Source organism: Eucalyptus grandis, chromosome 7 (assembly GCF_016545825.1).
Source record: "Eucalyptus grandis isolate ANBG69807.140 chromosome 7, ASM1654582v1, whole genome shotgun sequence".
NCBI lineage: Eukaryota > Viridiplantae > Streptophyta > Magnoliopsida > Myrtales > Myrtaceae > Eucalyptus > Eucalyptus grandis.
The window spans coordinates 8,560,524-8,621,018 of record NC_052618.1 but is presented as its reverse complement, the minus strand read 5'-3'; the positions used below and the strand labels follow the sequence as shown (position 1 = coordinate 8,621,018).

At 37.5% G+C, this 60,495-nt stretch overlaps 3 protein-coding genes and 1 pseudogene across 3 annotated transcripts; 2 read left to right on the top strand and 2 right to left on the bottom strand.

The window, feature by feature from the left end:
- The first annotated feature begins 16,113 nt into the window (after window positions 1–16,113).
- LOC120295598 (disease resistance protein RUN1-like) lies at window positions 16,114–19,753 on the top strand. The gene is made up of 4 exons (XM_039316843.1): window positions 16,114–16,655; window positions 16,776–18,021; window positions 18,162–18,464; window positions 18,553–19,753. Exons 1-4 carry the CDS (start codon window positions 16,159–16,161, stop codon window positions 19,417–19,419), a joined length of 2,913 nt encoding a protein of 970 aa, XP_039172777.1. The 5' UTR covers window positions 16,114–16,158; the 3' UTR covers window positions 19,420–19,753.
- Window positions 19,754–26,511: 6,758 nt separating this feature from the next.
- LOC120295479 lies at window positions 26,512–33,341 on the bottom strand (annotated as a pseudogene).
- A 7,384-nt stretch (window positions 33,342–40,725) lies between these two features.
- Window positions 40,726–45,646, bottom strand: LOC104454885 (disease resistance protein RPV1). The gene is made up of 5 exons (XM_010069761.3): window positions 44,974–45,646; window positions 44,136–44,256; window positions 42,309–43,355; window positions 41,914–42,162; window positions 40,726–41,819 (listed from the first exon to the last, which is right to left on the bottom strand). Exons 1-5 carry the CDS (start codon window positions 45,570–45,572, stop codon window positions 40,881–40,883), a joined length of 2,955 nt encoding a protein of 984 aa, XP_010068063.3. The 5' UTR covers window positions 45,573–45,646; the 3' UTR covers window positions 40,726–40,880.
- Window positions 45,647–46,250: 604 nt separating this feature from the next.
- On the top strand, window positions 46,251–49,678 carry LOC104454883 (disease resistance protein RPV1). Its single transcript, XM_039317374.1, has 5 exons — window positions 46,251–46,871; window positions 47,022–48,207; window positions 48,317–48,583; window positions 48,703–49,031; window positions 49,165–49,678. Exons 1-5 carry the CDS (start codon window positions 46,375–46,377, stop codon window positions 49,676–49,678), a joined length of 2,793 nt encoding a protein of 930 aa, XP_039173308.1. The 5' UTR covers window positions 46,251–46,374.
- Window positions 49,679–60,495: the final 10,817 nt, after the last annotated feature.

The window sequence follows — 60,495 nt, the reverse complement described above, 5'->3', positions numbered from 1 at the left end:
TCGCCCACTCGCGAGGCCGAGGCTTATGGTGGCTAGGCGAGTCTCCTGCGAGTTCATCGGACCTCACCCAGTCGATCGCTGGCCACCGTTGGTAGCCACGGCGATGACCGGTTGGGAGGAAGAAGAAGAGAGAATGAGAAAAAAGAAAAGAGAAAAAGAAAAAAAGAAAAAGTGAAGCTTGATTCGAAATTGTTCCCCAAAACAAAAGTTAATTTTGTTCTAAATCTACTACGGGGAACAAAAAATGAATTTTTTTTTCTAGGAAGAAAAATTTACCAAACAAATTTCTATTCTTTTTTTTTTATTAGGGAACAAAGGAATAGAATCGACACTATTTGAAGTGTTACAAAATCGGGCATAATTCAATTCTAAACTTTTTGATTTGGCCAACGTAGTCATTAACATTGATTGAAAATCACTAACATGGTCATAGCTCGATTGGTGTTAGAGTTGACAAATCTTTACAGTTTTTAAGTCTTTTGTTTTTTCATTAATTTCTTTTTTATTTTCTTTGTTTGCAATGAATTGTGAAAGAGAAAGAATAAAAAAATAAAAATTAGGAAATTTAAAAAAATTAAAAAAAAAAAAAAAAGTCCACTCCAACAATTCCCAATCAATGTTAAAGAAAAGATTGCATGGGCAAATTATTAAAATGTTTATGACTAAATTGGTCAAATTAAAGAGTTTATGACCGAACCGCGCCCCACGATAGATTTATGATTTTTCACACAATTATTCCTAAAAATAATTACACACCGATAGATTCTTAAATTTACAAACTATTGAGTAATGTTACGATGATTGGTGTGAGTCACTAAGGATCCGGACAAAATAATTTACCATAAATTTAACTTGTTCAAGATATTCCAAGGAAAATTACTAAAGTTAAGAAATTCGAATCTACACGACTTTGAGATAAATGACAGTATCTGAAAATTTATTACTAATTTATCATTTACGAGGACTTTATAGGGAAATCACCAATAATGAGGAAAATTACTAAGTATAGGTTGCGTCGCCTACAATAATTTGTGATATTTCACTATTCCACTAGTTAAGTACTATTAGTGTTACAATTTTCAAGTTATAAACTGTATACTTGAACATAAAGGTAAACTATTTGACCCGGAAAAAGTAAAAGAAAAAAAAACCATAAATGTAAACTACTAATTGTACGCAAGAGAGATACGACAACTTTAGATAAATTACAATCCGTGAACTTAAACTACTACATATAGGTGTGATTACGATAAATTCAAATAAATTACGATTAATTGCAAAATATTACGGACTTACACGAGACTGCTCCCATTGTTTGTTTTTGTAGGGGACCTTGGAAGCACCCCTAAACATTATAAATTTTCTTACAACTGTTATTTCATCTCTGAAAATACATATTATGCCACATCACTTCTCGTCAAATAATCAACCGAAAACTATCAGAGTGGATTAGCTGTAAAAAGAAAAAGGAAAAAGCCACTAAGCCCATGTTTAATAGTCATTCTATTTCTCTATTTTTCTATTCTTTTATTTTCGCAACAAAAAGAAAATAGAAATTCTGACAGAAAATGAAGAATATTGAAAAAATTGTATTTGTATTGCTCTGATTCTATACATGTATTACAAACCTATTTATAATACAAGAAAGATGCATGATAGGAAAGAATATATAAAATAACGTTTCCTATTCTATTCCCAAAATATCCAATTGTACAAATTGACTGGACCAATTAACCCGTATTTAGAATAATCAAAATCAAATCATATCTCCAACACTTCCCCTTAAGCTGGCAATTTATATATGTCAAAAACACCTAACTTGCTTAGTATGTGTTATCTTTGACAAAGTGGCTTGGTTAAAATATCTGCAGGCTGTTCCATGGTCCCAATTCGCTTTGTTACTACTAGCCCTTCTTGAATTTTGTCTCGGGTAAAATGACAATCAACCTCTATATATTCCGTCCTTTCATGAAGTATTGGATTTGCCGTTAGTTTGAGTGCAGCATTATTGTCACTAAACATTTCACTTGGTCCATCGACTTGTACTCCAAGATTAGAAAGTGATCCCTACATCCATACTATCTCCCAAATGGTTTTTGCCCTCACTTGATATTCTGATTCAGCTGAAGATAATGACACAGTCGATTGTTTCTTTGATTTCCATGAAATCAAGGACTTTCCCAACTTTATGCAAAAAGCAGTAATGGATCTTCGGGTCATTGGGCAAGTAGCGTAATGTGCATCACAGTAGGCTGTCATATTCATGTTGCAATCACGAGATAAAAGTATTCCGACATGGACAACCTTTCAAATACTTTACAACTTTTAGTGCTGCATTCATATGCGACTTTTTCCGTCTGTACATGAATTGGCTAAGTATTTGAACAACATAACATATGTTAGGTCTAGTCATGGTAAGGTAAATTAACTTCCCAACAAGCCATTGATATCCTAATGGATCTTTAAGCGATGAATCCTCATTAGATGATGATAAACCTACATCATATTCATGTGTTGTCAGTTTATCATTCTGCTCAATTGGTATGACAATTGGCTTGCATCCTGATAGTCTTGCTTCCGAAATAATTTACAAAACAAATTTCTGCCGATTGAGACTAATCCTTCTTTCTCTCCAAGCTATCTCAATCCCAATAAAATATTTGAAAAGTCCCAAATCTTTAATATGGAAAGTAGAATGCAGATATTTTTTCAATTTTCCAATAGCAAAATCATCATTTCCCATAACAGGAATGTCATCAACATAAATTGGCAGATCAATTGATGAAGTACCTTTAGTCGAGGTAATTAGTGCGTAATCATGTTTGGAATGTTGGAAACCTGCATTTGTGAGTGTAGTAGTAAATTTTGCATATCATTGCCAAGATGCTTGCTTCAACCCATATTAATATTTATGGAACATATCCAAGACTCCCCCTGTCTCCGTAAACCTTGTGTTGCCAATCACGAAGTGTAGAAACGGATACAAAATAATGAATAGTAACCTCTTTGGCAACTGGAGAAAAAGTCTCATGATAGTCGAAACCTTCCCTTTGAGGAAATCCTCTGACAACTAAACAAGTTTTGTAACGTTCAACATAGCCATCTGCCTTCTACTTGATTTTATAGACCCATTTGTAGCGAATAGGTTTTCTATGTGAGGGCATGTTGACAATGTCCCAAGTGTGATTCTCAATGAGAGCATGTAATTCATCTTCCATGGCTTGTTGCAAACGTGGGTCACGTATTGCTATATCATAAGATGACGTTTCTTGTTCCTCTGATATGCGACTAATGCAATACATGTGTTCTGGTAATAGTCAACTAAATGAAATATAAGAGGAGATCGGATGACGTGTACCTGGAGAGTCCAATGTGGGACATACATAATCTTTGGTCCATGCAGGAGGATGAACGTGACGTCCAAAACGTTGAGGTTGTTCAATATGCTTTTGTTCGGGAATCAACAGACAAGAATCATCACTACACGGATGTGGAGATCCCATTGGAGATGCAGGTATCACTGATAAAGTAGGCAAATCATCTTTGGCAAGTGATGTGGGTAACAAATTGATTGTTATTTGATATCGGTAGAGGCTACTGAGTTGAAGATGTCATCTCCTAGAATGGAAATATGTTGTGATATTCTGAATTTCCAGTTCTGTTTTCAATTGAATGAATCGGGCTTTTCATTGACGCGCCTATAGTTTTATTCTCTGAGCTGATCACTCACGAGATAACTAGTCTATCAAGTGAAGCCGTTAAGGGATTATAATGCAATTGACTTGAGAATTCGATCAGGACTCGACTGTGCTAATCTGCAAGGGTCATTACGGCACAGTTGAAAATCGATCAGAGATCAGAGATAGATCACACTAAAATCGACCATGGGTCAATTACAATGTGGCTCGAAAATAGTCGACCACGGGTCAATTACACAAAAAATTCCTAAAAACTACCCGGTAGGCTAGGTCACGCTAAAATCGCACCATATTGAAATTAATCGCGAATTTAAACCTGATTTCAGAAATTGAAAGTTCTATCATTTCACGATTTATTTTAGGAACGTCAACTCATCCTTCGAAGATTTTTCTGCAAATCGAGATTTTTGGCAAAAATTCAAAGTAGGGCTGTTTTTTACCGGAAAAATCAAATGGCCGTTTTTTATCGCATTTTTGGGATTTAAGTTGGTTCAATTGGTGATGAAAAATGATGTTTGGGATGATGGCACCTTAATTGAATTTATGCGGACCAAATTGAGTTCAATTTAAGGATAATTAGTTCAATTTGGGGAGAATTGGCCAAAATTCGTAGGCCAAGGGTCCATCAACATTTTGGACCACTTGGGAATGCTTCTAAGGAGAATTTTGTGCAGCAAATTGGCCTTGGATGACAGCCAATTGTGGTGGGGCCTTGCCAATGGAGATAGAGATAGAATAGAAGACTTTGGAGGCTTTGAGGGACCCTCCAAGTTGCAACTGTCTTCTTCTTCTTCAGCAAGCTTGCTTTCCCCATTGTTGTCCAATTTGAGCTCCCAAAAGCCAGACAACCGAGCAGCACCTCCCCCCTAGCCGTCGCACGCCCGCCGGAGCCCCTACCACCGCCGCACACCAGCCGCGAGCCCGAGCTAGCGCCGCCCACCCGTTCGCCTACTCCGCTCGTCCCACGATCCCGCCGTTCCCCACGTGCCCGGGTCACCATAAGAGCTCGGCCCGAAGCCCCCTTGGCCGTCGTCCGGTCCGCTCGTCGCCCCTGCTCACCTATGCAGCCTCTGTCGGTCCTTCCTTGCCGTTTCCAACCCAAGCCAAGCTCGTTCTAGCTTGCTTGGCCTAGCAACCAAAGCTGAAGACCAGCAAGGGTCTTTGGGCTTTGTGGGCCATTTCGAGCCTCTTCCGAGCCTTGTTTGGTGCCACCGCAAGGTCGTTTGTCTCCCTCTCCGCGTCGCCGTCGTCGTGGACTCGACGGATTGCAAACCGGTGAGTTTACTTGCTAAAATCTACTTAGGAAGTTAATGATGCTTAAGAGGTATTTAGATTAGGCTAATTAAGAATTAGATGGTTAGTTAGAACAAATTAGTGATTTAATTATTCGATTTTGCATGTTAGGTGGTTAGAATGGCTTAATTAAGGACTAGATGATCGTATTATTTATCTAGATTGGTTCGGAAATTTTCCAGGCCCGTTTCGGCGTTTAATCAGGCATTTCCGGCCTAAATTGCTATTTTTGGTAATTAATTGTGTTTATTTAATTATTTATTATTGTTCAAAAATTATATTGGGATAGCCGGTGACCGGAATTTCATGCTAATTGCAATGGTGTGCTTGGTTTATTTAATTGAGTGCTAATTTTTGCAAATTGAGTGGTAATTGTAATTTTAGGTATTTATTCCAAAATTGTTGAATTTTGATAATTAATTAGAAAAATCCCGAGTGTCGAGTTTTGACACCGAAAATGGTTTTGAGGACCAGATCGAATCGTGTGATTTTTAAAAGTATAAATATCAATTTGTCTGGTTCGAATTGAATCATCAGCTTGTACAAGCATTATTGAATTGTCAGCTTGTGAGAGCACTGATCGTCAGCTTATGCGAGCATTATTAAATCGTTAGCTTGTGAGAGCCCTGAACTTCAACTTGTGTGAGCGTTAATCGTCAGCTTGTGTGAGCTATAATATATATCAGCTTAGGTGAGCTATAATATATTTCAGCTTGTGTGAGTAACCATCCATATAAGCTTGTGGGAGCATTAAATCGTCAGCTTGTGTGAGCAGTAATCGAACTGATTGAATTGATAGATGGTATAGATCGTATCGATTATATCGAATTGAATGGATTGAATGATTGGTTGGACTGAATTGATTGGTTGAGATTATGAATTATACTGACGTGCAGGAGGAAATTGAGGCAAGGTAAGTCTTTTGACTTGTATGTATAGCTGCCTCTACACGTATTTCCTTTCTAGTCGGAGTTTAGGGGGTGAACTTGCTAAGACATTATCTCACCTCGCCGTGGACTCAACCTTTTCAGGTCCTTAGATGGCAGTTCCTCCGAAACGTTTTGGTCGGCCCATGAGGGTTATCGAGTGGGTTTTTAACTACCCCAATCCCGGAAGTCACTAGGTTTATGAACTTGGGGTGACCACCATCTAGGTCGAAGAGGGCCCACCTTAGAAGGTACCTCATCGATTTAGAGCGTGGTTTCGCTACGGGCCCAATGGATTCAGAGTGGGTCTCCTCTGAGGTTTTGAAATTCCCGCTATGGTAGTCGATGCCACTATAGATGAGAGTGCAGCTGACCCTCCTGATGGTGCTGTGGAGGACCCGACACCCCTGGAGCCTATGGAGACCGAACGATTGGCGAATGTGTCCGGCTAGCTAGTCTAAAGATAGCTTCGTTTGAGAGCCGACCTTTTGTAGACTTTTGTCTTTAGACTAGTCTTGTATATAAACCAGGGTGTTTATAAAAGTATTTTGATTGTGAATTTGTTCCCTGCTTTTCTATCCCGTATTGATTGTTGTCAGGGGTAATAGTTCACTTCCGCATGCACATTAAAATGAATGAGTCAGCGACGCGTCCCAGGACATCGCAATTTAATCGACCACCGAGAGATGGGCACACGCTCAATGATCGGAGCGTGACATATGTCTTCATGAAAAATGATACATTGACTAATAAAGAAATGCCCTGTAGATATCTCCATAACTCTATAACCCTTTTGTAAAGGGGGATATCCCATAAAAATACACCGAAGTGCACAAGCATTCAAAAACTCTTAAGTGGTTGATCTCTAGTTTCTTTTTGAAGAGCATTTCAAACGGAGTTTGGGCCCGTTTAGTTCAGCTTTGGGGAAATGCCCTTGGGAGAATGCAAATACGCTTTGAGGTAAAGGGTTTTCCAAAATTTCAGACTGTTTGGTAAACCGTAACTGAAAAGTGCTTTAGGGAAATGCAAGACTGTTTGATAAACATATATTTGAAAAGCCCTTTGATGTGACTAAATTAAGTTTTTTAGTTTTAGTATTTTTAAAATTGCAAAAAAGAAACAATGGCTATATAACATTTACATTTTCATGTTGAGAGTAATGTAAAAATACATATTAATAAATTTATTTAAAAATTATATTAAAAGAATTTGATTATAGATCATATGCAAAGCTCAACTTTTGGCTAAAGGTTCTTTTAAGTTTGTTTTCAACTTTGAATAATTTTTTTTTAATTATTATAGTATTTAATCATCTTCGTTAATTAATGATCATTCTAGTATATTAATAAAAAGTTGGGCTATTGATTGTCAAAAGATAAAAATGATATAGCAAAAAAAAGGTGAACTTATTTGATGAATGATAAAGCGACCGATTGTGGATGCTATTTTTTTTTAGTAAGCACCGCATAAAAAAGGGAAAGACTCTCGGCGGAAATAGATTGTTCTATAAGTGATGTTTCATTGAATATTCACATATATTTTAAGATATTTTGTTGGCAATCATTGCAATTGGTAAATAGTATAAAAAATTAAGGGATATATTATGTCGGCTCCGTGTTCATTAGTTAGTTTTGTGTTAACATCGTTGATTTGGTATCATATAAACATTTGACCCAAAAAATAAAAATAAAAATAAAAAAATGTACAAAATACTTCATTTTAGTTTCAATTTAACTCTAGTGTTGAAAATTTTGCAAAAATCGATTAAGAACACTGTTTTTGAATTTTCATTTTTACGTACAAAATCAGTCAAAAAAATAAAAGGGATAAGTCTTTGAGAAGTCCTAAAACTTGTCACGAAAATGCAATTGAGTCTTAAAACTTGCAAAAAGTGCAATTAAGTCCTAAAACTTGTCAAAATGTTTTAATCGAGTCCTAAAATTGACGTCAAATTTCCTAACGAAAAAGCTGACATGGCGCGGACATGGCTTTTTTAATCATTTTCTCTCCTACATGGCGAATAGTTAAAAAAAAAAATTCCGTTAGGAAATTTGACGGCATCAAGTTTAGGACTCAATTGAAACTTCTTGACAAGTTTTAAGACTTAATTGCACTTTTGCAAGTTTTAGGATTCAATTGTATTTTCATGACAAGTTTTAGGACTTCACGCAAAGACTTATCCCAAAAGAAAATTACTTTCGTTCTAGTCACAGTTAAGCTTAGTTCCTTTTACAACATTTGATCTAGAGATTATTTCTCATTCACTCAGTTTCAAGAACGGTCATGTCGAAATGCGAATTGCCACTTTTAGCCCTAATTAAGGAGTCTGAATCGATTCTTCATGATTTGCGAACGGACACTTCCATTCCATTCATCTTCTCGAGATAAATCTGAATCTGGGGTCCATTTTGCGAGATTCACTCTAGAACTATCCAATTTGAGGAATTCAACCTATTGAGTATAGGAAAACCAATTTCATGAGCTTTAATTAAAGAAATTCAAGTTGATCCGTTTGAGACTAAGGTTTAATTTCGTAATTCAAGGTTCAATTCCAATATTAGACCTCAATTCATTTTTAGCATAAGAGTAGTGATGTCAATTTGAAGTCATTTAAATACGATAGGTTATCCTAAGCATGGGTAATTAGTCAAATAGGTGTATCGCAATATTAATTGAATTACATTTCGAAAACTTACGATTTCGATTGAAAAATTGTGAAATTGTTTAACTTGGCCTATAATGTCTAGTTTTGTGTACCCATGGTGTAGGTCCAATTTTTTTCCTGATAATCAAGCAATTAGGTCAATAGAAAATCAACGGATTGGATTTATATGGTTTAATTAACCTAATTTCTTTCGAATTGGACTGTATCCCTTAAATTGAGTAATTTTTCCTTTCAATTTGGTCCTTGAGGGACTAATTGCATAAAATTTAGCACCCCAAGGACCGGCCAGCTCGAATCGACCAAGAACCAGTTGAATTGGCTTGAATCAGTCCTTCTAGTAGCCGGTGGAAGAGGCCGATTCGGCCCTCTACTGGTCGGTTCTTGATCATTGGCAACCGCTCCTCGACTCCTCGTCGTGTGTACTTTATTCCTACGTCCCTTGATTTTTCAGATTTTGTGAAAATACCCCTGTATTTCTTGAAATTACAAAATTGCCCCTAATTAGGCCCTAATCACAATTTGTGGTTAAACTCCCTTTTTTGTGCATCAATACCATCCAATCAATTGCGGGATACATTTTGATTAGAATTAACCCCTAATGAGTTCCATTAGATCGAGTTTCGACCGTTGGATCGCACCGACGGTCATGATTTGATCTTAAATCAAGACTATATAAGGTTTTTTCTCCAAAATCTTAGGGGGCTCATTTGATCATTTTCAGATCTCCACATCAACTTTCCCGTGAAAATCTCTCTCTCTCTCTCTCTCTCTCTCTCTCTCATGCCTCACCGCAATCCTCGGCTTGCCGTACCGCCCGTCGCTCGTTAGAGCCCCCACTGGCCGATTATCACCTCCAGCGACATCCCTCAGCTTCCCTCTGCCACCGTTGAAGCAGCAACAAGACCGGTAGTGGTCCCCATCATCCCACCTTCCTCCTCCTTGTCGCGGTCTTGAAGATCGGCGGTTGGACCGGCCTTAGCCTAAGCCAATCCTCCTCAGTTGATGGTGGCTAGTGGTGGTTCAACCATGAACCAGCCGCCTCGATCTCTCATTGGGAGTATCCCCAACCTCGAGACAATCGAAGCTCAACTGGATAGTCACCAAAAGTCCTCTAACGGCACGATTTTCCTCCGACGTCTAAAACCGGTCCAAACCGAACTAGCCTTCCTCAACCGCGAGACGACGGTCCAATCAACCCTTGATATGATCCTCTAGTGATCGTTCACGTTAGATTCGACAAAATCGCAAGAGGTAATACTTGAACCATGAATGTAATGAAGCGAGATAGTCGATCAGGGCTAGGATTCAAACCTAGGATCGTATTTCATACTTAAATATAAAGATTTGGATGTTATATGTTAATATGTGATGAGTTTCTGTTAATTGATGATGAGTTTAAGCTTGATATTTTTTACTTACCCTGATCTGCAAAAATCGTATCCTTATATGTGACCTTCTGTTAAGGCTGATCTAAGGTAGTAAACCTCATTATTTGGCCCGAGTTGTTCTATACGTCTGATCTAGGTTTGAGGAGCTTTGATTTGATAAGTTATAGACCCAGAAAGGACTTTGTTTGATACCTGAATTACTTCCTCGGAAGTTGGATGATTCCACTGATTTTCCACACTATTTTGGTGTTCTGACTTTGAACGTGCTGTGAGATAGTTTCTTCAAGTCGCACGAAAATATCTTTGTCATATCATATCTTTTTTAGAATTTTTGGAGTTGATTTGATTAGGCAAAATCTTGAAAAATCGTTCTTAGATCTGTCTATCCTGTTTTGAGTCCAACTTATGTTTGCTTTGAAATGAGGTCTTAAATGTGTTCATTTGGATTTTCATCCCTCATAAAAGTTGTAGTATGCATTACAAGCTTTCTAACTAGGTATAATTCTCATCAAATGATCGTCGTTTACTAGGTCAATTTCAAGTGCGAAGACACGTTAATGCTGCTGCACTTTGTGATTTTAATTACTTTGTTTTGTTTTGCCATTTTTGTGGATGTTCATGTGAATTAAATTAGACTTAGGTGTCTTCATGAAAAATATTCACAACATTACATGTAAGATTTTTCATAGGATTTTAGCATGTCATTAAACCATAAAAAAATGACTCATGTTCTGTGATATACTTGCTGTCGTGAAAACGTCTTCATCTGGGCTCCTTAAGAGCCAAATTAGGTCTTGAGGTCGTCTAAACATATCAAGAACTTATGGCAAACTTCACATTGATGTATGGCATGCCTCATTTAAAAGCCATTTACTATGTAAACCCATGCATTAAGTTGGTATATCGTAACTGAAATTGTTATGTATTTTGCCCTTAATGATAAGTCACTTTTCGATGTTAATGAATCCATGTGACTTTTTTGCACTTCGATTTAAGGTTAACTATATTAATCAAAATCGCCACATTCAACCTTATGTCATATGTGAATCTCACATTTTTTGTGCATTGTTTAGGTGATCTTGTAATTCAATAGTCATACATTATTTTCTGATTTGCTTATGGCTAATTTGCACGCTTTTGCGATTGTCACTATTCGACTATAAATTCGATTCTAATCGAACTCGACACCTCTTAGAAAGTCTTAAGGTTCGTCTTAATCTTTCCAATAACGCCAATTTTGTCCAATTTGCATGTCATTTGGCCCATTTTTTTATTTTTGTCAAGTTTGCCTAGAAATCTATTTTCAATAAAATTCGGAACCCATGTTCTGCCCTTGTTGAGTCAGACCTCTTGTAATTTTTGTACAATTTTCTCATTAAGTATTCTGATATAGGGTCATTAACAAAGTTTGTTTGTCTTTCTCTTGTCCATCTAGTGATAAAATTTCATATTTATTAGACTTTGTTTACTAGGACAAATCATTGTTCATCTGACATGATACCTTGCTGTTCGATTACATTTCTGATGTGATGCTGTGTGTTCTTGAATTTTTATAAATTCTTACATAGCTCACCTTAGAAAACTCTCTTCATAAAAATTGTTCCTCATGATGTTCTTGATTTTCCGTAATTTTTTTGGAACCAATTATCCATGGGTTCATTTTTAATGGCGTCGATCTTGTTTACCCTGTTTAATGATTGTTATTGTGGTTTTCTGCTATGATTTCATTCTAGAATTTTTTAGGGCAATTTGCATGCTGAACTGAGATCATTTGTCTTCACGAGGTTTGATTCTCACCTTTTGAACTTTGTGCACAAAAATCTTCGAAAAATGAAAAGCACTTTACCATGCTTTTCAGACCTCTTTAATGTTGTGAAACCATCCGAAATTTCATATTTTTGTTGGTTTGAACTTGATTTTCGTTCAAGTGATGCTCTTATACAAAACTTTCATATTGTGTTTTGCATTCTAAATTTTTAAATCATGTTTTGGCCTAGCATTGATGTTGTCCAAGGTTTGGACTATATTTAGGGCATCTACGAAGCTCGATCAAAGTGCACAAGATGTACCCAAGTTAGCCTTGATAATTAAATGTGTTCCATAGTCATGATACAACTTTGCTATGCCATTAACAAACTTTCCTTACAACTTTTCCTTACAATCCACTGTTTAATTGTTCTTTAAATGATTTTTGGGCATCACTTGAACCCATTAGCTTTTAATGTCTTTGCTTTCATCGAACGCCTTTGATTGTATTTGGCGCTTGTCGACTGAATAAATGATCCAGTGTTGGCTCATTAAAATTACTTGATTGATTGAGAACCAAGGCCCAAGGGCCTACTGACATGTTCACTTTCCGCCATGCATGTGATTTTTAGATGTATTAATAGGTGCAATACATGAATGTATGGGTACCTTTGGGATATACTTAGAACCTGTTTTAGGGGTTTCTTAACATTGGTTGCTATGCAAGAACACAAATGGTGGCCAATAGCTATGAGCCTTAAAGAATGAATTGGGGTAGGTGCCCTCGAAGGATCATGGCATGAATCACAAAGGTCGATCCTGAGGCCAATTTTGATTAACTTTGCATGATGATTCAATTCTCTTATGGTTTTTGTTTGTTTTGTAATCGTGATTGTTTTTGGTAATGTTGATTGTTTCTTTCACCTTGTATGTACCTAATCTTAGCGATAGATTAGGATTACAATAAGTCCATGGAGACGGAGGCCCCCCAAGACATGAAGACGACAAATGGTTGATGTCCAACCCAACCCTATTTTTGTATCATTTGTTCCTCGATATATGTTTCGAATTGTCTCGTGTTGTATAAACACCCAATGAGTTGCATTTTTTTTCTTTCGACTTATTTTCGTTAGGATTACATGTTAGATTTATCGTTTTCCTTAAAATATTTTCTTGAGTGTTTACTTACCGCACTATTTTTAAATTTCAATTGATTGTTTTTCTTTCTTTTGATAAAAATAGAATTGCATGAAATTAACCATCCACACATGATCGCTTGGTTAGTTTTGTTGACACGAAAAAAGTAATAAGACATGCATGAACACCTTAGGAAACATGACAAATCGTTAGGTACCCAAAGGGCCCTAATAGAAATATTAGCATAATCCAAATCCACGAACTCTAGAATCTCTAGTTGCATAGAAATCAATGGACCACTCTCAACCCTCAATTGGTTTTTCTAGCTGACCCTAAAAAATGAGGCTAGTGGCAGCTCTTGATTCTTATCTAAGTTGTATTAAACAACTCATGGATAGCAAACAAATTTATCGTGAGGGGCATGGGTCTCGACAAGACTAACCGTAATTTAGCATACCCAATGTGGAAATCTCCTAAAGGATGAAGTGATGCCATCCTTATGGACGAGTACTATTGGGAGGCCTACTATGACAACGATACCCCTAAATTCGATATTCACATCCAATCTCCCTTTTCAAGGTGTTTCATTCATATGGATATGAATCGTGACACCTTTGGCTGTCACACGAAGTACGAGCTTAGGAGAGCTCATGACCGTGACCAAACGAACTCACATAATCAATCCCAAAAGATGAAGTGATGACAATTTTTGGGATGCGTACCATGAGGGAGCTCCCATGGTCAAATACTCATAAACCCGACATTTTCCCCTCCCCATCGAGGGAGGGCTGATGGGGTTGAGTCATGACAATAGCTACATTAATTGGCCCTCCCCAACCTTCACTTATAAATGAAAAAGCTTCGGATAAGAACATCAAGATTACCTTAACATTCATAAGGTGCTCACTTAAGTGCAATAATTTTTTTTCAGCTCACTTATTAAGTGCCACATCAAAGTAAAATCGATCATTTAAGTGTCATTCTTGGCAAATCGTCCTATATGAATTTTTTTTATTAATTTTCTATTTTGACGTGGATTTTTTTATTTTTTATTAATTGTCCATGTCAACACCAATAATGCCATGTAAGACAACCGGAGTCCACATTAGATTTTCTAGCGAGGCAAATCACCAATGGCACTCAAATGATCAATTTTTTAATTTTGTGGACTAAAGTGAGTGAAAAAAAGTTATGGTACTTAAGTGAGTGTTGTACGAAAGTTATGGTACTTGAGTTGTTCTTATCCCTATTATAGTATAAGCATTATAAGTAAGTTCATCTATTATATGGAATACCACATTCGCCAAAAGTAAAGTGAATCTATTTGTCTATATATATTATTTGTTCATAATAAACTTTGGGGCAAAAACTACCAAAAACTTTAAAGTGTATCCATTGTGATATACTTACTCTAATTTTTTTTTGGTGATATAAAAAATTACAAACTTATACTTGTGTGATACATTTACCCTCCTTCAAAATTTCATCAATAAGAACCGTTAAAAATTTGCCTACATAAACATTAGTAAGCAAACAAGTATTAACATGACACCCACATGGCTTAAGTAAAATAAAAACGACGTTGTTGTGATTGAAAATTATTTGATGAAACTTTATCGAAAAGCAAATGTGTCACATAGATTCAAGTTTTGGATTTTTTTTTTTGTCATAAGAAAAATTAAGGGTAAATGTGTCATCATAAATATAGTTTGGGGATTTTAACATCACAAAAATGTTTAAGATAAATGTGTTACTTTGTAGACATGATTTGGGATTTTTCTATGACTTTTTCCCTTTGTTTGTTGTAAATAAATCCCAATAATAAAGAACCGTGAGCAATAAACCTTATTTATTCCTTGTAAACCTTATTTGTTCTCTGTAAACATTTTCATCCAATGAATATTACTTAAACAACCCTTTTATAAAATTATTAATATTAGATATTTTTTATTAAAATAAAGCGAAATCGAGAAAGGGACAAGTGGCTAGCAGTGGTCGAGCCGCGCCCACCGCCACAAACCGCCGCTAGGATGATGGCGCGGCCCTCTCCAAAGGCGAGCAAGTTTTTCTAATTTTTCAATGTCCAAAAACTATTTTTTCATTTCTTTTTAAAAAAATCCTTTTCAATTTTATTTCTCTTCTTTATGGCTTTTCTTGGTATGTTTATTTATCGTTATTTGGTTTTGGTTGATTAATTTCACCAATATTACACTCGTGAAAAGGAAATATTACTAGAAATAATATGTTTTATTATGAATGAGTGTATTTATGACGACTAAATATTTCACCACAGATGAGATAACATTTATATTTAATATAGTTTATTAAATAGGCTTAATATCCTAGAAAACCTCTAACTTTAGCTTTTGTCCCAATTTTACCTTTCATCTCATAAAAAACTCAAGCTTTAGGTCCAATCTCAATTCTATCCTAAATTTTTTTATTCCATATAAAACCCTCAATTTTAGGTCATTTCCCAATTCTACCCTAATTTTTTTTTTTTTTTATGAAAAACCTAAGACTTTAGGTCTTATCCCAATTTTACCGTCAAGTTTCAATTTTACCCTAAAATTTTTAAACTTTTACTTAAGTCACAAATTTGTCCTCATTAACTCTCTGTTCAAATTTTTGATGACAACCAAAAGATGGAAAGCACCCAAGCACGAGTTGTTCAAGCATCCCCAATGCAAGCTGTCTAATCACAAAAGATAAAACATTTCTAAACACGAAAGATTGAAATTGAGCGCAAAATCACGAATGACTATTTTAATGGAGGGTTAACAAAGGTAGAATTCCAATAAAAGTCAATGATCTTTTATAGTACTGGAAAAATTGAGTGAAATTGACATTGAAGTTTTTTATGAAACAAAAAAAGTTTAGGGTAGAATTGATCTTGAATCTAAAGTTGAGGATTTTTTTTATGAGACAAAAAGATGTTAGGGTAAAATTGAGATTTGACCTAAAGTTGAGTGTCTTTTATGGGCCAAAAAAATTATGATAATATTAAGATTAGACCTAAAGTTGGAGGTTTTATATGAGATAAACAATAAAATTGGGACAAAAGTTAAAGTTGGAGTTTTTACGAAGATATTAGGCCTTATTAAATATAAGTGACTTTAACTAAGAACAGTGGGCAACCTGATCAACCAGAGAAAAAAGAAAAAAAAAAAAAGGACGGCCAAAATGTCGGCAAGACTTTTTCGGGGTGCTCCAAGTCAAGATTCCATTGCTTTGCCCTCAAAGCATCTTAGATCGGAGCGGATCTTTGAGCTTCTTCTCTTCCTCGAGCGTCTTGAGCTTTAATCATGGATGTCTGCAATAATCAGTCGTCGCTTCCATCTACTAGATGGCCCAACGTTAACCTCAACGAAGTCTTTCTCAGTTTCAGAGGAACAGATCTTCGGAGGAACTTCATTCAATGTCTCTACGAAGGCCTCGCTGCTTCAGGGATCTATGCATTTATTGATCATCAAGGGATTGAGATCGGGGAAGAGATCATGCCCAAGATTTTCGAAGCTATCAGGCACTCGAAGATATGCATTCCCATCTTCTCCAAAGATTTCGCTTCCAGTAAGAGTTGTCTGAAGGAGGTGGAGAAAATGGTGGAGTGTCAAAGGACAATCATGCCCATTTTCTATGACGTCAGCCCTGAAGTCGTCGGCAAACAGCAGGAGAGTTATCAGCAATCCTTCTGCAACCATGCGGCCCAAGGGGTGTCGCCAGCGACCGTAAACAACTGGAAGGATGCTCTGAGGAGTGTTTCGAGAAAACTAGGATGGGAATTGGAAAAATTCCAACACGGGTAAATCGAAATCAAGATTTTCATGCTTCTTTCTACTTCTCCCACAGTATAAAAAAGTGCATTATATGATCAGTTGTTCCTTTTCAGATCTTCTTCTTTCCTTCTATTTCCGTTTGGCAGGGATCATGAACTTATAAAGGAGGTTGTTTCAAAGGTCGGCCAGCTGTTGGGGAAGGGTAAGTTAGATGTGACAAAACATTTAGTGGGGATGGATGGCCGCGTGCAAGAGATAATGAAAAAACTGGGTGTTCTTTATGCAAATGGAGAAGTGGTTGAAGGGCAAACGCTGACAGGAAAATGTGTGGTTGAGATATCGGGCCTTTCAGGGATTGGCAAGTCAACTCTTGCCAAGATTGTCTACAACAAAATCCAGCATCTCTTTGAAGGTTGGAGCTTCCTCAATGATATCCACGAAAAGGTCGAGGCGAAGAGACTCCTATCTCTCCAAGAAGATTTAATTAATGACCTCCAAAAGAAAAGATGTACACTCAGATCTTCTGCTGAAGGTACCGCATTTATCAAGTACAAATTTAGAAATCTAAGGGTTCTCATTATTCTTGATGATGTTTGTGATTTTGGACAAATTGATTCATTAGCTGGAGATCCGAGTTGGTTTGGTCCTGGAAGCAGGATCATCGTGATCTCTATGAGAAGCAATCTTGTTGACAAGTATAGTCAGGTGCTTGTTGAAAACTACGAGTTTCAACAAAATGCTCATCCAAGTGTGCTTGGTCCTGGAAGCCAAAGATTTGACATCTCGAGAAGAAGCAGTGTCATTAACATTTGTGATGACATCCTCGTTGCAAAATACGAGCTAAAGCAAATGAATGATGACGATGCTTTTCAGCTTTTCTGTATGTATGCTCTCGGAGGAAAACCTCTTCAAGAGGAATTCTCCTCTTTGGCACGGGCCATTAGTTCGGCTGCTGGAGGGCTTCCTTTTGTTATTCAGGTTGTGGCTTCATCTTTATATGGAAAGCCCCTAAAGTTTTGGGAGGAGGCATTGGATAGATTGAAGCGAGAGCCTTTCAATAGGGAAGTCAAACGAATTCTGAAGTGGAGATATGAAGTTTTAGAGGACAATGCCCAACAGATATTTCTTGATACAGCATGTTTTTTTATGGGAAAGGACAAGACAATACCATGTTACATGTGGGAAGCTTGTAAATATGATCCTTGCAGAGGAGTTGACGAGCTTCATAACATGTCTTTGGTAGAAGTCAAAGAAAATAATGAATTGTGGATTCATAATCAACTAAAAGTCCTTGGGAGGGAGATTGTCAAGGAGGAAAGTCCAAGGAAACCTTTCAAGCGTAGCAGGCTATGGAATCAGGAGGATATTGAACAAGTGTTGAATAAAAAGAAGGTATATTTTGAAGTCAAGAAAGTCGCTTTTTTAGTTGGAATTAGAGTACTTCTTTTGATTACGTAATTCTGTTTCCACCGATGATTGTGAATGCACTTCTATTTCACTTTCTCTTTTTACCGTTTTTCCATAATTGGCAGGTCAATGCAGTAGAAGCCCTTAGTGCCACATTTGACAACTCCCGTTCATTTCCAGAACGTAGTTTTTTTCGTAATTTCTCGAATCTTAGGTATCTTAGAATGAACCACGCTATCATTAAAGGAAATAAGCAGAGTGCAAAGAACTCCAGAGAGGATTTTGTCCTTCCACGATTAAAATGGCTTGAATGGCAACGGTGCCACAAGATCTCAAGTCTACTTGCTTTAGATCTGTCAGACTTGGTCGTTCTTGATCTGTCTTGGAGTACTTCCAGGGCTTGGCGGAGCTGGAGACAAATTATGAAGGTATGCTGTCAAACATGTGCAATTTTTTTGCTTTATGTCTGACAATACCTTGTAGTAAACAAGGCTTTTATATTCTCTTGTTTTGCAGAGGGCCAAAAACCTGAAAGTTTTGATCCTAAAAGATTGTTATTGGCTAGCTGAATCTCCAGTTTCCCATGCCCCTGTAAACTTAGAGAGGCTAAACCTGGAACATTGTTCTATATTACCGGATGTCGGCAGATTGATTAGCAAGCTAAGGAACTTAGTTTCTTTGAATATCAAGTTCTGCAGCTTAGTGAAAGACTTGCCAGAAGATATAGGTTCCTTGGAAGCTTTGAAAGAGCTTTACATCGATGGAACTTCCATTAAAGCTATTGATTTCCCTGAAGGTTCATATGGGAAGCTTGAAATTCTGAGTGCTTGCAACTGTAAATACTTGTCTCTATCCAATTCAATTGGTAACTTGAAATCTCTTTCATACCTAGCATTGGACGACACTGAACTGAGTGAGCTCCCTTGTACTATTGGATTGCTGGAAAGTCTACAGACGCTATCCCTGAGAAATTGCAGGAGCTTGTGGAAATTGCCAGATTCCATTGGAAGCCTCAAGGAGCTGCAATTCTTGGATCTTTCAGATGCAGTAGTCGATGAACTACCTGTATCTGTCAAGGATTTGAGAAACTTGAAAGAACTAAAGATGCCTCGCACTTTTATAAGAGAATTTCCTGAAGGCATTAAGAATCTAGAGAGGTTAGAAGAGATAGATTTCTCTGGCTGCAAAAGTTTGACAGGGGAATGCAATATTATGGGATTAGCCTCTTTGAGGGTCTTACTTCTAGTGCGCACTGATATTTCTCAGCTGATTGTGACTGTTTGTGGATACTCTAATCTCCAAAACCTAAGATTAGAGAAAAATGTTCTCATCTTGAAAATTGAAACTACTAAAGGGGCATGCCAGCGGTCCAACGGATATTAGACTGCAACCCAGTTCTAGAGGCTCAAGGACATCACATCAGCCTGCTGACAGTGAGTCAAACATCAAAGCAAGGTGGCGGTCAGACAGAAGCAAGAAAGTTATGGTGGATGAGGATTGGCTGCAAAGTAAGTTAGCGCTCCTATCCCGTTAACTCATTTGTAACTGATCATGCACGTCAATTATCTTCCTGCAGTAAGGGCTATTAGGGGAATAACCAAATTCAAATTTTCGATTCTATTCTGAATTTTCAATTTACATTTTTCTTTCTTTGTTTTGGCCATCACACTGATATTTTTTATTGTCTCATGTGAACGTCAATTTACTGCAATTTTGCGGGAAAGTGTTAGTTTCTGTTTGACTCGGTGAAAGATTTTCCAGTTTGTTTGATTGCTCCCGAAGACAACTTCAAGGTTGTCAGAATGAGTTCTACTTCCTTTTTAACAATTGGGCCAATTTGAAAAGCAAAATGTAGAGTTAGGCCCAACAGACTTGAGCCCATCTCTTAATTAAAGGAGTTCTAAACTTTATGTGCAGAATGCAAATGTCTTCTGATGCTTCGGCTCTAGCTTGTACTGTTCCTTAATATAATATAAGTTCTCTTTCGACCAAAAAAAAAAAAGTCATTTACATGAACAGTACCTAAAATGGCCTCCGTGTCGCTCAAAAGTGTTACGTGATATCTTTAAATTGTACTTTTCTACATAATTTGAGTACTGAATTGCATTTTTCAATAAAGGTTGAGTAGTTAAGGCTCTGTTTGGCAATTTGCCAAACAATAACAATTTCTATTTTTTGTTCCCGAGAGTAGATTTAGAACAAAAATTCGTTTGGTAAAATTTTTGTTCTCGAAAACAAATTTCTAATTTTTTTGGTTCCGGAAGTAGATTTGGAATAGAATTGAGAAGTAAAAATAAGTTAATTCTTTGTTCCTGTGAATAATTATAGAATCAAGCAAACTATCTTCTCTATTTTCTTTTCTTTTTTCTTGTTCTTCTTCCCTCTTTGTTCTTCTTCAACTATTGTTGCGGACGGCGGCCGTTGTCATCCGTCATCCATCCGTCCGCGCCCGCCGCCATCAATCGATTGGCTGACCTTGAAGGAGAAGAAAAGAAAGAAAAGAAAAAGAAGAAAAAAAAAAAAATTAATAAAATTATTTAAACTTTATTTTTAATATGATTTGGATTAGAAATTTTCATGATGGTATCAAACGCAATTTTATTTCAAAAATTAAAATTTTGGATAGTTACCAAACGATTTAAAATACTTACAAATTGTTTTCGAACGAATAAAAAATAATAATTTCGATCGAAATTATTTCAGGAACAAAAGAGTTACCAAACGTACCCTAATTGAACTAATCAAAAGTTTTAAGATTTGATTGCATTTCCGATAGAGATTTAGGATTTGATTGAATCAATAGAAAATTTAAGGGTTCAATTGTGTTCTTACTATTACCTTAGCTCATCTGTATAGAGAGAGAGATAGTCCGCAATATGAAAATAAAAAAGAGGGGGGAACCACGAGAGGAAAACGACCTTTTGCTTCAGCAAGCCACGGACACCTCAACATACTGAATTGACTTTGTTTTCAACTACTAGTTTAAAATTTTTTAGCATTGAATCCTTTAATAAGAGAGAATTAATCAGTAAAGCCATACACGATGTATTGAGTTATGAGTTGCTGCATTGGTTTTAGAAGTTGTTGAGTTGTGAATCATGTCCTGAAGAAACTTTAGGGCGTCATGAAAGTTATGGTTTGGCCGAGATGAAATTTTGAAATTCGTTGCTCGTTTTTTGAGCTAGATTCAAACTATTGTGTTTAGAACTGATTTCGCCCGTATCCAGCCGTCTTTTGGTCAAAGGTGAGGTGAGTTTTCCTTTTAGCTTTTCAGTGCCTCCGAAACCATTTGAAATAGGCATTGATAAATTTTAAACGAACCGTTTTCAATTCGGTGAGCAAGCTGCCGCAATATACCGACCAACAGCGATTGTTCTGTTTTGGGAGAGTCTTTCGTTGGGTCGTCTGTTTTGTTACCGAATAAGCTTAATTTAGTCAACTCTTAATCAAGGTACTTATTTTCTTGATTTCGATATTCATTTCTCACTTAATTGATATGATTTCGGGTTTTTCCGCTCAAAGTAACATTCATTGTTTGGGGGAGAGTTGACAGGTAAGTTTTTTTTTTAATTATTTTTTAATTATTTATTTTTTACGAAACAAACGGATGTCAAATTAAATTAAATGGGGTGAGATTAGAACAAGGATGATGTGACGTAACCCACATTATTTTCGTCTGTGTGGAGAGTTGACGGGTAAGTTCTTTTTTTTTTCATTTAAAATTTTTTGTTTTCTTTTTTGGTATTAGAGTTAAGAGGTGATTTTAAGAGTAGCTTTGTCTTAAATTAATCCTTGACCAACTGTACAGAATAGTCTTTGTATTGTTCTTTTTCTAAGTCAATTTCAATACTATAATTAAAAGTTGTGAATTCGACCATTCAACAAAAATCTTCAAAGGTTTATGTCTGTAAATGTTTTTTTTTTTTTTATGACCGGGAACTCCCGTACGGCCGGCAAGGCGGGGGTAAACCCAAGGTGGCGGGCCGTTATCATTGGACCCAGCCGCAAGTGAGTCGCGCAATGAGGGCGCAGGATTTCGAACCCCTCCCCCAGTGAGGAAGAAAACTCTAACCATCGCGGCCACCGCGAACAGTGGTTTATGTCTGTAAATGTTGTTGCACTTAAAATACTAAAAAGTGGCAATTCGCTTTTTCAAATAAACTTGAAGGTGATTATTACTTGTTTTCTCTCAATAATCAATTTAACTTAACTAAATATGAAAACTATATATGTAAAAATCCAATTATAGACTGATATGCGTTAGGTCATTCAAAAGTATTTCTTGTAAGAAAGTTCGAGTTTGCACGCGAAATATAAAAGAAACTAATAGTAGTATTATGGTCGATTTAACTAACAAGAGTTTAGTGTATTTTATTTTCAAAATTTTAAATGTAATTACTTACGTGCCCACACACTCTTTATGTGACTCTTAAGTAAATTATGTTTAAAGTGAAATATTTTTGTTAAATTAAGCAAAATTCTTCTGATTAGCAGTCGATTCATGTGATTTAATACATTATGCTTAAAAGACAATTGGATATCAAATGTTTTAGTTAACTAATATTTTAAAAAACATTTGCATTGCATGGACATGGAGATCTTGATTCTAAGTCCATTATATTGCGACCTTTCCTTATTTTACTAGAAGAAGATTAAGAAAGTTAGTTAATTAGAATGAATTTGGCAATGAAAACATAAAGATAATTTTTTCTATGAAATGCTTCGTAAACAATAGTATGTCCTTGTATTCTTTTTCGAGTTATAGTTCTTGGAAGAGTACCATAATACTAGCTTTCATTTGATTCAGAACTTGGAGGTTAGTGTCTATGTTCAAAGTTAAGAACAGGTGTCAAACTAATTTCAGAGCAGAGCAAATAGCCATTCTTTCGAAATGATAGCGCAACTAATCCTTATACTCTCAATACGAATTCCTCCCTTGTTTTCAATAGATTAAGAATAATCAATTGAACCATCTTCGAAAACCAATTTTTTGATGGTCACAACCTCAATTTGACCGTTAGATGGGTTTCGTAACTAGGGATCTCTGCACTGTCATTTGATTCAAATAGTTCTAAGGTGAATGCTGCTGAAGATTTGTTTGACACATGAATGCGGCTCATTGAGGAACCGCTAGTAATCGAGAGAGAAGGTCATTTGAGCTTCAGAGTGGAGCTAATGGCAGGATGCTCCAGGTCTAATCTTGGTATCCTTGGCTCCTCATCAACCTAATCTTTCCTCTAAATACATATGTTGGTACAGATAGCTCGCTAGTCTTCATACTCAGTCTCTTCATCGTCGTCCTCGTTGTTTTCTGCATATCTCCATCCCTCCACATTCTCTTAGTCCTCTTCCGTTTCTTCACTATCCTATTCCTCGTATGTCTTCTTTAACTGGCCGCGGTTTCTTCACCACATTCGAAGTGACGGGAGTAGGGCTGGCGGCACCTTTCCTCTTGGCGGACTTTGCTGGAGGCGTCTTCAAGTTCGGTGTCTGTCTACTTTCTTTCTGGCGAACGATTCAGTCAATGAAACTCCCTTTCACCTGTAAAACTGAACACGAGAATAATGAGGTCGTCAAATCCTCTTTGTTGATTTAGGGATAGGTTAGTAAATGATAAAAAAAAAAGAAAAAAATTGAAGACCCAAGCATTGGAAACAATCATTACCGACAATGTAAATTCCACTAAAAGATATAACTGAAAATGAAGATGAAGAACAACGTACGTTCTTTGGTCAAAGCTTTACAAAAAGTACATTTGAGGTATTTATAATCCACAGTTACATGTAAACAGTTACGTGCATCATATGTGATTCTTACTATATACCTATACTTATATAGAAGTAGTCTCCCAAATTATTTGCTCTACTTTTTTTAGTTACATCCTACACCAACGTCTCATTTCTGTCTTCAACTGAGTTGGGGGAAAAGTACTAAAAAAGTCATAAACTTATTACATTGGTACTAATTCAGTCCTAAACTTTTAATTGGACCAATTGGTTCTAAACATTTTTACATTGGTACAAATTCAGTACATCCGGCCAATTTTGACCCTGCCGACGCCGACGTGGCAATTTTTAATGTTTTATTATTATTATTTTTTGAATTTTTATTAATTTTTCCTTTTTTTTTTTTTGTTTTTCTTTTCTTTTTCCTTTTCTTCCTTCTTCCTCCTTGGACTATTCCAAGAAGTGGCCAGCAAGGGCCTCGAAGCCCTTGCTGCCGCCGCCGACGAGGGTTGCGACCCTCGCCCGCCTCTCCGGGGCCATCGGCGAGGTGGCTTCACCCGGATCCGGGTGAGGCCGGCCGCCGCCCGGCCTTGCTGCGAGCAAAGGCGGCCCGGCCCGCGGCCGGCGAGGCCAATGAGGCCCTCGCTAGGCCTTTGTGGGCGAAGGTGGCCATCGCTCGCGGCAAGGCCGGGGCAAGGTTGAGCGAGGGCCGCGAAGCCCTCGCCAACGGCAAGCAAGGGCTTCGAGGCCCTCACCTAGTGGCCACGGACCTCACCAAAGGCTCGCCGGCCACCGGAACTATCCAAGGAGGAAGAAGGAAGAAAAAAAAAAGGAAAAAGAAAAGAAAAAGGAAAAAATTAATAAATAATTCAAAAAAATAATAAAACATTAAAAAAATTTGCCACATCAGCGTCCGGTCATCAGCCGATGTCCACGTCGGCAAGACCGATGGCCAAAATTGGCCGGATGGACTGAATTGGTACCGATGTAAAAAGGTTTAAAATTAAATTGGTCCAATTGAAAAGTTTATAACTGAATTGGTACCAATGCAATAAGTTTAGAACTTTTTTGGTACTTTTCCCGTTGACATAATTCACTCATTGATACTTCTTATGCTCCAACACTTAGCCACAGCTTGGGGTTTGTTTAGCCACAGCTTGGGGTTTGTTGATGACCTTGTCAACCAAATGTTCTCACCGACCGACTAACTCTAGAGTTGATCATGTTTGGTGTTAACAATCTCCAAAGTCAGCTTCAGGGCTGTCATTGTTACAATGAGTTGTGGTTCCTTTTTCGATCCTCTGTAGTATGTTCATTAAACAAACTAATTGATCTATAATGCCCTATAGATTTTTAGGAATAAGAACCGCAAACGTCTATGCCTAATCTGATGGAATTTGTGCTGCCTGAAAAGTCAGACGTGTCACGTTAGCTATGTCATCTTTAATCATGTCCTGGAATGTCTTGTAAAATGCTACTCGAAAAGCATCCGATCGGGTTATTTAATAGACCAATTTGCTCATGATTGCTTATAGAATAAGCCAAAGACTATATTAAAAGCAAACCACCAAGGATTGACTATACTTGACAATTTCATAATACTTGTGAGTTGTGCGACATGGGAATTTAATAAAAAGGAATGACCATTATCGAAAGAAAAACATTTAAAATGATCAATAAAAGTCTACGCCAGAGAATGCGTCGATTGTTTTATAAATCAATTAAAAAAAGTTACCATCAGTCATCAAAAAAAGAAAAATTATTCAAAAATTACCACTACCAGAGGAAAATATTTTAAAATGACCAAATGAAGTTTGCGCCAAAAATTGCGTAAATTATTATTTTTTTTCAATTATTGCACTTTCTTTTGTCAGACAACCGTTGGACTTTTGAAAGCCACCATGTGGCAGCATTATCGGGCGCAAGGTAACCTTCCGAGACTCCCAGAGTAGTTTTTGTTTTTTTGGTCGGAATCCCGGAGTAGTTAAAGACGAGTCAAGAACACGGAATTTCCACGGTCCACATTCTCCTCTCGGACGTTCTGAATCACGTTACTTGGGCTGGGCTGGGTTAGGCTGGGCTCGGCTGGGTCATCTGGCAAATCAAAATGATAAATTGAGCCGAAGTCCTAAAACTTTTTTTCCGACGACTTACATTTTAGCGGGCTCCGCTTCAACTCTCAGGTAGATTATATTTTTGAAAGTGATATGATTTAGCTTAAATTGAGTAAAATACATTATCTTGTGATATCGATGTATTTACATTTTCTAGTTAACGGAAATTTTGAAAAAACACAATCAATAATCATAATGTCTTATCATATAATTACAGAATTAATATTGCAATGCGTTCCATAGACACAGTGATCTTGATTCTATGTCCGTTATAATGCGACTTTTCCTTGTTTTTCTAGAAGAAGATTAAGAAATTTAATCAGCATGTATTAGGCACTGAATACATATAAATAATTTTCTCTATGAAATGCTTCTTATAAACAATAGCATGCCCTTGCATTGTTTTTCAACATATAGTTCATGGAAGAGTACCATAATCCTAGCTTTCATTTGACTCAGAACTTAAGAGGACAGTATCTAGGTTCCTATAAACATTTTCAGAGCAGAGCAAATACCGATTCTTTTATTGGAATGATAGCACCATTATTCCCTATACTCTCAATTCAAAATCCTCCCTTATTTTCATTTGATTCACAACAATCCCCTGGACCGTCTCCGAAAACAATTTTTGCTTATGGACACAAACTCAGTTTGGCCATTAGCTGGGTTTCATAATTAGGGATCTATGCACTATCCATTTAAGTCTGAAAAATTCTGAGGACAATGCTGCGGATTTGTTTGTGACACATAAAGATGCACCTCATTGAGGAACCGCGATTAATGGAGAATTAAGGCTATTTGAGCTTCACAGTGGAGCTAATGACAGCATGCTTCAGGTCTAATCTTGATATCCTTGGCTCCTCATCAACCTAATCCTTCCTCTAAATGCATATGTTGCTACAGATAGCTCGCTAGTCTTCATACTCAGTCTCTTCATCGTCATCCTCGTTGTTTTCTGCATATCTCCATCCCTCCACATTCTCTTGGTCCTCTTCTGTCTCCTCACTATCTTCTTCCTCATATATGTCTTCTTTAACTGGCCACGGTTTCTTCACCACATTCAAAGTGACGGGAGTAGGGCTGGCGACACCTTTCCTCTTAGCAGACTTTGCTGGAGGCGTCTTCAAGTTCAGTTTCTGTCTGCTTTGCTTCTGGCTTTTCCCATTGGCACACTTTCTGCTGTAATTATCTTGACCACTAGCTTCATCCATTTCATGATCCACATTGCGTGTGGCATTCTCAGCGTTCTCATCAGCCATGTACTCGTGATGTTCTCTTCTCAAGTGAAGTTTGAGCTTGTACTCATGAATATAAGCCTTGTCACATGTCTCATACGAACAAGCATAAGGGCGGTCAGATGATGCTGATCCACTCCACTGGAAGGTTTAGAAGCTTTAGTAGTGATCTTCTCCAGAGGTGGTGTGTACTTCATCACCTCAACTGCCGCATTATGTGGAATTAGGTAGAAAGTCAAAGCCACAGATTCAAAGTCAATTAAATCAATGACACTTCGAACTAAAATAGCCTCTGGCATAGTTCTGAAAATTTAGATTTCCCGATGTTTCCAAGTTGACCAATATTTATCAGAAAAATGAAGAGCTCACACTTTGCACGTTAATTTCCTTTGGATGGTGCTTAACTAACCAATGATCTTAATCCTCACAATCAAATCAGCGGAAACCAATCTCAAACTGGTCAGATGCCTGGCTCCCCAAGCATCCATCATTTCAGTAGTGACACGGTAATAAGAAAGCAAGACCAACCTTTTCATGCTGCGATGCGATGTGATTCTTAAGCTTGTACTCATGAGCATATCTCTTTCCACAATCTGGGTATGGGTAAATATGATAGTTCTCTTCAGACTTGAGTGTGTGTTTTCATGTGGGACCTCAGGTTGAAATCCAGGGAAAATGCCTGAAATAACAAGTTAACTGTCAAATACAAGTGGAACAAACAAATAACAGTTAAGAGCATCTGTGGCATGTCCAGACTAGGAAGATTGAAATACAACATGTCGCTATCCACCAGTGTGCTAATTATTTTATGTCAACAGGTCAATATCCCGTATGAAGAATAAGCCTTCCTTATGACACTTACTCACAAAATTCTGTGTTACATGTCTTTAGGGTTTGAGTACTAAATTATTATATGAAACCAGTTATGATCTTAACCCTCACAATTTGTAGAAAGGAAAGCAAGAATCGAATTAGAATGTCAGTAAAAGAGTTAGGAAAGCGGACTACAAAATATATCATCACTTACTATACTAAATAAAGGATTTTGAATAAGGAAACGTTCTACTCTTCGTCCTTGTATTTTCATGCTTTCTCTAATCAATTCCCTGCACCATTAATTTGTTTAATCAAGTCCTTCCACTTCTACTTTCATGAATTATCTAATGAAAATTCCTCTGACACCACATTGGTCAAATCCAACTAATGCGGCTATCAAATGACGTCGTAGCGTGATGTGGACAAAATCTTACAAATGTGGATGTCCAAGCGGTTGTCCACACTTTATCCACATCATACCCCAGCGTTGTTTACATATGTTAACTTTATCCACATGCATACTGTCATCATGGAAAGGACATGTCAATTGAATTTGATTGGATTTAGTGTCAGAACACTTGATTAGAAACTTTGCGATGGTACAATTTAACTTAACAAATTAAATATTCAGGGACTTGGTTAGAAAATGCATGAAAGTACAAGAACGAAAAATTGCTTAAAATAATTCATGCATTTTGATATGATAACACCAACCTCACCGTGATTGTCAACTTCTATTTTTTTGGGGTCAAATGATTCTCAACTAGTAATGGAAAGAGAATTAAACTATCTCAGAGATGTGAAAATCTCTTACTCAGTCTTAGCCCTGTAGAATTCTAGTCAGGACCTGGTTGGGAACTACAATTCTGGCAACACCACCATAGAAATTTGAGACACCATCTCATACAAAAATAAATGCCAACAAGTGAATAAGATAAACCCAGCAAAACCAAGAAATTAGATTCAGGGGGGGCAGATTGATTGACCACCTTACCACAGCCTTCATAAGGACACACAAAATCTCTTTCCCCAGTGTGAATAAGAAAGTGCCTTTTTTTTGGGTAAAAGTAAGAGATATATTGGGGAAAGGTCAAACTGTACAACTAATCAGCTTCAAAAACTTACATTCAAGATGGACATGCCCATTATGAGTGGAAGGAAGCCAAGGAAAAATTCAAGAGGCAACCGAGAACGGCCAAAAAACGAAAAGCAGACCGACAACCAGAAATGACCTAGCAAGACACCTAGCCAGCCGGTCCACAATCAGTGGACAAGAAGATAAAGGGATCCAACTCCCACGAGCGATGAATCCTCCTGTTTCTGTAGGAGTCCTCGACATCTTTGAGGGTAGCAGCTTTATTTTTAATGACCTTGAGGAGGTGCCTCTTAATGGCTGGAACAAAAAGCAGCTCCCCCCTAAAAAGAATATTGCTCCCATTCTTCCAAATGATGTGGCAGAGCGCACCAAAGGAAAAGCGGGTAATACTTTTGTAGAACTCCTTCCCTGAGAGCAGAGAGATAACCCAACTAAAGTCTCCTCCCAACTAAGAAAGTGCCTTTTTAATTTCAAACTATCCAAAAATTTCTGCAATACAAGCAAAGGAACAATCAGCATGCAGTGCAGACCTAAAGAGACAAAACAGAAAAATAACTTTCGACCACAAAACAAAACACAGACAACTACCAATCAAAAAAAAAAAAAAAAACAACTATCAACAAACGCTCCATCTAAAACTTTTGAGAGTTCATTAGCATTTGATAAGGATATGCACACAAGCTGGCAGAGGAGCAATTTTCATTTTTGTAAGTTTAGGTAGAAGGTCCAACCCATAAACTTAAACCATTGGGTAAAGAGAGAATACATCAATATAAGGCCAACCAAACCGACAAACAAGTGATGTTGGATACTTTAACCACAAGGAACCGAAAAGGGAATGGACGAACTAGGAATAAGACAGAAAAGCTGCATGTGAAATGAAATTTTAACTCAAAAAACAAAAATTATTAAGAGAAGCACCAGAAAACCAGATGCTGGAAACTAGTTGTTAACCGATTTCCAGTCCACTACCAGTCACGGTTAGCATTGGTGGTTGCTGACCAGTGGCTGATCATTGCTCTGGTCAGCAACCAGCGAAAGGGTGCCGTTATTGTGCATGTGAGCATGTGCACACGTGAGAGAGAGAGAGAGAGAGCTAGTGGACAACTGGACATCCCTGGCAAGGTCCATCAGACACGACCTATCAGTTCATAAAATGGTAAAACTGATGAATTGACGATTGAATGAGGATCCCTTGGCACTCAGACAAAAATCACATGCTTATCAATCTTCCACATTAGTCATAAACCCCATCAGGCATTTGGATTCATAGATGATATTTGATTTCAAAGATGTAATTTAAACCTATCCACCACCAAGCCAACCAGAACTATGACTGTGGATCAATCATCCAATGCCCCTACGTGGCAATTTCAACAAGTAAGCCTAAAGTTGTTCATAAAAATTAAAAAAACAGCAGACGGGGCAAGCCCCAGGTTTATTTTGATATTTTAAGTAATCTTCATAAGGCCTTTTATAAAATAAACTTGAGAGCCATTAAAATTAGTAAAACACATGCTAGCAATTGAAACAAAACTATCATAGAAGTCACATTGTAATTGCTTAAAATATTATCCAGGCCATTCTGCAGTCACCACCATATGGTTATAATATCACATAATTTCATTCACCATCCCTGAAAAGACACTAAAATCTAAGATAACAGCTAGACATTAGCTAAATAGAGGAAAGCAATAACAACATTGAGATGATATAAGATGAACAAGCACAAAAAACAAGGCACGCTACCTTTCCGCATCCCTCATAGTGACACACATACTGTCTTTCTCCATGGATGTGAGAATGCTTTCTCAAAGCACCAGCGTCAATAAAGGCTTTTCCACATCCTTCATAGCTGCAGTGGAAAAGGACTTCAGTAGTTGGCTCTGGCTCTGGTTCTGGCTCCTTTGGCTCATTTTCCTTCTCTCTCAGGGCCTTCAATGTGCCCTCTACAGGTGAGACATAAAGAAACTTGAGCCCATGCTTAAAAGTTCTTTCAGTTCTTTTTTTGTAAGTAAAGGTAATACAGAAAATAAAACAATTTAAGAATAAGGAGGCATGCTAAAGCTAAACCAAAGAGAAATGAAGAAGAAGACACAAGTGAAAAAGAGAAAGTAGAGGAGCATTCTAATTAGAGAGTATATAATCAAAGCAGAGTTTTGATGAACTTCAAATTGTCAAATGAAATTTGAGCATAAAACTAGAGCTCCAAAAACTTCTCATCGATTTAATAATCTGGCACCATTTCTAAGAACCTCCTAAAGTAGCTATCCAAAATATAGACAAGCTTCAATTTTAATTTTGCAAATAAACCACCTGCTTCCAGATCCAATTGCCATAGATGGCTATCGGCAAACAGATTCATCTAGTAATGCCCAATTGAAAATTCAGGAGTTTCTTTCTCCCATCTTCCAGCAAACCACACAGGGAAAAAAAAGAAAAAAATGCATATTCTCATTCAAGAACTCTACAAGGTAACTCCACCATTACCATCAAGACAGCCTCCATGAAACTAAGCCAGCTTATAGGAGAAAACAGGCTGGACTTAATTCCCGGTCACTATGATATTGGAGAAAATTTTCAACTACCATAACATATAAATGCAAATAGCAAATTTCATTGAACCAACATGTACCCTGAAAAGAATCTTCAGTGAAGAAAATGGAATATTTGTTTAAAAATGGCACGTACACCAATTCTTCCAGTTACTTGAAGCCAGCTAGGTCAGTTTACACCTCACCTGAATTAGCAATTTCGCCAAACATCGCATGTTTCCACCTACCTTTTGACAAAGGAGTTTTAATTTGGCTCTTGGCTTTCCACATTAAACCTGTCGCTTCTTTTGTACACTTAACACCCACAGTTTCTAGAAACATATAATTACTAACATTTAAAGTCACCTCAAATTTCTAAAACATAAAAAATAAAATAAAATAAATTACTTTCAACCGGTCAGGAAATTCAATATGGCTTATTGAAGGCCTTAAAACTGATAAGAAAGCCAACCCACTGTCTTTCCAAATAATAACAGGTTAATAAAAAAAAAATTCAGACATTAAAAGTTCTAAACGGAGTGCAATAGTCACCTGTAACCCATTTCAAGACATAGCACTTCCCGCCAGTTGCTACAACATCTTGTGGCACCCTAAAAAGAAATGCACTACGTCATATATAAAATTCCATTCACACAATAAGATGGTAAATGCAGCACTTAGAACCATCACAATACAAGAATAAGGTGCAAAAGAAAGAGCTTTCAATTTGTGTCAAAAAAACTCGTGGTAGTAAACTCAGTCCACCCACCGCCTAACACATGTCAGAAATTTGTAAAAGCAATCCCTTGGAAAACAAGCGAACTCAAGAAGCCAAGCTTAGTAAGAGTCCAAATACACACTTCTAATGCTATGGCTTTCCATGCCAATAGGTTAAGCCCTCTGGAAACATCAGATACAACCAAAACATACACAGAATTACAACCGGGGAAAAAGAAGTCCAAGTAAAAGATGTATTCTGATACAGCTATTTGATGTTAAAATAGGGAAACGCAAGCATGTACACATACACGTCAGTGAGGACTGAAATTTAAACCATATAATAAAATAAAATAAAATAAAATCTGATGATGAACTCTTGGACAAGATAGAACTACCAAAGCACTTTCTTCCAGCGGGACTTTAAAATAACTCCGTTCCACCAAAAGTGGCACATCGATAAATCCCATACATGAAAACAAACTCATATCAAGAGTCTGCAAAACGCAGAGCAATGATCCAAACTCAATCATGAAGACTATTCAATAACTCAAATAACCATATGCATAATCTCCATAACACGGGCTATATTCAGACACTAGATTTCACAAAAGAGAGCTCGTTCCAATTCCCCATCACCAGATTGCATGACAACCTCCCCCAGCCTGAGCAATTATCAGCAAATTACAGCAGCAACGACTTAAATTCGCAATTTTTCCACTTGCCACCTCACTCACATGTACCCAGGAACTCAAGATTCATGCCCACTACAGAACTGTTTGACAAAATCGACGAGATTTATGCTAAATTCCCACTACGCCTACGTAGACAGCAGAAATCCCCAAATTCCCTTTCCAGGCAGCATAATTGAAGCGGAAAAAAAAAATCACAAGTTGGGCCTCAAAACACACACAGATTGATCGAAAGAGAGTACCATTCCTTGACCCACTTGACGGCGGGGTCTTGGCCTTGAGGAGGGGGCGCCGGTCGAAGATGTTGTGGGTGTAATGAGACTCGATTTTCAGATTACGCACGCTCCGTCGCTTCGCTGCACCTCCACATCCAAATCAAAGTCCAAATTGATTCAAGAATTAGGGTTTTAGCACCTCCACATCCAAATCAAGATTCAAAATGATTCAGAAATTAGGGTTTCAGAAAACGAATTCGACCCGAATTGAGGGGAGATAGAGAGAGGGAGGCTGTGGGAAAGCTAAAGGAGACGATGGTTCGTATTGAGGGTTGGTCGTTCACTGGAAGAGCCGACCATAGACATAAAAATTGTGAATAGTAAATAGTTAAATATGCGATGGAGTTATCGGCTTTTGAATTAGTGGATAAGTGATACTTGAGGAAAATATGAAATTTTCGAAAAATGCATTTCGGAAAGTTATCTTCAAAAAAATAATAATATTTTTGGTTTTAAGCTAAGACTTGAAAATAAATTGAAAAATATTTTTTTATCGTTTCGTAAATTTTTCTAAATAGATATATACTATTTGAACAGAAAAATGCCAAACATAAACATGTTTGTTCTATATATATATATAACACGATTAATAATGGCGTTGATAACTTTTACAATCTAAATAAAATCAATTTTTATTTTTTATTTTTACTTTTTCTTTTCTTTTTGTTCTTTTTTCTTTCTTCCTCCGCGCCGTCGTCAAGGCTAGCGATGATCGAGCCTTGCTTGTTCACTAGATCTGGCAAGGCTCGAGCCTCACCAACCCTAACCTGTGGCCGGTTGTTAGCCGTTGCCGCTGGAGGAAGAAAGAAAAAAGAAAGGAAAGAAGTAAAAATAAAATAAAGAATTATGTAATATGAAATTTACATTAGAAAACTCAATTTAAAAAAAAATCTAAAAAATATTTACATTAACACCGGTCGTGCCACATAAGATGGTCGACATCCATGTCGGCCATTTCTGACCCTAACATCCCAGGCATCGCCAAGCTTGACCTTGATGGACTTTTATGATATGCAACATAAATGATGCATTTACGTTGCATGAAATGCAATGACTAATTACTCCAATCTTCACCACATAATTATCAAAAATGTGATTTTCTAGATTACATGCATTACTTGATATATGACCAAATTATCCCTAAGTCTACATGCAAACTATATGAAAGACAAGTAACTTTTTTTTTTCTCTTTTGTTTTCAATTAATAAAAACCATGAACTACCCTAAATCTGCATGTACTCTAAGACTGAAATGCATTGCCCTAAGATAACAAATTATGAATGTGCCCTAAACTCTAAATATGCATGAGACAATGACATGCAATATCTATATATTGAAATACACGTTATGATTAGAATTAATCACATCATTAATTGGAGTTCGATCTTAGTGCCTAAAGGTCCAAAAGGAAAGAATCGGATCAAATCGTGATAGCATAAGCTTCAATTAACTAATAACATGCATTTAAAAACCATATACTAAAATGAATTTAGACAGACCCAGCTTACCTTGAGCAAAGATTAACCTAAGACAATTGAAGCGAGGAAAGGTGCGACGCCTTCTGGTGGGTATTGGCAAGAGAGTGTAGCCGGTGAAGCTACGGCAGCGAGGATTGACGACCGTTGTTCAATGCCGGAGTTTGCAAAAGGGGCTTGCCGGGGGAACTAGCGACTCTTGAACGTAATGGCAAGGACGGATGTTAGCTAGAAACGCCACAGACAAATTACCAATATCGCTAAATGACCACCGGTGCCAAGCTGCCTTGCCAGGAAACCTGGAACCTTGCAAGGAGGTCTAGAAGACCTACTGGGATAACTGGCCGTGGCTGGATTCGCTTGACTTCTCGGCCTAGCTGCTGTGCGTGATATTCAGGCTCGTCAGCGACCCGACATCATGTCAGTCACTGCGCCTGGAAGTCTTGGCTGAGCAAGGCGGAGGCGCGACGGAGCTGACGTCAGCATTGATGAGATAAATGACCACGTCAGGGCAACGTCGCGGATGGAGAGTAGGATATGGTGGCTTGGCTTACGGAGTGGTGGTGGGCGGCGGAGTGCGGAGGAGAGCAACCGCGGATGAAGATTTGCTCTTGAAATGATGATACCCACGGACGCTAGATGCTGATCACAACTTTTTCATTCAAACCTCTTTAACAACCGGGAGATGATATCGCATTTCTATGGAAAAATCTCCCAACAGCCCGGACGTCAATTGTGGGAAAAGAGATCACATCCGCTGATTTTTATCATCTTCCTTAGGGAAAAATTCAATGGCTCAATCTCTAGTTGCCTTCTGACCAATGATCGATCACCGAAATCTGAGTCTTCATCCCATCTCAAAAATCTCTTCCGTTTTGCTAGCCCATTATCAGATTGCCACCGAATTGATCTCTTTAGCGTTACCAAATTCCGTTGTTTCGTCTCTAGCTATAAATATTCTCGCTTTGCCGATCGCGATTGCCTCTCTCTCCTTTTGAATTCTTGACCGAGATAAAGAGGTCGTGACGGCCAGCTATTTATGGGAGATGATCCTTCGTGCGCTTGTCCGTGTATCAGTCCATAGTAGCATCGAAGAGAAGTCACATTATGACTTAAGCAAAAAGAATACAAATGTGAATGATGCAAGTGATATTTTTATTATTTTTAGGAGTCGGGTCGACTCTCAATTTTCTTATGCAACCTAAATAACTAAATAGGTTACCAAAATTTAGATGTCAATAGTCTAACTACCTAATTGACACCTAAATTTCCCTTTTACTCAATCTTCTAAAGAGATAAATATGATTGCTTGGAACTAGCCGAAAATAAAGGAATGCGTCGTAGATTTCATTTCATTGAAAGGCAATCAATGACACATGCCATCCGCAAACTACATTTTGTCAGACGCATGTTTTTGTAATGCAAGCATGATTCTCGAATAATGTGGCAAGTTAGCCACGTCTCACACACGAGGTTGATTATGTACACTTGCGTGAGACTTGGAATTAGATGGAGAGAATTATTGACACTATTCATTTAAGTTTAAATTACATAAAAAATTAGGGATTGATTTTAACCCATAGCAAAAATAATCTTCATTCAACTACAATGCATAACTAGCATCCATTAAAACTTTATTTAAAAAAATATTTAAAAAAAAAAAGGCGGAAGAGGGCTGGGCCTGGGCTGGCCCGGCTCCCTCTTCCTTTTTCATCTTTCCCTCCTTCTTCCCCTCGCGGGCCGGCCCACCTATTCCTTTTGCCAGCCCGGCCCCTTCTCTTCTTCTCCTTCTCTCTTCCCTGCTCGGCTTGGACGGTAGCTCGGCGACAAGGGCAGAAGGACGACGCAACGAAGGACAGCGTACGTCAAAGGACAACGAGGAATGTCGAGCGACACGGTCAGGACAGGCTGGCCAGCAACGGGCTGGCGTCGGGTACGGGGCTTGAAAGAGAGAGAGAGAGAGAGAGAGAGAGCCATGAGAGAAAGGGAGGGAGAACTAGAGTCCCGGCCAACTTCTACCCCTCCTCCGCCTCGAAAAAGTGGTAAGACCCGGCTGCTCTTTCTTTTTCTTATTTTTCCGGTTTGGGTCGATTCCTCGAGGATCCCGGCTCGGAGGCGCGCGAGGCGAACGGACGTGGCCCGATCTATGGATCTCGCCCACCATTCGCCGCCGCCAAGCCGGGTAGAGAGCACCACCAACGGCCCCCGTTTGCCCTGCTTTGTGCCCTGTTTCGGCTCGTCAGACCGGGCTTCGTCGTGGTACGATTCGTGCGAGTCCCAGCCCCCATCTACGTCGTGCTAAGCTTCATTTCGATCTCTGCTTATCGATTGCTAAGCGTCTCGGCGCGGTTTGACTCCCAGTTAATTCAATAGTCTTCCTTCAGTCGACGCCCGTCATGTGTTTGTGAAAATGCCCGAACCGAGTTATGTAGATTTTCCGTGATTTTGGTCTGGTTCTAAGCGTTTGTTGGTTATTTGACATGTTTGTGGACTTTCACTGCCGTCTGTGGAGTAGTGCGCTGTTTCTTTTGCGTGTCGTGTGTGCATCCCGGCGGACGGTCCTTTGATTGAGCCAAGGGCAGATACGAGCCGGCTCATGGCCGTTCGTCTCTTCTGTTTTCCCGGGTTTTAGGAATCTGGGCGCAACTAGAATTTGTTAAGTTCGGGTTGATTTCGAGCTATATGTGGACTGGTGATCTTCGGACTCAAAAGACCCGGTCCGAATTCCTTTTTTAACAATATTAGAACTCATAAAAGAAAATCATGAAAACTTTTATAAGATTAATTAATTAATAAAAATCATAAAAAATTTATAAATAAGAAAATTTTTATAAGATATTAAATAAAATTCATAGAAATTTTAAAAATTCAATAACTGCATAAAAATACAAGAAAAAAAATCAACAAATTTTAAAATTTTGGAAAACTCAAAAATTCATAAAAATTTGGAAAATCCCCAAAAAATTCAAAAAAAAAAAAATAGAATTCCCCAGAAAGCTTTTAAATAGTTTTTGGATGATCTCCTCTTAAAAAGGGGATCCTTTTATATCTAAAATTGTGCCCAATTGTCCTTAGAGATGAATGCCCTTGATTACACACTTTCCTTATGTTAATTATGGTTTCCATTTAGCTTAGTTAGAGGCGGCATGCTCCTTATTTAACAATGCTAGATTCTTGCTCTTCTAATGTAATTTTTTCAATGTCACTTTAGTTATTGATTGTTATGTTAATAATTGCGCACTCGCATAGTCATCTCACATACTAATAGATAAGTATAAAATCAATCTAGACTACCTAACAGAAAATCTTTTGAAAGAAATTAGATTAGGTACCCAAATGGTGCCCATTGTTTATTAGTGTAATTAAGTCCTTCGTCTCAAACTCTCACATGCTTTACTTGGTTTCTAAGCCGACCTCAATAGGTTAGTAGTGATTTCTCATTAGAACATTTTTACGAACACATCAATATCGCGTAAGATATGGGTTTGGAAGAGCTCGCTCCTAATTATGGGCCGTGGGCCTGTCTTTTAGGTTTTCCCTAAACCTATTCTCTCTCTTGAGGGGTAGGTCGCAACAAGAACCAAAGCCAAATGAAGGTGTTTTTGGTGTGTCCTTGAATGAACTGTCTAGAAACATGTACTATTGGATTTCAATTGTCTTGATGGAGTCAAATATGATCCATTACATGCCATTAGTTTAAAGCTTTGTGGAAATAGATATGTATGACTTTGGTTGGTATGTGACTTTTGTTTTACCTAGCTATCCTTATGGAAGCCGGACCTCCACATGAAGTTATCGTTGCTATAGCCGAACGACAAAAAGATGAACTTTCGTCAAGATTTCAAAAGAATGTGTTAGTTAATGAAAATTGTGACTTCATGAGATTCCTCGGTCGGAATGAAGATGGTCTATCTTTGACCACACCAGTGAGCTGCATTCAATGACCAATAATATCATCTATTTGTTACATCCAAAAAGTAAAAGGGAAAATAATTAGATAGTGAGAAATCATCGAAGAATTTACACAATTACTTGTCTTGTCTCAATCAATACTTATATATTGAATGAGATTCTTATAACTTATTGAAGCATTGGCAAGATATATATTGGATGATATGAGAATATGTTTTCTTCAACATCAAAATTGGTGCAACCCAATTGAAGGAAATGAATCAATTATTCAACACATAACTTTAACCATGCCCTGCATGTACGTTTTTGAGCGTAAGCAGATATTTAGGACAAAAAAGCGGTCTAATCAAGAATCACAATGCAAAATGTGATTTTTTTTACTTTTGGTGGCCAGAGTGCAAAATGCAATATTTTGGTTAATGTACAACTACATAGAAAACTGTATTTCCTCTATCAAGTTAAATCCAACGGCATATGCTTTTACGGAAATTACAACTTATTTACCTTAAATTCATTTCTTCCCCCAAATTAATTACCTTAAACCCAAACAAATTTTGACGCCGATTATGTTATTTCCTCTAAAATTCGTATCCTAATTCCTACACTAAACTACCTAGTAATGGTTTATAACCTCATGCGGTCCTAGGAGTAGACAAGACTTGCGCGAGGTTTTTTTCACCCGTTAAAGGAAGCAAGACCAACCCTTTCATGCTGAGATGTAATGTGGTTTATAAGTTTGGGCAGGTTTTTATCTTTTAGGCCAAGATTCACTCTATAAAGTTTGGCATCACTAGGTTGAGAACCATCCAGGAATCGATCACCCATAGTTCAAATTGAAACTTTGACCAAAAACAAACACGTTGATGATCTACACTCCAACAGGTGAGCTGCCTATAAAAGAACATGCAGTTAGTGTAACTTGGATGTGTAGTTCCAGTTGGGGCTTCAAACACAAAAGATTTATAAATGAAATATTTCATTATCAAAATGCTGATCATTCACAAGTTTAATTGCTTTCTTCAGCAACTAATACGTACAATACGACTAATTTTCAACGATGTAAAACTTAATCTCTACAGTTAATTTCCAACGACATAATTTTTCCATACCGAAGATTGCAACAATTGTTGATGGGCAGCTCAAGAAAAGATACAAAGCTGAAACCAAAATAAGTTCGAACTCAATATAGCTCATCTATTTTATAGATAAAACAGAGATAATTGTCAACTGATCTAAAATTTGAACTGTTGAATGTACAAGTGCTTTAATGGCAAGTATTCTGATAGATAACTACCGCTGACTTTATTGTTTAATAGGTTTATAGATCCAACCCATTTGGATTTTTGTACTTTTCATCTTGATGATGATCCCAAGAGTATTATGTACAATCTGACAACTGTACAGGTGAACCGTTTCTGGTGGCCCAAACAATCATAATATTAGGGATAATTAGGCATTATTTCACAATAGCTCCCGAATTTGAAAATGAATCGGAGCTCTGATACCGTTGCACAATAAATCCCGAGCTCTGAAAAATTAAGGGTTAATTCTTGAATTTTGATTTTTTCTGCAATGGCTAATTTTTTTTAATCTACATCTCCGTTAAGTTTGTTAATTGAGTATGGATTAAATTATTTTTCTTTACAAACTCAACCGTATCATTGTTAACTTCATTAGTTGTACATCATTTCTATTTTCTTAACTTCATTCACCATGTAGTAGAGATTATTCTAGTCAAGAAAAATGAGCAAGTCCCTATTCAAGGACGTTTAATTTGCGATGCAGAGGGAAAAAAATAGTGACAAAAACAAAAATCAAAGCCCAAGAGGATAATATGTAACTTCTAAAAATCAGTGCTATTGTGCAACGCAGTCATAGTTTGGGAAAGTAATTTACGCCTAATATATACAAATTACAATACAGCTAATTTCCAACGGCACAAAGCATTCCTCTATGGTTAATTTGCAATGACATGAGTGTTTTCTCTTATTCAATGCATATGTATTGTTAGATTATCGTAGTTGCTATGAAAATATTACCGATAGTCATAAAAACTCATGACTATGTTAAATCGATGCATATACACCACATTGAAATGAATACTAGAAATTTAAGCAAGCGGGAACATATTCAATTGAGAAGAGTAGGTTGACACAATTCTATAATTGCCTGGAGCATAATGTAACCAACCCTACGAACCACATCAAATGACAACACTCAAACAATCTGATCCAAACTAACACTGTATTACTTATTGCAATAAATGCCACCAACGGCTGAAATTTGAAGATCCTAACATTTTTTGCTTCAAGTTGTGATCGACATCAAGGCTCGTTAGGTTACGGGGAAGCGTAGGCAACTCTTTGAGAAAGTCGCAGTGTAGCAAATCTAGAGTCTGAAGTCTTGGCAAGAACTGTATTTCTGATGGAAGGCTCGATATACGAGTACCTCGAAGCCTCAGTTCTCTGAGAGAATATAGGCGCACAATATCACTTGAAAAGATTCCCTCCAAACTCCTGCACCAGGAGGCATGTACTTCTTCCAGGGAAATCAACTTTCCAATATAAAGAGGAAATTCTCTTATGAAACAAGAATCCAATTTCAGCACTTTCAATCTGCGCAGGTTTTTAGTTGAATCGGGCAAACTCGAAACACTTGTACCTGAAATATCCAACTTTTCTAGTGAGTGCCCCAATTTGCCAATGGATTCCGGAAGCTTTCCAAGCCCATGACAGTCCTTCAAAGACAAGCGTCTAAGATGTCCCAAGTCTCCTATTGACTCAGGGAGTTCAAGAATTTTCGCGTTATCCAAGGCTAGCTCTGAAAGAGCTTTAAGTTCACAAACTGAACTAGGAAAGCGAACCAATGACAAGCAATTAGTGGCACTAAGAATTTGCAGTTGAACCAGTTTGCCTATCGATGCAGGAAGTTCTCGTATGGAAGTGCCATCAATCAGGAGCTCTTCCAAAGCATTCATCCCACCCATTTCCGCTGGCAACATGCTAAGTTCAGAGCAGAACTTCAAATTCAAGGTAACCAAACACTTCAGATAATTAATTGAAGGATCTAAATGAACCAATCGAGAACACAGCTCAAAAATCAGTATCTCCAAATTTGGGCAACAGGAGAAGCTGGGGGTAATTAATAAGTCCCCACAACCTGTAAGATTCAAGACTTTCAAACGCTCCATCTGCAAAACAGGGGAAAAAAGTTCATATGACGTAGAACTCTCAATGTACTTAAGGGCTAACACGAACACAACAACAAATGAGCTATAAACCCACCTTTATTCTATTCCAACCTGCCCAGGACTCTGTAACCTTACTCCAGGAAAGATCAAGAATAACTAGGTTCTCATTCTTCTCTAAATGCATGCTGATCGCATCTTGAGGGCACCCTTGCCACTGAAGCCACCAAACGTTCGACAAGGCACCTGCAAATTGTCTACCAATATTGGCGCGACCCAAGCTGAGAAAAGTCGTGCTCGGCAAGATCTCACAGCCTGCCTCTTTAGTTTCCAGGTGGTCTCTTTTCTGTATGAAGGACCAAAAAAGTCAACAAAAGAAACGTGAAAGTCATCAGACAATGAAATAGTTACTATGGATGCCTAAACTCCCACGAGGTAAAGAAAATCGAAAACATATAGAAGCTCAAATGCTACTTTTTTCCCCCAACGTACCCTTTTCCCCTTCTTCCTGTCCTGGGCTATGGCAGGACCGTACAATCCAGCACCTGTTCCTGGATCGTGGAAACGTTCGTCGACAATCTCCCTGGCAAGGCACCTTAGCATGCTGTGCATGCCTAATTTATTTTCGTCCATTTCTATTAGGGATATTCGACAAAGGACACTGACTTCATCACGACAATTATAATGATGAGGCCAAATGATCGGATGAGGATGAGGAAGCCAACACAAAACGAGTGAGGCAATCCGAAAATCCACATCAGGGGGAAAACTTGCAAGATTAAGATACGTCAGCTTTAGATCTTCATCTAAAGTATCATAAATTGCACTCAGAATCTTCTGGTAATCTTCCTGAAATTGTTGCGTGAGATCTTTGAATTTAATCCATTCTTCCAGTCCTTTATGTTGCAAAAAAGAACCAAAAACTTTGACAAGCAGTGGAAGTCCCTTCGCAGCCTTCACTATTTCGATTGCAATTTTAACATAAGATCGTAGTTCATCTTTCTCTCCGTTTGCAGCATACTGCCAGAAAAAGTTGAAAGCTCCATTATCATCCATCAGATTAACATTGTAAGTATGAGCCAACCCTCGAGCAACAAACCCTTGAAGAACTCTGCTTTCTTTTGAGGTGACAATTACTCTACTTCCACAACCAAACCAATCAAGCTTAGCTCCTACAAACTCCTTGAGGAGGGATGCCTTCTCCACATCATCAAGAACAATAAGAACTTTCATACTCCTAAATATCTCTTTCAAAAATCGTACTCCTTCGAAAGCAGAAGCAACCTCATGCTCTCTTTTTAAAATATTATGGATCAACTTGGTTTGAAGATAGTGAACACCTCCAGGTTGCCGCGTTGTTTCTTCAATCTCAGCAAGAAAACTGCAAGCATCAAAGCGAAGGGATATTTTATCATATATGATCTTGGCAAGAGCAGTCTTTCCAATGCCATCTCTCCCATGGATTCCAACAATTCGTACATCGCTTACTTCCAGTTCCAATAATTCCATTATTTTCGATTCTTGACTGTCTTCAAGCTCCTAGAAAGGTACTTAAGTTTAGGAGAATGTTAGATAAGAAGAGAAGTGAAGAAATATACAGATGTGGCACTGTAAGTTCCAGATGAAAATGCCATTCTCTGAGACATGTGCTTTGATTGTGCCTGCCAATCAATTATATGCCTTGCTAGTTGAGATGTTGTAACTAATATTTAGCCGACACAGAAGACAGGTTGTTGAAGATAAACTCCTCTGAAGTTCCTCCACACAATCGTTCACTACAAGCATCTCATTTAAGCTAAAGATACGTGCTGTCTCTATTATGGAAAAATCTAGTAAGCAAACTGGCTTACTAAACATAAAAAAGCCTAATCTGGCTTAACACACACCCATTTCTTGTCCTTTGCAAAAGGAAGCACAGAAAGATGATGACCAGCCTTATCAGAGAGAATCTCCGAGTTGCCACAGTGATAAATTAAGCAGGAGTTTACCATGAGATCTCATTTAGATGTTCAAGATCCATAATGGCTAAAATCAAGGGTAATTAGCTACTGAAAAAATTGAAGTATATGCAAGCTACTTCAGAGTTCAGACGATGACTTGCATTATCTTGGAGGTTCAGTTCATGCGTTTGCCTTCCTTTTTATATCATATTCTAACTTTACAACGACTGTAAAAATGACGTAAAAATATTTCGTGGTAATTAGACTTTTTATCTATTTGATGTAAAACACACTTAAGCTGAAACTAACTTCATCAACAGTTACAGTCTTTAGGAGAGAGTACTCGAGAAGAGAGGAGAATGGGAGCGAAGAAATATACCGAGGTCCTGTCAGATAACATGGGATTATCACCAGTGGATAGATCCTCAGACACATGATTGTGTGCTATCATCAGCTTAAACAAAATTTCTCCGACGATGGCTGTGATAAGTTCCTTTTCACTGCCAAGGCAGAAAAAATCTCAGTTCCAAACTATTAAAAGATCACTGAAACTTCAAATGGCTCGTAAAAATGTTAACCCAACGCACTACATAATGAAACGGCAATCAATGTGCTAAAAGATCACTGAAACTTTATGCAGAACATAATTTACCTGATGCAAAGATATAAACATACACACTAATGTTTAGTAATTGTGTGAACGTTGCATAATGCCATTGCAGCAAGTATTTGGTCCAAACAATGGATTATATTCTCACAGTTTGTCATCGAGTGGAAATATCACTCAACCATGGGTTGAATCACAGAATTACACGATTATGTGGCTGAACAGAATGAAGTTTTAAAGATAGTTCACTGAGCCAAACTCAGATATGTAGTGTAAACAGGGTCAATTCGAGAGAGATTTGGCCTGAAAAAGGAACAAGAGGGAATTGAAAATGTTAACCCAGTTAATTCCCATCAATAATTTCCTCTTTTTTTCTCTAGTTTAGTCCCCATAAAGTTTTGAAACAGGCTCGGTAACAATCATAAACCCAAGCAAGTGAGCAAAACAATTTAGAGTACACCAGAGTCAACCGATATTTGCTTTTTTTGCTGGGAAAATGTCGTTGGGCTTCCTTTTAGTTTTCCCGACATTCTCGACATTACCTCCATCGATTGAGCAAATAAATCAGAAGAAACCTACAAGAAAAGAAGACAGATGTAATGCAACATACCTTTTATATGAGCTTAGTTCCCATCCCTTGACTTTACCAGCCCCCACAAGAGCCTTCTCCCACAGCTTGACTTTCTCATCGCCGAATCTCTGCTTGTGCGCGTCCAGGGCGTCTCTGTAGCGTGATTTTTGGTCCAGCTGCACATCAGACCGTTCCACATCGTAGAAAACGGGCAGGATCACTTTCTTCCCTCCTGATCTAGACATGTGTTCTACCATGAGTGCGAGCGTCTCAAGGCACTCGGAGCTATAAGCATAGGCTTTTGAAAAGATAGGTATGTAGATGTTGGAGCTGGAGACCGATAGCCGAAGCTCTTCGGGTAGAATAAATGGGATGTCGCAAACTATGAAAACGTGAATTCCGTCAGCTTCCAAGCAGCGACAGAGGGAACCAACGAATCCAATGGGACTATCCGATCCAAGGTAACTCAGGATCACATCATCTTGATTCAGCCTCGCTGGTTTATCTTCGACGAGGTCAGATAATTCAGCAACACTCGATTCTGCCCCTGATTTTAGCTTCTCCTGTTTTCTTGACTCGCCTTCTCGGCCAAAACTGGGCGCGACTTCTCTCCGTTTTCTGCTTCGGGAATCAGCCATAGTAGTTTCCGACTTCAATTCAATCTTTCGTCGTCCAGTTTTCACTCTACCTGGGTTTTTCAGAGAATGGCCAAGTGAACCGTTCGGGTTAGCCTTAACGGTCGTTCCATCCGAGCTTAAGAAGACAAATTCCACCCAAAAAGAGAAGTAGGTACGATGATGGACGTAAGTTACTAAGAATAAATAATTTATAATAAATTCAAGTTGTTGACGGTATCCCATAGAAAGTCACAAAAGTTAGGACATTCTAGCACACGAGTTAAATCACTTGTTATTACTTCATTCGTTTTATAAAAAATAACTTCTGAAAAAAAAAATATTTTATGGATTTTTCGACATTTAATTTACGGAAAATGAATTGATTAAGGAAAATATTTTCTATTAATAGAAAAGAAAATTGTTTTCCACTTTTCAAGTAGAGAAAATATTTTTCATATCTTCTTTCGCCAAACACCTTTTTCTTTCATTTTTATTATTTTTTTTCGTTTTTCTTTTTTTTAAATTGAGTTTTTAATTATTTTTTCTTTTATCTTTTCCTTTTCTTTATTTTTCTTTTTATTTTAATTATAATGCAACTTTTCCTTATTTTACAAGAAGATCGAGAAAATTAGTTAATTATCATGAATTTGACAATATATACATATAGCTAGTTTTGTCTTTGAAAGATTCCATAGCTTTGGTACGTAAGCTTCTTAGACTGGAGCAGGTCTGTTAGCTTCTTCTCTTCCCCGAGCGATCTCCCAGTTGTCCCCCCGCCCGAGGAAATACCTGGTCTTTACGCCTTTTCTTGAGCTTCTCACTCATGGATATCTGCAATAACCACTCGGGGCTTCCATCAACTAAATGGCCCGATGTTTGCCGCTACGAAGTCTTTCTCAGTTTCAGAGGAGGAGATGTTCGGGGTGGCTTCGTTGAATTTCTCTACGAAGGCCTCGCTGATTCAGGGACCATTGCATTTATCGATCATCGTGGGATCGAGATCGGAGAACATATCATGCCTAAGATCTTACAAGTGATTGGGCACACGCAGATCTGCATTCCCATCTTCTCCAAAGATTTCGCTTCTAGTAGGAGTTGTCTGAAGGAGGTAGAGAAAATGGTGGAGTGTGACAGGACAATCATGCCCATTTTCTACGACGTCTCCCCTTCAGTGGTCGGTGAACAAAAGGAGAGTTATCAGCAGTCCTTCCGCGACCATGAGGCCGATGGAGTGACGTCAACGACTATAAACAACTGGAAGAAGGCTCTGCATAGTGTTTCAAGAAAACGAGGATGGGAATTGGAGAAATTCCAGCACGGGTAATACGAAATCAAGATTTCTATGCTTCTTTCGACTTTTCCAACAGTGGTCAAAAGAAAAATGTCAATGCATCTGTTCTTCTGCCTGGTGTATTATCCGAGCTGTTGTTACTTTTCACATCTTACTCTTTCCTCTTTTCCCTTTGGCAGGCAGCGTGAACTTATAAATGAGGTTGTTTCCACGGTCCGCCGGTTGTTGAGGAAGGATGACTTATATGTGACGGCACATTTAGTGGGGATGGATCAACCTGTGCAAGAGGTGATGAGAAAACTTGGTGTTGGCTATGAAAATGGAGAAGTAATTAAAGGGCAAATGGTGACAGGAAAACGTGTGGTTGAGATATCGGGCCTTCCAGGAATTGGTAAGTCGACTCTTGCCGCGGTTGTCTACAACAAAATCCATCATCTCTTCGAAGGTAAGAGTTTCCTTAAAGAGGTTGAGCAAACGAGACTCCTGTCTCTCCAAGAAGATTTAGTTAGTGGCCTCCAAAAGAGAGCATACACGTTCAAATCTCCTGCTGAAGGTAACGAATTTATCAAGTACAAATTTGGAGATCTAAGAGTTCTCATTATTCTTGACGATGTTAGTGATTTTAAACAAATCAATTCACTAGCTGGAGATCTAAGTTGGTTTGGTCCAGGAAGCAGAATCATTGTAATATCTAAGAGAAGTAATCTTGTTGACAACCATAATCAGGTGCATGTGACCTCTGCGAGCGGCAGTACTGTTAACAGGTGTGATGACATCCTCGTTGAAAAGTACAAGCTAAAAGAAATGAATAGTGACCATGCTTTTCAGCTATTTTGTAGTGTTCTTAGAGAAAAACCTCTTAAAAAGGAATTCTCCTCTTTGGTATGTGAAATTATATCGGCTGCCGGAGGAATTCCTCTGGTTATTGAGGTGGTTGGTTCATTTTTACGTGGAAAGCCCATAGAATTTTGGAAGGAGGCAATGGGTAGATTGAAACGAGAGCCTTACACTGCGGAAGTAAAACGAATTCTGAAGAGAAGATATGAAGATTTAGAAAAAAATGCCCAAGAGATATTTCTCGATGTAGCTTGTTTTTTTGTGGGAAAGGACAAAGCAATACCATCTTACATGTGGGAAGCTTGTGAATATGATCCTTATAGTGGAATCAACGAGCTTCACGACTTGTCTTTGGTCAAAACTAGAGAAAACAGTGAATTGTGGATGAATAATCAACTAAAAGTCCTTGGGAGGGATATTGTCAAGGAGGAAAATCCAAGTGAACCTTTCAAGCGGAGCAGGTTATGGAATGAGGAGGATATCGAACCAGTATTGAATGAAAGGAAGGTAAATTTTGAAGACAAGAAGGTCTCTTTTGTAGTCTGAATTAAAGTACTTCTTTTGAATACTTATTCTATTTTCAGGGATAATTGTCAATGCACTTCTATTTCACTTTCTCATTTTGCCATTTTTCCAGGATTGGCAGGACGCTGCAAGTGAAGCCCTCAGTGCCACATACGACAAACCCCATTTATTTCCTGAACATAGATTCTTTTGTGAGTTCTCGAAGCTTAGGTATCTTAAAATGAACCACGCTATTGTCAAAGCATATAAGCAGAGTGCAAAGAGCTCCAGAGAGGATTTTTACCTTCGAAGGTTAAAGTGGCTTGAATGGCAAGGGTGCAACGATATCTCCAGTCTACTTGCTTTAGATATGTCAAAATTGATCGTTCTTGATTTGTCTGTGAGTACCTCCAGCCATTGGCAGTGCTGGACACCAATTATGATGGTATGATGACATAACTGTGCATTTTCTTTTGCATCCAGTTTGACAATAGCTTATATTATTCTCTTGTTTTGCAGAGGGCCAAGAACTTGAAAGTTTTGATCCTAAAAGATTGTCGTTTGCTAATGGAATCTCCATTTTCCCATGCTGCTGTGACCTTAGAGAGACTAAACCTGGAACGTTCAACATTACCTACGTGTGCTGTGAGGTCCATTAGCGAGCTAAGGAACTTAGTTTCTTTGAATATCAAGTTCTGCAGCTTCGTGCAAGAGCTGCCAAAAGATATAGGTTCCTTGGAAGCTTTGAAAGAGCTATACATCGATGGAACTCCCATTAAAGCCATTGATATCGCAGAGGGTTCCTATGGGAAGCTTAAAATTCTGAGTGCTTGCAACTGCGAATTCTTGTCTCTACCCAATTCAATTGGTAACTTGAAATCTCTTTTCGTACCTGGCATTAAACGAGACTAAACTGAGTGAGCTCCCTTGTTCTATCGGATTGTTGGAGAATCTCCAGACGCTATCTCTGAGAAACTGTAGGAGCTTGTGGAAATTGCCGGATTCCATTGGAGACCTCAAAAAGCTGCAAGTCATGGATCTTTCAAGCACAATAGTTGACGAAATACCATCCTCTGTCAAGGATTTACAAAACTTGAAAGAACTAAAGATGGCTGGCACTCACATAAGAAAATTTCCTGGAGGCATTAAGAATCTAGAGAGTTTAGAAGAGATAGATTTCTCGGGCTGCAGAAATTTGAGAGGGGAGTGCAACATTACGGGATTATCGTCTTTGCGGGTGTTACTTCTAGAACACACTGATATTTCTCGGCTGATTGTCACGGATCGCCAATCCTATAATCCCAAAAACCTCAAACTAGATGGCGATGTCCCCATCTCGATAATTGGAACTATCCAAGGGCATGGCATCGGTTCAACAGATGTGAGACTAGACCACCGTTCAAGGCTGACGGACATCATATCAGCATGCGATGATGAGTCAGAGACCGTAGCAATGTGGCGGTCAGACAGAAGCAAGGAAGTCATCGGTGGATGAGGTTTGGCTACGGAGGAAGTTAGCGCTCCTATCCCATTAAATCAAATTTGTAAATCATCAAGCATGTCAACTGATCTTCCTGCAATAAGGGCTATTAGGGGCATAGCCAAATTCGAATTTTCGCTTCTATTCTGAATTTTCAATTTACATTCTTCTTCCATTTTCTTGACCTTCACACTCGCACACTTTTTATTGTCTTGCACGCATGTCAATTTCCTGCAATTTTGTGCGTACATGTTAGCTTTGGTTTTGACTCGGTGTAAGTATTACACAGTTTATTTGATTGATTTGCAAGATAACTGCAAGGTCGTCAAAGTATGAGTTTTAGTTCCTTTCTCGATCGTTCATCTCATTAGTAGTCTCCTTGATCAATAGTAGAGGATGAAATCTTGTTCTTCTTTCGTCAATTTTAAAACTAGAACAAAAAATTTGATGTTGCATCTGACCATCTAACAAAAATTCTTCAGAGGTACAATATGTTTGTGAATGTCGCAACTATATTACCCAAAATTAGCAGTGATTGCTTTTTCAAATCAACTTGAAAATGATTATTGCTCGGTTCTCTTAATCATTGATTTTATTTAACTAGTATGAAAACTATATATGCAATATTCTAAATATGGTTAACATAACATTCTGTCAATCAAAAGAATATCCACATGAAAAATTGTGCTTACGTGCACAATAGAAAAGAGAAAACTTTCTGATTCTGACAGAGTATTGTGATTAAACTAACTAACAAAAAATTAGTGTATTTTATTTCCAAGACTTATAACGCAATGTATTTAATGACACTTATAATCAATGAAAATATCTACAATATGATTAATAGGCTGGTTTTCTAAGACATTTTTAATCTTTCTTAATGAGAATTTTTAGGACTATATCTTGTGATATTATGATTCACATATGTATGATATATTATCCTTATCTATTAATCATGTTTCGAGTTCGTGTTATTTACGACATCCATATATGTTGGAAAATTTTAATTTGTTCAAAATCTGATGTTGCTTTTTAGGAATAATAATCTTGGATTATAGTGGATATATATAAATCCAAGGTTCAGCACGAGATATTCGTTGGTTACTTCTTTTATCCTAGTTTGAGTAATTGACCAAGAAGTGAACGTCTCTACCTTGTTCAATGTAAAAGTCCCACAAGAAAGACACAGAAAAGGGCAGCTCTTTTTAAATCCGTGCAGCGGACTCCAAAAAGGATTAACAACGATCTGAACAGACGACTCTTTCTTGGACGCGCGAAAGAGTCTGTTCTTCGGCCAGGTATAGGAGCAAGACACATGGAATTTAATTTATTGTGAATTTTACATCCAAGTGAGTTATTTATTTATAAAAATTGTGGGTTTGGACCTAATCTAACTAAGGGAAACACTCGTGTGTATGAGCAATTGTAGCTCTAACTCTTCAATTATTTGTGAATTATTTGTTACTGGCTCTCTTTGTAGAATATGTACCAACTCTCGGACAGAACCATAATATCCGATATCATTTATTTTTCCTAGTTTATATCTCTAGTAATTTTGTATTAACTTAGGTTGCAAGTGATAACCATTATTTATTTTTTCTGTCTTTCAATTTTTTTGTTCCTAAGAACAAGTTTGGAACAAAAATCTGTTTGGTAACGTAATTTTTTTTATTTTATTTTAGGGACAAATTTTTAGCTTAGAAGTAGGTTTGAAATGAAAATAAAAAGTAGAAATTTTCTATTTTTCTATTTTTGGAAAAAAAATAAGAAATAAAAATTTTACTCATTGCTTACTCTTGACACCAATCGCCTACCGGTCCCTACCGACCATCTTGGAGGGAGATATTTAAGAAGGTCTATAAATAAATTTATGTTCTGAGAATAAAAGCTTTGTGTCGTAATCAAACATTAATTTTATTCAGAAACTCATCCAAATAATAGAAATAGAAAAATCTATTAATTGTCAGAAATAAGACTTGGAGATAGAATGGCGTTCGCATTCTTTATTGCAAGATCCTGTCAATTTTCACGTTAATTTTACAACATTGAAGAAAAAGAAATATATTTAAAAAAAAAAATTGAACAACTAAGTAAATCCAATTCTTTCATAGTGTGAAATGGTATAAGTTACTCGGATTCATGTGACCTAAGCAATTCCACTTTCATCTCAGGAGAAAAGGCCAAAAGGTTGGCCCCAGCTGTGTGCGTTCATCGTCATACGGTGGTTGAAAGCATCGCTGCCAGCTTTCCCTCTGTCCCTCCACCTTGCGTTGCAGGCGGGGGAGAAGACTGCATTTGCTAATCTTTAGATGCTCAATAGACATTAGTTTCTCTAATCTTTTGGAACTTAAAGTTTTGTTCAATGCACATGGGTCATGGAAGGATTGCCACAACGTATATCTTGTTTTCTCTGTGATAAATTAGCGGCTGCTCTGAAAATCTTACACAAACTCGGCCCCCAAATAAGATGACACCATCTCGACTTGCAGTTGTTACGTTGCCTGTGGTGAGCTCGTATACATCGTTTTACTTCCAAACCCGTCAGATTTAAAAATGGGGCGTGTGCACGAGAAATCAAATCATACATTGTAATGAAATACTCGAGTTAAGAATAATTACGTGCAACTGGGGTAAGATCACAGAGAGTGAATGAAAAGGTTAGTGGCATTGTTGGCCTTTGTATCTGCACGATGTGGTGGGCGTGTTGGGGCCGAGCTTTTGCGTACAGCGTAAACATCATAGGTCTTACCATGGTACGCGTGGATGATCGATGAGGAGTGACAGAAGTGCCTCAGCAACCAACGGCCACGACCCCTCATGCTCACTCATCGGCTGAACGAGTCAATGTCATGACTCTCGAATTCAACAAGGCTTTCTCTGTCCATCTTCACTTTTGGCAGAAGAAATTGGTAATCTGCAAGCTGGGCAAAAGCTTAGCTCGGCCAACAAAAAGAGAAATGCAAACATCTTTTAGTACATACTCACAACATTTGATATTGATGTTCCAACTTTATTTTTTTTCCAGTAATAATTCAAATTTTTTCCTACTATTTATTATAGAACACGACCACGGTCACTCAACAACTCAATCGAGGTATATGCCATGACTCTTGGTTCACTTTATTCCTTTGCAGATGGAAATTAGTGCTGTCCAAACTGAGCAAGAGCTTAGCTCAGCTGACAAATAGAGAAAAGCATACACATTTTAGTACATACCATTGACATTTGATGTTAATGCTTGAACTTTGATCATTTTTTGTGATAATAATGCAAATTCCTTTTTACAATTTCTTGGAGAACATGACCACAGTGCTCACCAGCTCAATCGAGTCAATGTCGCGACTTTCAGTTACAACAAAGTTTTCTTTATCCATCTTCACTTTATTCTTTGGCATATGTAAATTAGTACTGTCCAAGTTGGGCAAGAGTTTAGCTCTACTGACAAAGAGAAAAGCATGCACCTTTTAGTACATACCCTTGACATTTGGTGTTGATGCTTAGACTTTGATCATTTTTTGCAATAATAATTCAAATATTTTTCTATTGTTTCTTTGAGAACACAACCACAATGCTCACCAGCTTAATCAAGTGAATGTCGTGTCTCTCGGTTCTAACAAAGCTTTCTTTATCCATTTTCACTTTATTCCTTAATCGATGGAAATTAGTGCTGTCCAAGCTGGACAAGAGCTTAACTGGGCCGACAAAGAGAAAAGCATACACATTTTAGTACATACCCTTGACATTTGATGTTAATGCTTGAACTTTGATCTTTTTTTGTGATAATAATGCAAATTCTTTTTTACAATTTCTTGGAGAACATGACCACAGTGCTCACCAACTCAATCGAGTCAATGTCCTGACTTTCAGTTGCAACAAAGTTTTCTTTATCCATCTTCAATTTATTCTTTGGCAGATGTAAATTAGTACTGTCCAAGCTGGGCAAGAGTTTAGCTCTACTGACAAAGAGAAAAGCATGCACCTTTTAGTACATACCTTTGACATTTGGTGTTGATGCTTAGACTTTGATCATTTTTTGCAATAATAATTCAAATATTTTTCTATTGTTTCTTTGAGAACACAATCACGGTGCTCACCGGCTTAATCAAGTGAATGTCGTGTCTTTCGGTTCGAACAAAGCTTTCTTTATCCATCTTCACTTTATTCCTTAATTGATGAAAATTAGCGCTGTCCAAGCTGGACAAGAGCTTAACTGGGCTAACAAAGAGAGAAAAGTATACACATTTTAGTACATACCCTTGACATTTGATGTTGATGGTCAAACTTTGATCCTTTTTTTTGCGATAATAATGCAAACTTTTTTTTACAATTTCTTGGATAACATGACAATAGTGCTCACCAGCTCAATCGAGTCAATGTCGTGACTTTCAGTTACAACAAAATTTTCTTTATCCATCTTCACTTTATTCTTTGGCATATGTAAATTAGTATTGTCCAAGCTGGGCAAGAGTTTAGCTCTACTGACAAAGAGAAAAGCATGCACATTTTAGTACATACCCTTGACATTTGGTGTTGATGCTTAGACTTTGATCATTTTTTGCGATAATAATTTAAATATTTCTCTATTGTTTCTTTGAGAACACAACCACGGTGCTCACCAGCTTAATCAAGTCAATGTCGTGTCTCTCGGTTCCAACAAAGCTTTCTTTATCCATCTTTACTTTATTCCTTGATTGATGGAAATTAGGGCTGTCCAAGCTGGGCAAGAGCTTAACTGGGCCGACAAATAGAGAAAAGCATACACATTTTAGTACATACCTTTGACATTTGATGTTGATGGTCAAACTTTGATCCTTTTTTGCGATAATAATGCAAACTTTTTAACTATTTATTGGAGAACATGACAACAGTGCTCACGAGCTCAATCGAGTCAATGTCGTGACTTTCAGTTGCAACAAAGTTTTCTTTATCCATCTTCACTTTATTCTTTGGCAGATGTAAATTAGTACTGACCAAGTTGAGCAAGAGTTTAGCTCTACTGACAAAGAGAAAAGCATGCACCTTTTAGAATATACCCTTCACATTTGGTGTTGATGCTTAGACTTTGATCCTTTTTTGCGATGATAATTCAAATATTTTTCTATTGTTTCTTGGAGAACACAACCACGATACTCACCAGCTTAATCAAGTGAATGTCGTGACTCTCGGTTCCAACAAAGCTTTCTTTATCCATCTTCACTTTATTCCTTGATTGATGGAAATTAGTGTTGTCCAAGTTGGACAAGAGCATAACTAAGCCGACAAAAAGAGAAAAGCATACACATTTTAGTACATACCCTTGACATTTGATGTTGATGGTCAAACTTTGATCCTTTTTTGCGATAATAATGCAAACTTTTTTTACTATTTCTTGGAGAACACGACCACAGTGCGCACCAACTCAATCGAGTTAACGTCGTGACTTTCAGTTGCAATAAAGTTTTCTTTATCCATCTTCACTTTATTCTTTGGCAGATGTAAATTAATACTATCCAAGCTGGGCAAGAGTTTAGCTCTACTGACAAAGAGAAAATCATGCACATTTTATTACATACCCTTAACATTTGGTGTTGATGCTTAGACTTTGATCATTTTCTGCGATAATAATTCAAATACTTTTCTATTGTTTTTTGGAGAGCACAACCGCGGTGCTCACCAGATTAATGAAGTCAATGTCATGTCTCTTGGTTCCAACAAAGCTTTCCTTATCCATCTTCACTTTATTCCTTGATTGATGAAAATTAGCGCTGTCCAAGCTAGACAAGAGCATAACTGGGCCGACAAAGAGAGAAAACATACACATTTTAGTACATACCCTTGACATTTGATGTTGATGGTCAAACTTTGATCCTTTTTTTGCGATAATAATGCAAATTTTTTACTATTTCTTGGAGAACATGACCACAGTGCTCACTAGCTCAATCGAGTCAATGTCGTGACTTTCAGTTGCAACAAAGTTTTCTTTATCCATCTTCACTTTATTCTTTGGCAGATGTAAATTAGTACTGTCCAAACTGAGCAAGAGTTTAGCTCTATTGACAAAGAGTAAAGCATGAACTTTTTAGTACATGCCCTTGACATTTGGTGTTGATGCTTAGACTTTGATCCTTTTTTGCGATTATAATTCAAATACTTTTCTATTGTTTGTTAGAGAACACAACCACGGTTCTCACCAGATTAATGATGTCAATGTCATGTCTCTCGGTTCTAATAAAGCTTTCCTTATCCATCTTCACTTTATTCCTTGATTGATGGAAATTAGCGCTGTCCAAGCTAGACAAGAGCATAACTGGGCCGACAAAGAGAGAAAAGCATACACATTTTAGTACATACCCTTGACATTTGATATTGATGGTCAAACTTTGATCCTTTTTTGCGATAATAATGCAAACTTTTTTTACTATTTCTTAGAGAACATGACCACAGTGCGCACTGGCTCAACAAGTCAATGTCATGACTTTCAGTTGCAACAAAGTTTTCTTTATCCATTTTCACTTTATTTTTTGGCAGATGTAAATGAGTACTATCCAAGGTGGGTAAGAGTTTAGCTCTACTGACAAAGAGAAAAGCATGCACCTTTCAATACATACCCTTGACATTTGGTGTTGATGCTTAGACTTTGATCATTTTTTGCAATAATAATTTAAATATTTCTATATTGCTTCTTTGAGAACACAACCACGGTGCTCACCAGCTTAATCAAGTCAATGTCGTGTCTCTCGGTTCCAACAAAGCTTTCTTTATCCATCTTCACTTTATACCTTGATTGATAGAAATTAGTGTTGTTCAAGCTGGACAAGAGCTTAACTGGGCTGACAAAGAGAGAAAAGCATACACATTTTAGTACATATCATTGACATTTGATGTTGATGGTCAAACTTTGATCCTTTTTTGCGATAATAATGCAAACTTTTTTTACTATTTCTTGGAGAACATGACCACAGTGCTCACTAGCTCAATCGAGTCATTGTTGTGACTTTCAGTTGCAACATAGTTTTCTTTATCCATTTTCACATTATTCTTTGGCAGATGTAAATTAGTACTCTCCAAGCTGAGCAATAGTTTAGCTCTACTGACAAAGATTAAAGCATAAACTTTTTAGTACATACCCTTGACATTTGGTGTTGATGCTTAGACTTTGATCCTTTTTTGCGATAATAATTCAAATACTTTTCTGTTGTTTTTTGGAGAACACAACCACGGTGCTCACCAGATTAATGAAGTCAATGTCATGTCTCTCGGTTCCAACAAAGCTTTCCTTATCCATCTTCACTTTATTCCTTAATTGATGGAAATTAGCGCTGTCCAAGCTAGACAAGAGCATAACTGGGCCGACAAAGAGAGAAAAACATACACATTTTAGTACATACCCTTGACATTTGATGTTGATGGTCAAACTTTGATCTTTTTTTTTTGCGATAATAATGCAAACTTTTTTTACTATTTCTTGGAGAACATGACCACAGTGCTCACTAGCTCAATCGAGTCAATGTCGTGACTTTCAGTTGCAACAAAGTTTTCTTTATCCATCTTCACTTTATTCTTTGGCAAATGTAAATTAGTACTGTCTAAGCTGAGCAAGAGTTTAGCTCTACTGACAAAGAGTAAAGCATGAACTTTTTAGTACACACCCTTGACATTTGGTGTTGATGCTTAGACTTTGATCCTTTTTGCGATTATAATTCAAATACTTTTCTATTTTTTGTTAGAGAACACAACCACGGTTCTCACCAGATTAATGAAGTCAGTGTCATGTCTCTCGGTTCCAACAAAACTTTCCTTATCCATCTTCACTTTATTCCTTGATTGATGGAAATTAGCGCTGTCCAAGCTAGACAAGAGCTTAACTGGGTCGACAAAGAGAGAAAAGCATACACATTTTAGTACATACCCTTGACATTTGATGTTGATGGTCAAACTTTGATCCTTTTTGCGATAATAATGCAAACTTTTTTACTATTTCTTAGAGAACATGACCACAAAGTGCTCACCAGCTCAATCGAGTCAATGTCGTGACTTTCAGTTGCAACAAAGTTTTCTTTATCCATCTTCACTTTATTCTTTGGCATATGTAAATTAGTATTGTCCAAGCTGGGCAAGAGTTTAGCTCTACTGACAAAGAGAAAAGCGTGCACCTTTTAGCACATACCCTTGACATTTGGTGTTGATGCTTAGACTTTGATCCTTTTTTGCGATAATAATTCAAATATTTTTCTATTGTTTCTTTGAGATTACAACCACGGTGCTCACCAGCTTAATCAAGTCAATGTCGTGTCTCTCGGTTCCAACAAAGCTTTCTTTATTCATCTTCACTTTATTCTTTGATTGATGGAAATTAAGGTTGTCCAAGCTGGACAAGAGCTTAACTAGGCCGAAAAAGAGAGAAAAAAAATACACATTTTAGTACATACCCTTGACATTTGATGTTGATGGTCAAACTTTGATCCTTTTTTGCGATAATAATTCAAATATTTTTCTATTGTTTCTGTGATAACACATCCACGGTGCTCACCAGCTTAATCAAGTCAATGTCGTATCTCTCGGTTCCAACAAAGCTTTCTTTATCCATTTTCACTTTATTCCTTGATTGATGGAAATTAGTGCTGTCGAAGCTGGATAGGAGCATAACTGGGCCGACAAAGAGAGAAAAGCATACACATTTTAGTACATAGCCTTGACATTTAATGTTGATGGTCAAACTTTGATTCTTTTTTGTGATAATAATGCAAACTTTTTTTACAATTTCTTGGAGAACATGACCACAGTGCTCACCAGTTCAATCGAGTCAATGTTGTGACTTTCAGTTGCAACAAAGTTTTCTTTATCCATCTTCAATTTATTCTTTGGCAGATGTAAATTAGTACTGTCCAAGCTGGGCAAGAGTTTAGCTCTACTGACAAGGAGAAAAGCATACACCTTTTAATACATACCCTTGACATTTGGTGTTGATGCTTAGACTTTGATCCTTTTTTGCGATAATAATTCAAATATTTTTCTATTGTTTCTTTGAGAACACATCCACGGTGCTCACCAGCTTAATCAAGTGAATGTCGTGTCTCCCGGTTCCAACAAAGCTTTCTTTATGCATCTTCACTTTATTCCTTGATTGATGGAAATTAGGGCTGTCCAAGCTGGACAAGAGCTTAACTAGGCCGACAAAGAGAGAAAAGCATACACATTTTAGTACATACCCTTGACATTTGATGTTGATGGTCAAACTTTGATCCTTTTTTGGCGATAATAATGCAAACTTTTTTTTCTATTTCTTTGAGAACATGACCACAGTGCTCACCATCTCAATTGAGTCAATGTTGTGACTTTCAGTGGCAACAAAGTTTTCTTTATCCATATTCACTTTATGTTTTGGCAGATGTAAATTAGTACTGTCCAAACTGGGCAAGAGTTTAGCTCTACTGACAAAGATAAAAGCATGAACCCTTTGGTACATACCCTTGACACTTGGTGTTGATGCTTAGACTTTGATCATTTTTTGCGATAATAATTCAAATATTTTTCTATTGTTTCTTGGAGAACACAACCACGGTGCTCACCAGATTAATCAAGTCAATGTCGTGTCTCTCGGTTCCAACAAAGCTTTTATTATCCATCTTCACTTTATTCCTTGATTGATGGAAATTAGGGCTGTCCAAGCTGGACAAGAGCTTAACTGGGCCGACAAAGAGAGAAAAGCATACACATTTTAGTACATACCCTTGACATTTGATGTTGACGGTCAAACTTTGATCATTTTTTTGCGATAATAATGCAAACTTTTTTTACTATTTCTTGGAGAACATGACCACAGTGCTCACCAGCTCAATCGAGTCAATGTCGTGACTTTCAGTTGCAACAAAGTTTTCTTTATCCATCTTCACTTTATTCTTTGGCATATGTAAATTAGTATTGTCCAAGCTGGGCAAGAGTTTAGCTCTACTGACAAAGAGAAAATCATGCACCTTTTAGCACATACCCTTCACATTTGGTGTTGATGCTTAGACTTTGATCCTTTTTTGCGATAATAATTCAAGTATTTTTCTACTATTTCTTGGAGAACACGACCACATGCTCACCAGCTCAATCGAGTCAATGTCGTGGCTCTTGGTTGCAACAAAGCTTTCTTCATCCATCTTCACTTTATTCCGTGATAGATGGAAATTAGTGTTATCCAAAATGGACAAGAGCTTAGCTCGGCCAACGAAGAGAGAAAAGCATATATCTTTTAGTACGTAACATTGATGTTTGATGTTGATGCTCAAACTTTTATTCTTGTTTTAGATAATAATTCAAATATTTTTCTACTGTTTCTTGAAGAACACGATCTGCGGTGCTCACCAGCTCAATTGAGTCAATGTCATGACTCTTGGTTGCAACAAAGTTTCTTTATCCATCTTCACTTTATTCCATGACAGATGGAAATTAGTGTTGTCCTAGCTAGGCAAGAGCTTAGCTTGGCTGAGAGAGAGAGAGAAGCATATAGCTTTTAGTACATTCCCTCAATGTTTGATGTTGATGTTCAAACTTTAATAATTTTTCCAATAATAATTCAAACTCTTTTCTTACTGTTTTTTGAAGAACACAACCAATTTCATTATTGTAAGTGAGTTTAATGTTTCTTAAGGTTTCCCAAATTTGCTCAATTTATGTTTCTCATTTGTAATTTTATGTTTAAGACTACTTAATTCACAAGCTAATGCATTGTTTGTCAAAAAATGGTGAAGTTGGCATGATTGGACCTAAACGACATCGTCTAACATATTTCTTGCCCCGAAACTAACAAATTGGTGCAAAATTATTTAGGAAAAAGTTTTTCAAACTCTAAACCTAACCTCTAAATT

Excerpts from the sequence above, each read along its gene's own strand:
- LOC104454885 (XM_010069761.3), bottom strand. The coding sequence starts at position 45,572 with ATGGCTGATTCCCGAAGCAGAAAACGGAGAGAAGTCGCGCCCAGTTTT. Across the intron at positions 42,163-42,308 it reads ACAGGAAGAAGGGGAAAAGG|AAAAGAGACCACCTGGAAAC; the intron begins GTACGTTGGGGG and ends TCCTTCATACAG. Across the intron at positions 41,820-41,913 it reads CAGGTTGGAATAGAATAAAG|ATGGAGCGTTTGAAAGTCTT; the intron begins GTGGGTTTATAG and ends CCTGTTTTGCAG.
- LOC120295598 (XM_039316843.1), top strand. The coding sequence starts at position 16,159 with ATGGATGTCTGCAATAATCAGTCGTCGCTTCCATCTACTAGATGGCCC. Across the intron at positions 16,656-16,775 it reads TTGGAAAAATTCCAACACGG|GGATCATGAACTTATAAAGG; the intron begins GTAAATCGAAAT and ends TCCGTTTGGCAG. Across the intron at positions 18,022-18,161 it reads AAGTGTTGAATAAAAAGAAG|GTCAATGCAGTAGAAGCCCT; the intron begins GTATATTTTGAA and ends CATAATTGGCAG.
- LOC104454883 (XM_039317374.1), top strand. The coding sequence starts at position 46,375 with ATGGATATCTGCAATAACCACTCGGGGCTTCCATCAACTAAATGGCCC. Across the intron at positions 46,872-47,021 it reads TTGGAGAAATTCCAGCACGG|GCAGCGTGAACTTATAAATG; the intron begins GTAATACGAAAT and ends TCCCTTTGGCAG. Across the intron at positions 48,584-48,702 it reads TGATCGTTCTTGATTTGTCT|AGGGCCAAGAACTTGAAAGT; the intron begins GTGAGTACCTCC and ends CTTGTTTTGCAG.